This window comes from Cavia porcellus, unplaced genomic scaffold (assembly GCF_034190915.1).
Source record: "Cavia porcellus strain 051 isolate PalLab524CR breed Dunkin Hartley unplaced genomic scaffold, mCavPor4.1 scaffold_1, whole genome shotgun sequence".
Lineage (NCBI taxonomy): Eukaryota > Metazoa > Chordata > Mammalia > Rodentia > Caviidae > Cavia > Cavia porcellus.
In genome coordinates this window covers 203,837,441-203,909,529 of record NW_026947484.1, presented here as the reverse complement: position 1 = coordinate 203,909,529, position 72,089 = coordinate 203,837,441, and the positions used below count along the sequence as shown (strand labels likewise).

Genomic DNA, 72,089 nt, shown 5'->3' with positions numbered 1-72,089 from the left:
ACAGTGTATCGGACTTCTAGCACATTGAAAGTTGTGTTTCCTCTATGTCACATTTACTTAATGAGGTGTCTTCAAGATAGTTGATCTAAGATATGCTTTCTCACTGTCAGGTTGCAACCCAAGCCATCTACATGTCCCTGAACGTGAGATGTGCTGCTCACCATTATTGTTGCCTCCTTGGGATGAACAGATGAAAAACACAAATCTAACACCTCTGGTGTACAGGCTTATTGCAAAATAATCTTAAGATTATTTGTGAGTGAGTTTCTAGGAAGGAAAAAAAGTCTTGATTAACTTTTCTATCTTGAAACCATTGTTTTGCTTAACAGTACAATTTTACAATCTCAATTTTTGTCTCTATTTTGGTAAGTTTTTACTTCTACTTCAAAACTTATGCATACTGTGAGGACCAATAAATCTTTTCTATTTTCCTATGTCCACTAGTGCTGGCTTGTGCTGGACACTCTAGTCCATCTCCACAGGGTGCTAGACTCTGCTGTCACCAGAACCCACTTTCTCATGATATCTTTTCTGGACAGCATAGGTTGACTCTATCAGGTGCTGGTTTCTGACCCTGATCTTTACTGGGTGATGGTCTAAAGTGATTTAACATTAATTGCGTTTTCTCTTGAAATGACCACTGTGTGTATGCATCCTGAGTGGAATGATAGGACTTATGGATTGAACACTACCAGTCACAAGCAGGCTGACACAAATATCAGAGCCACTATTTACGTGAACAGAGCCTGTGTATGTGGAATCAATACTGGAAGAGCACTCCTAATCTAACCTGAGAAGAGCTGGGCAGTGATCTCCACAGCAGCTAAAGGGTAGTGTCAGTGAGGGGAAGGGACAGAAGCAAAGAATCCTCTGGAAAGCTACCAGTGCAGCTTTGGAAGTACAAAATGGAACAAAATTCTTTCTTCCATGATCAAAGCCAAAAGCAGGTCAGGGATTTCAGGATTGTGTGAATTCTGGAGATAGACCTTGGTCACGTACTCTTTGGTTTGCTGGAATAGTGACTCCTTGTTCCCTTCCCATGATCCTCAGAATCATCTGCAATGCATGTCACGCTCTGTATGAATTTGATGAAAAGGCAAGAGGATATAAAAGGATACATTTCTCTGTGACCAAAATCCCTAAGGGCCCCTCTGCAAGGAGCTCTTAAGCTTAAGGCCAAATTATGGCATCCCGCGACCCAAAGCCACTCGTGTACATAGCAGTGGAGTTCAGTCCACCTTGACACTCATGATGCCACTGCCAGGGCTCAACAGTGAGCTGAATCTGTTGCCTCAGTACTCACTGTTCTAATGAGCAGCCACATCTGTCATCCATATATCCACTTTCATCTTTGTCTGCTGGATTCACATTGAGGCCATGTCTCAAGAGTCTCCTCTGTTCTGTGCAACTACAAACTACTGGAGGATGAGCATAGAGAATGCAAAGAGCTCAAAGCATCTCACCCTGCCTGAAAGCCTGGCTGGGGCTCCTGTGACAACCTGGATCTGGGCTCAGTGAGCCCTCATGAGACATCAAACCCTTCCCTATTAGCCAACCTCAGAGGCACCACAGGGCCTGTGGGTACAGCACATTCTTTTCTTTGCATGCTCTTTCATTTTGCTTTTGTTTGGTTTTTAAGTAATGGTTTTGGGTAATGCTTTGAAGTGCATGTGAGCATTGAACTTGCTCTGTAGCTCAAAATGCCATGAACTCAAATGATCCTTCTGCCTCTGCCTCTCAAGTGCTGGTATTACAGGCAGACATCATCACTCCAAGCTTCCTTGTTTTTTAGATACAGGGTGCTTTTCTGTAGTTTGGCTGTTTGTGAACTCAGTATGTCATCCAGGATTTCCTCAAATTCTTGGTGAGCCTCCTGCCTCTTGCCTCTTCAGTTTCAGATTGCTGATCCTGGATAAGTTACCTAGGGCATTCCTGAATTTTATGGATTAAGAGAGGATGGTCTTACCACACACACCTCTCCTCGGTTCAAAGGGTCAGATGGGAGAAATTGTGAAGATCAGTGGTGATGACTGACAGATAGCCATGATCCAATGAAAGGAACAGGCAGAGGGAACACCGATATAGAGTCCTTGTGCCTGCCAGACTGTGGAGCTCTGACAGTAACCTTCCTGTCTTCTGCTGCCTTACCTTTTCTCTACCTGACACAATTCTGGCTGGGATGGGATGGGAGCAGGTATTTTGACACACATTTCTTAAACTGATTCTGGCAACTGCATGTTCATTCTTAGACTTACAAAAGGATGTATCAGCACATCTTGTGGTGGGGGGTGTTGGTGGTCATATAAAAGTTTCCTTGTTAGTCTCCCTAACCTCCTCTTTGCCCTCTGAAACCTGCCAGAATAGCCACAGCCAGGAAGCCATGGCTCTGCTCTCCTGTGGCTGATATCACTCTGCTGGTGGCCTAGAAGTCCCAAGCCCTGGACTCCCTCTACCTCTGGTTCTGATCCCACCTCAGAGCTTGATCCCTCTATAGCCAGATTCCCAGAATAATCAGGTAAGGGCTCTGGGAATGCAGATATATGGCGTACAGACACAGTCAGTAAACAACAAGACAGTGACTCATGTGTCCAAAGGGGGAGAAAGGGACTTGGTATGTGAACTGGAACTCCACTCAATGCATCTATCAAGAGATTAGAGAGAAATGAACTTAAAGGATTCATCTTTCCTATAATCAAAACAAGCTCAGCTCCATAGGTGTAGGCAGAAGGTTTGAAATGTGAAAGCCACCATGGGCAACTGAGTAAGAACTCACACCAAAGTAAAACTATATACAGGACTGGGGATATAGCTCAGCCTGATGCCCTTCACTTCAATCAGTACTATTACTACCACCACCATCACAATTTAAAACAAAGAAAGCAGGAGGTGTAGTCATCACATCAGGGGCTGTTGGATTCTGAGAAGCACAAACTCATGTGACAGACCCCAAAGCAGCCAGCCAGGAATGTGGCCACCTGAGCAGGGTTGAGGATAACCCAAGAGGGGCGCACTCCCAGGTCAGTTTCTGGGGCATCTCATCTGAGTGACAGCCTGACTTCTGTCCACTGAAGGGCAAGGATTGTGTTGGAGTTTCATCAGGAGAGGTGGGAAGAAGTTCCAAGATAAGGCTTTCAATCCCAGAAAGGAGATGACACAGATGGGGTAGATGAGGCCTGGGGAGGGTGGGGAGGAGCCTGGATTCATCCACCTGCAATGCAACCTGGCACTGTGCACAGGATTGGCATGAGAGCACTTGAGGATCAAGTTCCCAGGAATCAGTGAGGAACAAGGGCTAAGACAGTGTTTGCCATGAAACAGACTTGAGGCTCAGAGGCGCTGGCCAGGAGACATAGGAAAGAGGAGCATCAAGATAGCAACAGAGGTCAGTGTCTGCAGCGCACATGTGGGACGGGTTGCCCCAGGTAGGCAGCAGAAGAGACAATTAGTGCTGGAGTTAGGGTCATGTGGCCAGTGTGTACTGTCTGTCATCCCAGCAATCAAGCCTGGGGCAAGAGGATTGGGAGTTTAGACCTAGCCTGAGTTATGTAGCAAGAACTTGTCTCAAAAATCTTGATCATCATTATACTCAGATCTTGTAATCTTAATAATTATTTCTAAGACAACAATATTCTATATATTTAGTAGTGCCAATTTCTTAATGGGTTTTAAATATTGTATTTTTCTGTTTTGATTTTTCAATATTAAACATTTTTAAATTGTAGAGTGTCTTCCTGTTGGCCACTCACCGTTCATCCCGTCTGCATGGGGAAACAGGAAGTGAGCACTGAACCAAAGAAATACCTCAGTACATGTTAGATGTCTAGAGCTCACTGAACATGACACAGTCTCAGGCGACCCACTCTGGTAAGGCCTAATCTGGAGAAAGGAATGTCTGGGGGTCTGTCCAGGCCTGAGGGCTCCCCATGAGGTAAAGTACACAGGTATCAGATTCAGTCACTGGAAGGTAATGGCTCTCCTCCTGGAGTTTGTGGATTCCCCAGGGACCCTGGCCAAATTGCTCTTATAATATATTAGTCAAAACACTCACAGATGATAATTGCAGACCCAGGATTGTGTTTGCCCATACCCATTCCCCTGGGGCACAGGCTGAGGTGGAGCTAGACTCATTATCTAAACATATCAGTAGCCTTGGTTCTAACTTCCCTGAGATACAGCATTGGGGGATCGCTTCCTTATGCACTGGCGGCAAAGAGACCCCAGATTCTCTGTAGCCAAACTGAAATTGAAGCATCCAAGGGCTTCTCAGGAATCTCAGCATTTAGGCATCAGTTGGTCTCTCTCTCTCTCTCTCTCTCTCTCTCTCTCTCTCTCTCTCTGGCTCTCTCTGTCTGGCTATCTCTCTCTCTCTCTCTCTCTCTCTCTCTCTGTCTCTCTTTCTGTCTCTGTCTCTCTCTCTGTCTCTCTCTCTGTCTCTCTGTCTCTCTGTCTCTCTCTCACACACACACACACGCACACACACACACACACACACACACACACACACACCCTTGCCTGCTCTGATGTTCTATCTCCCATACAGAGAAGAGAATTGTAGATTAATCAGACAGTGAGTATGTCTGACTTTTTAAAAGCCAAAGGATGACAGGATGGGTGTCTTCAGCCCGCCTTTGTTCCTACACTTAACCTACCCTGAAGCACACCCATCTTTCCTCTGCTGTCCCATCTCATATGACTCCCCTATTTATGCCCCATGTTCTTCATATCACTTCTACCATACATGGTATCTGGCTGCCCCACATTCAACAAAGCCAACGCAAGTCCTGGAAGAATCTTCTTACACTGAAACACTGACTCACTTAAGTCACCCAGATTCACTCCAAAGATAAATCCTACTTTATCTGCTAAATAAACACTCAGTTCTGGAATTCCAAGTTATGTTCCTTGTGCCCTAGTCAACAAGGATGTGTAAAGGACCGAGGGAGGGCTCACACTCCCAGGACCTGTTGTTCCAGAAACCAGTTTAATGTCAAGGCACAGAGAGAAGGTATAGACCTCCAAAGTCCCTACCAGCATTGTTGCCATTGGCTACTCTGAGGCCATCTTGCAAAGAAAAATGCTGTACACAGTTCCACTTTGGGCACAACTAAGCCCAAACATGGACCAACCTCTAGAAATTTCTAAGAGGGAAGCTCCAACCAACAAATGCATTCATCCACCAAATTTCATTTCAGCTCTCAGCTGCTTGCAATGTGTCCTAGTGCAATAGCCCCATTATGGCTGTGGACCAGTACCCTGTGGATGGAAACAATGGCTTCCCAGACAGGAAAGTACGTAGTGGGTAGTAGAGAGGTAGAGGCCTATTCCAGATCGGACAAGAGAATGCACTTGCCCTGCAGTTGTCCACCTATGGAGCAGGTGCCCATTCTTCTAATCTCATCAAGTGGTGTCCATGTTGAAGCTATTCAAATGCTGCCACCCACCATGATGACATCCTGATTACATGAGGGTACATTCTGAAATCTGCCTAGGGTCACAGGAGGTGAGGGAATATGCTATCAGGATTGTCTCATTGAGGAAGCTACATGTTGGACCTGAATTTAGCCTGACAGCATCCAGAGTCTTCCACAGACTGCAGCAAATGCCCTCCCAGAGGGTGTGACACACAGGGATCTTTTTCTCCTCTTCCTGTCTTGTAAGCACAGCAGCCAGAGCAGGTGCATCTATGAAGAATTCTGGCTTTTCACTCCCCATACGCACACTGCCATTGTCACACTGGATGGTGAGCCAGGAAATTCCCAAACAATAGCAGTCTTTACTTTTGTATCAAGGAGTAGGACAGACCTGAGGACAAGGCTGAGCAGAAGCTATCAGGAGTCCTACTTGGTGCAGCCCGGAAGTAACCTAGGGGTGGGCACTCTGCCTGACTTAGAGAGCTGCAGCCTCAAAGGAGCTCTTAGGAGGCTGCTTGCCACAGCCTCACAATTTGGCAATGACTCATATTCCTCACAAAGATCCCTCCTGGATCTTTAAGACCCATCTGATCAGCTGATTCAGTTTATTAGCTTGGCCCATGTGAGGAAGCTTTCTGTCTTCCCTTGTCCTGGTTATTGCAGGTGTGGTGGTTATAGACTGACTTTCTGGGAAGTATCCTTCTGTCTCTGCCTCCTTGACTCTGGCTTGAACTGGTTGATTTTGATAAGTTTGGTGCATTCTACAACAGTTTTAATGCTAAGGAAGAACATAGTGAAGTTTTCATGATAGAAACACTTTATAAATTTTCTCATCTATGGTGTGCTACTCTAATGTCTATGTGGACAATGAAGCATTCAGAATTACAAAGTGCCAATAAATTTGGAAGGAATTCTGCTTTTTTAAAAACTTTATTCAAAGGAAAAAGAGAAAATACAAAACAAAACAAAGCAATGTAAGGGTACAAGTAATACAGAACTATGAAAAAAAAAACAGTAAGAAATCACCAGTTAATAGATTACACATTATCATCTTAGAGATAGTTGCTATCTTCTAAGATAGTTGCTAAGTCATAGTATCAAAGCATACAAAGTGGACATTCAAACAGAGAGACTGCAAACAGTTGTGTTCAATGATCCAACCAAAAATATTAACATGGTCAGCTATTTAACACCCCTAAATACACTTGAATTGTATCCTTTAGAACACTTTTTCCCTCTCTTTTTTACAACAGAATTTACACATTTTGGGTTTTATTACTCCTTAGTTCTTATTACTTTTTTTTGGAAGAGAATAAAGTCAAATACGCAAAACAAAGCTGTCAGTCAAAACCAAGGATAGACATAGTACATGATGTAAAAACAGAGTACAAGGTTATCAACAATGGTTACCATAATGCCTCTTGCTTTCTTAAAAAGAATTGTCTATCTCACTAGGTATTATAAAGTTGAACAAAATAGTAGAGAACAAGACCAATAAAACTTAAACATTGTAAACATTACATTGATGTAAACATTACATTGATTTCCAAAGGAGATAATAGTCAAACCAGAATGGGTGTCATAGTGAATCTCATTGCCTTCAAAGTAGTTGCCTATACCCTCAAACTTGGTACTATCATACAGAACGGAACAGAGTCTAATTAGTCAAAACAAGATAGTGGGAGGATTACAGGACTTCAAATCAAGTTAATAGGAAATCAAAAAAAGTTACCATAATATATCCTGCTAATTTTAAAAAATTTCCTCCTTAATTAAAAAAAACATAAATAATAACAATGATGTTTTTAATGAATAAGGGAGAGATTGAGATAAAAGAGGACATAACAACATAACAACACAGGTCAAAGCATGACAGTTTCAGCAACCTAGTGCTTCACCACCAAATAACCCGACTTAATAGTAGTTACCATAGTGTCTGTCTTTTTTCTTGAAATATTTGAATGTAACTTCATATACTATAGCTTCAAATATTTGCATATCAAGAATCCCAGAATAAACCCATCCCAATTAATAAGTGAAAACTTTATAAGGCTTCAAGGCCACATAATGGGGAATCATGATTACCCATACTTTTATATATTTGAATCATTACTTACATTAGGGAAACTATTCGGTATTCACACATGCGAGATTGATTTATTTCACTTATGAATATGGTCTCAAGTTGCACCCATTTATTGATAAATATCTCAATGTGATCTTTCTTTATAGCTGAGTAATACTCCATTGTATAGAAATAACACAACTTTTTATCCATTCCTCAGTTGATGGACACTTGGGTTGTTTCCAAGACCTGGCGATTACAAATTGTGCTGCTGTAAACACAGGTGCACATATATCACTATGGTATGATGCTTTCAGTTCTTCTGGGAATATGCCTAGAAGTGGAATAGCTGGAACAAATGGGACTTCCAATCCCAGCTTTTTGAGAAATCTCCAGACTGACCTCCACAAAGGTTGTACCAGTTTACACTCCCATCAACAGTGTAGGAGAGTTCCTTTTTCCCAATAGGCTCTCCAGCATTTGTTGTTGTTGGTTTTCTTGATCCTGGCCATTCTTTCAGGAGTGAGATGGAATCTCAGTGTGGTTTTAATTTGCATTTCTCTAATGACCAATGATGATGAACATTTTTTCATGTATTTCTTCATCTGAGAAGTGCGTATTCATCTCAGATGCCCATTTTTGGATTGGATCTTTGAATTTTGGGGGTCTGAGTTTTTTAAAAATTCTTTATATGTTTTAGACAAAAGTCTCTTGTCTGAGGGGGAGTTCACTAAAATCTTTTCCCAGATTGTGGGATTTTTTTCACTATGCTGGAGATTTCTTTTGACATGCAGAAACTTTTTAATAAGAAGTTGTCCCAGTTATTGATTCTGGGAAGTATTTCCCATGCGGTTTGAGTCCTGTTCATGAATTCTCTACCTACCCCTATGTCTTCAAGGTTTCTACCCATTTTGTCTTCCAATAGATTTAGTGTTTCTGTTTTAATATTCAGATCTTTGACCCATTTAGATTTTAGTTTAATACATGGTTATAGGCATGGGTCTAGCTTTAGTTTTTGGCAAATGGAAAGCCAGTTTTTCCAGCACCATTTATTGAAGAGACTGTCGTTCTTCTAGTGAATCTGCTTGGCTCCTTTATCAAAGATAAGGTGGTTTAGTGTGTTTGTAGTTGTGGTTGTATCTTCTAATCTATTCCATTGATCTTTGTCTCTGTTTTGATTCCAGTACCATGTTGATTTTACTACTGTTGCTTTGTAGTATAACTTCAAGTCAGGGATTGTGATGCCTCCTGCCTTGCATTTGCTGCTTAGAATTGCCTTTGCTATTCTAGGTCTCTTAGGGTTCCAGATGAATTTTAGGAGTGATTTCTATAGATTTATAAGGTATGTTAATGGTATTTTTATTGGGATTGCATTGAATCTGTATAACAGTTTTGTGAGAATGGCCATTTTCACAATGTTTGTTCTTCCTATCCATGAGCAAGGGATGTCTTTCCATTTTCTGAGATCATCTTCAATTTATTTTTTCAGTGTATTATAATTTTCCCTGTATAGTTCTTTCACTTCTTTCATAAGAGTAATATCTAAATATTTCATTTTTTTGCTTGCTAGTGTGAAGAGTGTGGTTTCTCTTATTTCCCTCTCTGTGATTTTGTTGTGAGTGTATAGGAATGCTATTGATTTCTGAGTATTGATTTTGAATCCAGCTACATTACTGAATTTATTTATTATATCTAAGAGTCTTTCAATGGAGTTTAGGGGGTCTTCTATGTAGAGTATCATGTCATCTGCAAACAATGATAATTTAACTTCTTTTTTTCCTATCTTTACCCCTTTTATTTCTCTCTCTTGTCTAATTGCTCTGGCTAGTACTCCCAGTACTATATTAAATAAGAGGGGTAATAAAGGACATTCTTGTCTTGTGCCTGATTTGAAAGTAAAGGCTTTTGATTTTGGGCCATTTAGTATGATGCTGGTTGTTGGTTTGTAATAAATGGCCTTTATTATATTGAGGTAAAGACCATCTATTCCAATTTTCTGTAAAGTTCTTATCATGAATGAATGTTGGACCTTATTGAAGGCTTTTTCTGCATCTACAGAAATGATCATGTGATTCTTACTTTTGGCTTTATTGATATGGTGGATTGCATTTATTGATTTACATATATTGAACCATCCCTGCATGCCTGGGATGAATCTCACTTGGTCATGGTGTATAATCTTTTTGAAGATTTGCTGCATCCTATTTGCCAATATTTTATTGAGGATTTTTGCATCTGTGTTCATTAGGGAGATCAGCCTATAGTTCTCTTTTTTAGTTGGGTCTTTCTCAGGTTTTGGTACTAGAGTAATATTTGCTTCCAGGAATGACTTAGGAAGGATTGCTTCCCTTTCAATTTCATTGAATAGTTTGAGGAGTGTCGGTGTTAGGTCTTCTTTGTATTTCTTGTAGAATTCTACAGTGAATCCATTTGGCCCTGGGCTCTTCTTTGTAGGTAAGGACTTAATTACATTTTCAACTTCATTAATAGAGATTGGGTTATTCAGCAGTTTTACATCCTCTTGATCTAGCTTTGGTACTTCATATGTTTCTAAGAATCTGTCTATTTCTTCTGTGTTATCAAACCTTTGAGAGTAGAGGTTTTCAAAAGAGGTGTTGATGATCTTCTGTATTTCTGTAGAGTCTGTAGTGATTTCACCTTTTTCATTTTTTATTGCATGAATTTGAGCTTTTTCTTCCTTTTTAAAATAAGGTTGGCTAGGGGCTTTTCGATTTTATTTATTCTTTCAAAGAACCAACTCTTTGATTCGTTGATTCTTTGAATTGTTTTCTTAGTCTCTATTGCATTGATTTCTGCTCTGATTTTTATAATTTCCTCTCTTCTTTTGGCTTTGGGCTTGACTTGCTCTTCTTTTTCTAGCTGTTTGAGGTGTAGCATCAGGTCAGTTATTTGTATTCATTCTGTTTTCCTGATGTCGGAACTCAGTGCAACAAATTTTCCTCTGAGGACGGCTTTCATTGCATCCCACAGATTCTGGTAAGTTGTGTCTGAATTTTCATTTTCTTGTAGGTATTGCTTAATTTCTTATTTAATTTCTTCTGTGACCCACTGATTACTCAAGAGTGTGTTATTCAGTTTCCATGTGTTTGTGGAATTTTTGCAGTATCTTTTATGATTAATTTCTAATTTCAGAGTGCTATGATCCGATAACATGCAAGGGATGATTTCAACTCTTTTGTATTTGTTTAAATATGTTCTGTGAGCTAATATATGGTCTATTTTAGACAATGATCCATGTACTGCTGAGAAGAATGTGTATTCTGATGTTGTTGGGTGGTACATTCTGTATATGTGTATCAAATCCATTTGTTCGCAGGTGTGATTCAGTTCTGTTATTTCTTTACTCATTTTCTGTCTGGTTGATCTGTCCCTTGGTGTCAATGGCGTATTGAGGTCTCCTGTTACAATTGTGTTACTGATAATTTGAGTTTTCATTTCTGTTAATAATTGTTTTATATAACTGGGTGCTCTGGAGTTTGGTGCGTATATATTTAAGATAGTTATCTCTTCCTCTTGGAGTTTTCCCCTAATGAGTATGTAGTGACCTTCTTTGTCCTTTATGGTCATTATTGGTTTAAAGTTCAGGTTGTCTGCAAACAGAATGGCTACTGCTTTTTTTTTTTTTTTTTTTTTTTTGATTCTTGCTGCATGAAGTATTGTTTTCCATCCTTTGACTTTCAGTCTGTGAGTATCCTTCTGGGTTAGATGGGTTGCTGTAAACGGCATAGGGTTGGATTTTGTTTCTTGATCCATTCTGATAGTCTGTTTCTTTTGTTTGGTGCATTGAGACCATTTACATTAATGGTTATAACTGTTAAATGCTGATTTATTGTTGACATGTTATCTCTTTGCTGGTGCATCTCTATCTTTCTGTTCTGTTTAATTATCTGCTTTGTTTAGTGGTTTTTTCCTTTGTGTATCTAAACTGTCTTTCAATATTTTTTGCAGGATTGGCTTGGTGTTCATGAAGTTCTTCAGCTGTTCTTTGTCATGGAAATATCGTATTTCACCATCAATTTTGAATGATAGTTTTGCAGGGTACATCCATCTAGGTTTGAAATCATTTTGCTTTAGGATTTGAAATACTTCACTCCATGCTCTTCTTGACTTTATTGTTTGTGCTGAGAAGTCTGCTGTGATTTTGATAGGTTTTCCGTTATAAGTGATCTGTCTTTTCTCTCTGACAGCTTTTAATAATCTATTCTTGTGTTGCATTTCTGGGATGGTGATTATTATATGTCTGTGTATAGTTTTATTTTGGTTATGACTATTTGGAGTTCTATATGATTCACTGATCCTGATGTCGTTTCTGATCCCATGCTTGGGAAATTTTCAGCTATTACTTCTCTAAGTATCCTCTTGACATCTTTTATGTTGTCCCCTTCTTTTTCATTAATTCCTATCAATCTTATGTTAATTTTCTTTGCATCATCTTGCAGTTGTTGACTGTGGAGTTGTTGACTGTGTTGTTATTCCCTGATTCCTTGTTATTTTAAAAAGATCTTTTCTTTCCTATTCACTAGCTGCAATCCTGTCTTCAAGGTCTGAAATTCTATCTTCACTTTCATTAAGGTAGTTTTTACTACTTTCAGTAGAGTTTTTTTATTTCCTGTATATCTTTGTGCATCTGCATTATGTATTCTATTTGTTTCTTATATTGCTCATCTAGGGGTTCTATCTTTTTGTTTAGTTCCTCCAATTCTTTAACTGTGTTTTCTTTAGATATATTCAGAATCTCTTTCATTTCTTTTATCATTTCTTCTTTTACCTGGGAGATTATTTCGAGTTTGAATTCCTTTAAAGCTTCCTGGAGTTGCTTGTTAATTTCAGTAGCTATTATGTCCAATATTTGAGGTGAATGGCATATATTTTCTTCTATATACATTGCTCCTAGGGTTTCTTGAGATAGGCTGGAGGTTTGAAGTTGTAATTTGGTCTTTCGGTTTGTCATTTTCCTATATTTCTGTGTTTCAGGTGTTATTTGAAAGCTTTCTCAGGGACTGTTGGAAATCCACTTCTATGTTCACAGCTCCTGGGACTCTGGCACCCAGTTCCCCCAAGCCACTGGGCCTCTAGAATCAATGGCCTTCTTCTGCCTGTTTAGAACTCCGTGGTTCCAGATAAGCTGGGTTCCAGGGACACTGTGTGCCCACCTGCTTGCTGAAGCTCCACAGTTCACCAAGGGCAGCCAGAATGGGGAGGCAGATGTAGATGCCTCAAATCCACTTATGCACTTCACTCAGCCCAGAAGCCTGGAGGGTCCTGAACAGTCTGGACTTGGGGCAGAGTACACTGAGCGCTTACCACAGGCTGCGGGGCCTCTGGAACTGGTGATGATTGCCTGCTTGCTGAGATATCCACAGTCCTCCAGACACACGGGGAGGCGGATGCAGGTGCCCCAGAACTGTCCAGCCCTTCCTCTGCACCCAGATGGTGCAGGAGTCCCAAATAGGCTGGGCTCCGGGGATAGTGTGCGCCCGCCTGCTTGCTGGAAACTCCACAGTTCTCCAAGCGCCGCTGGAATGGGGAGGGAGATGCCTCAAACCCACTTATCCACTTCACTGCAGCGGGAAGCCTGGAGGGTCCCAAACAGTTTGGGTTTGGGAGAGAGTGCACTGAGCACTTACCGCAGGCCACAGTGCTTCTGGAACTGGTGATGATCGCCTGCTTGCTGAGATATCCGCAGTCCTCCAGACATACCGGGAGGCAGATGCAGGCGCCCCAGATCCGCCCATCCCTTCCTCTGCACCCAGACAGTGCAGGAGTCCCAAATAGGCTGGGCTCCAGGAATAGTGTGCGCCCGCCTGCTTGCTGGAAACTCCACAGTTGTCCAAGCGCAGCCGGAATCGAATTCTGCTTTTCGATGCATTTTGATACCTCTTTTGTTTCACTTGTCCTTATTGCAATAATTTTTTTTTGGAAACGGTATCTGTCATTTTCTCCAGCTGCGGAGAGATTAAGGTGTACCGTGGGAACAACATGTCTCATACCAAAACACAAAACATTCTCATTCATGTACAAAACACAAGCATGGCTACTGTTATAAATCAAAAAGAACAAGTTTCACTGAGGCAATCTGCAATCTGACCTGATTTCCCTCTTGCACTGGTGGAAGAGGTTATTGAAACTTCTCTGTCTGAGCCATTTCTGATTCAGCTTGATACTCCAATATTGAGAGGGAAATTTTAGCTCTTGAGGCTCCAGTTCTCTGTGGATGACACTTGGGCAAATTCTTCCATTAATTCATCATAGGGATATGAGGAGGTTTTTTTTTTTTTTTTTTTTTTTTTTTTTTTTCTTTTTTTGGTATCCGGGGATTGAACTCATGACTTCATGTTTGCCATGCAAGCACTTATGCTGCTGAGCTAAACACGATGGTATGAACAGCAATTTTGAGGGAAAGAAACCATTATAATAGGCAGTACTGGTATAATATCATCTTACTCTGAAGTCCTACCGTGCTTTTGCTCTGCTGTTTCCATTGGCTCTATCATGTTTTACCTTATTGGATTGTATTACATTTGAAAGTATAAACAAAATTCTATGGAAATAGAGATATTATAGTAGCCATTGTTTGTTTTCAGTTATTTGGTTCTAAAGGCCCTGTAATACTCTCATTCTCCTGAATGTTTTTATACTATTCTGTTATGTTTGATACTATTGGGTGTGCAGTTATACTCACTTATTTCAAAGAAAGAGACACTGTGGTAGGTACTTTTAATTAGGGGTTTTCTTCTAGTGAAATTCTGTGTTGTTTACATTGTTCTTTTCTGATATGCTTTGTTATGTCCTGTTTTGCCTTAATCTCTTTAAAACAAAAAAGGAAAAAAAAAAAAAGAATATGAATAGAAATATCTTCTACAGTCTCTGGAAAGCCCAAATGTAAATTCTCCCAATTTCACTTTATTTCTGCTACCTCTGTCAGGCTCATTCTCTTCTGGGAAAAGAATGCATACAAAGACTGAGAATGAAGGTTCCATTACATCCCCGAGCATGCACTCATCCAAAATGATTCACTGATTTCACAGCTAACATTGGGACATAATGCCTGCCAAGGCTCAAAACAGTCCCATGGGATAGGAAGATGTCTGCCTATGTCAATAACTTCCCACACTGCCTTGAAGAAATGGAATCTTGTCAGTGAAGTTCACACTGTAAAATCTGTTAAAAAGAGTGTGGGTTTCACCTTAAGAGTAAAAATTAAGTAGATCAATATCACATACATAGAAACCTATATTCCTGTGACAGTATATGGCTGACTTCATGGTATATTCAAGGCTGTATGTTTCTCAAGTGTACAGGTTTTTAAAGACACAAAACTGAAAATCATTTTGCAAACTGGTGACTATAAAATTATTTATAATGGTAAACTTTTCATGTCCCAGTTTCTGACTTCCACTCATTCACATTTCAGCTAATGCAATGTGCATGCCACCCCAGCACTGAAAAGCCAGTGAAAAGATGTGACTGTCTTTCAAGCCCATGCTTATGTGAATGTTACATCTATGCTGTGTATGTCTTAGGACATTTAGACACTCAAAAACTATGCAGTCAAGATAATATCACTCTAGAAATTAAAAATTAATAACATAAACATATATAATATAATGTCATCAAAATTGTTATTCTAAAATGTTATGCTGCTCTTGATCTGTATTTTCCCTGTAAAACATTACATGAGTTATCTGTTAACATTCTACATGGATTCAATTTCTAAGGCAACCATTATTAGTATGGAAATAACAACTCTCTGAATATATTAGATATTTCAAGATTATTAATATTCAGAGAGGATTATCCAGTTCACCACATTGGTCCCACTACAATACTGGTATAACTGATCTTCTATGAGTTCAACAACTGAGGTTTGGAGGCCAGAGCTAAATGATTACAGGGATAAAGAGGAGAGTCAGTATTGTGACTGCAAGATTTTAAAAGACCCATGGCACAATAAAACATTTTCTACGGCATCTGAAAACTTTGGTGTGTTACCCAAACTTTGGTAAGTAGTGAGCTTTGGTAAGCAGGAGGATTGTTGCACCCCAAAAGGAAGAAATCACCAACGTGCAGGGTGCTACAAAAAAAGGCCACCTAAGGGAAAATCTCTTACGCCTCAAAGGTCTCTCCATGCACTCTTTCTCTGTGACCTGCCTCCCTGTTATTTTGAAAATAGCTAAACTGATACATTTATAATAATGTTGGATGATATCACATGACTCATGTTGTATTTACCTTACAATTTTTCATCCACCTCGTGATTTTGTTTTATAAAATAGTCTAAAGAGAGGTGGCCTCGTTGACAATCTATTTTAGGGTCTGCTCCACTCTCTTAGGAGCAATTTCTTAATAAGTTTTTCCTACTCTTAACATCTGCTGTTCTTTAGAATTCATTCTTCAAATTTGGGAGACACTAGCACAGGGTATCTGACTCCCAGCAAATTGAGAGTTGAATTTCCTCTGTGTCACATTTATTTAATGGGGTGTCTCCAAGGTGGTTGATCTAGGGTATGTTTTCTCACTGTCGGATTACAATCCAAGCCATCTACATGTCCCTGAACTTGAGATATGCTGCTCACCAATACTGCTGCTTCCTTGGGATGAACAGGTGGAAGAGACAATTTAAAGAAGTTTTGTGTACAGGCTTATTGTAAAACGTTACTTAAGATTATTTATGAGTAAATAGGAAGGGAAAAAAGGCTTGACCAACTTTAGTATCTTGAAGCCACTATTTTACATAAAAGTACAATTTTAAAATCTCAATTTTTGTCTCTATTTTTTGTCTCAATTTTTGTGAGTTTTTACTTCTTCAAAACTTGAACATAGTGCGAAGATCAATATATTTTTTTTCTATTTTCTTGTCTGCACTAGTGCTGGCTTGTGCTGGACACTCTGGTCTATCTCTACAGGGTGCTAGACTCTGCTGCCACCAGGACCCATTTTCTCAAGCTATCTTATCGTGGGTACCATAGGTTGACCCTAATAGGTGCTGGTATCTGCCCCTGGTCTTTACCGGATAAAGGTCTAAAATGTCTTAACATCCATTGCCTTTTCTCTGCAATGACCACTCTGTGTATGCATCCTGAGTGGACTGATAGGACTTATAGACTGAACACTACCACTCACAAGAAGGCTTACATAAATATCAGAGCCACTGTTTATGTGAACAGGGCCTGTGCATGTGGGATCAACACTGGAAGAACACTCTTACTCTAACCGGAGAAGAGCTGAGCAGAGATCTCCACATCATCTGCAGGTTCGTGCCAGTGAGTGGAAGGGAGGGAAGCAAAGAATCCTCTGAAAAGCTATCAGTTGGGCTCGGTATGTAAAGTATGGGTCAGAATTCCTCCTGCCCTGACCTTCACCAAGCCAGCATGCCCTTTCTTTCAAAAACATGCAACAGTAGCTTCTGACATGGCAGGAGCAGCAGAGGACTCCACTCCAAGTTACCTACTCATGTTGTGTGGCAGTGTAGCAGAGTCAATAATTTCAGTCCTGTGATTTTTTCCATAATGGCCTTTATTTTGTCCTGCAGGCATACACCCACCAGGCCCTGCAGTCTCTCCTAGGAACTCCAAACACCCGCTAGTGATCCCTCAGAATCCCCCTGCAAAAGCTTTGGGACAATTCTCTGATGAGAAAAGCAAGAGTTCAGGACCCCTTGTCCATTTGTAGGTCTATTTCACAATAGCCACAGCCAGATCTTGTCCACAACTCTATTTCTTATAATCAGAGGGCTGGAGAGGGCTGGTGAGTTACACTTGGCCCAGTATGAGGTTCCTAGGGATTCACATTTTAGATCATGGGAATCCACTCTGACCCCTGGTCTGGTTACCAGAAGCAGACCACAAGAGCACTCTTCCACCTTATCATGAAGAAAACAAGAGCAAAGCTAAAGTGGGTCAGGGAAAATGGAATGGGGGACAAGGATATTGGGGAAAGAACAGAGGCGAACAGAGCCAAAAGCAGCCACAGAGATCTTGTTCTTGGCCTGGTTTAGGTCTCTTAGCAGCTTCAATTCAGGAAGGTAGGTCAGGGATTTCAGTAGAGTGTGAAATCTGGACACACAGTCTTTGGACTGCTGGAACAGTGACTCTTTGTTCCCTACCCATGATCCTCATAATCATCTCCAATGCATGGCATGCTCTGAAGGAATTTGATGAAAAGGCAAGAGGATATACAAGGATGAATTTCTCTGTTCCCAAAGTCCCTAAGGTCCCCTCTCCAAGGAGCTCTCTAGCCTAATGCCAAATTATGGCATCTTGTGACCCAAAGCAACTGTTGTACATAGCAGTGGAATTCAGTCCACCTTGACACACATGATGCCCCTGCCAGGGCTCCACAGCAAACTGCATCTATGTCTCAGCATTCACTGTTCTGATGAGAAGCCACATCTGTCATCCATATATCCACGTTCATCTCTGTCCTCTGTCCTGTGCAACTGTAAACTGGAGGATGGGCATAGAGAATGCAAAGAGCTCAAAGCATCTCACCCTGCCTGAAAGCCTGGCTATCCTGTGATACCCTGGATCTGGGCACCGTGAGCCCTCATGAGACATCAAACCCTTCCCTATTTTCAAACCTCAGAAGCACCACAGGGCATGTGGGTACAGCACATTCTTTTCTTTGCATTCCCTTTCATTTTGATTTTGTTTGGTTTTTAAGTAATAGTTTTGGGTAATGCTTTGAAGTGCACATGGGCCTTGAACTTGCTCTGTAGCTCAGAATGGCATGCACTCACATGATCCTTCTGCCTCTGCCTCCAAGGGCTGGTATTACAGGCAGGCACCATCTTCCTTCTTTTTTTAGTTACATGGTGCTTTTCTGCAATTTGGATGTTTGTGAACTCAGTATGTCATCCAGGCTTCCCCAAATTCTTGGTGAGCCTGCTGCCTCTTGTCCCTTCAGTCTCAGATTGCTGATCCTGGAAAGTGTACCTAGGGCATTCCTGAATTTTGTGGATTCGGAGAGGAGGGTCTTGCCATAAACACCTCTCCTAGGTTCACAGGGTCAGAAGGGAGAGATTGTGCAGAGCTGTGGTATGACTGACAGATAGCCATGATCAAATGAAAGGAACAGGCAGAGGGAACACCGGTGCCTTACCTTTTCTCTACCTGACACAATTCTGGCTGGGAAGGGATCGGAGCAGGTATTTTGCCACACATTTCTTAAACTGATGCTGGAAACTGCATGTCCATTCTTAGACTTACCAAAGGAAGGATCAGCACATCTGGTGGTGGGGAGTATTGGTGGTCACATACAATTTTCCTGGTTAGTCTCCCTAAACCCCTCTTTGCCCAATGAAACTTGACAGCTCAGCCACTGCCATGAATCCATGGCTGTGGGTTTCCTGTGGCTGATATCACCCTGCTGGTGGCCTTGAATTCTCAAGTCCTGGACTCACCTCTACGTTTAGTTCTGGTCCCAACTCTGAGCTTGATCCCTCTGTAGCCAGACTCCCAGGATAATCAGGTAAGGGCTCTGGAAAGGCAGATATTTGGGGTATCTAAGAGTAGAGTGTGTGGGATAATAGATGATGAGAGACAAAAGGCACCAAGACAAGGTGGAGTAGATTGACACAGAGATCATTCCAAAACCATGGCAAGGGGACACATCTTTGGACCCTCTGCATACACTAGAAATCTATTGAACCAGAAGGCCCACCAACCACTGGATTATGTCCCTGACATCTCAGTGCAAAAATCCTGATGCACAGAACCTTATGGTCCTGGAGAATTGCAACTCCTGTTACCTCTCAGAGAGGCCCAAGCTGAGGTAGTGCTTCTGAGATTGTCCCCTAAAACACTTGGAAAGGGGTAGCTCTGTGCCCACCAGGAACAGTGCCTGTGTTCAGCCCTTTGCAGTGGTAGCCAAGTGGTTCACCTTAGCATTGGTGTTTACAGTAGGAAATCAAAGTCACCATGTTATGCCCAACACCGCATAGGAGCAGAAAAATCATCTCAGCTACATTGTTGCCTCCACCTTAGTCAAGTGAAACTGCCACCTCCTAGGAGTCAAAGACACAGACTTATGCCACATCCAAGTAGTGAGGGACAATGTCAGTCATCTCCTATCCCTGTTCCACTCTTCCCTATCTACTTCCAACCACATTCAATGTGGCTTCATCACAGACACAGTCAGTAAACAATAAAACAGTGACTCAAGTGTCCAAGAGGGGAAAAAGGGACTCCATATGTGAACTGGAACTCCACTCACTGCATCTATCAATGGATTAGAGAAAAATGACCTTTAAAGGAGTCATTTTTCCTATAATCAGAACAAGCTAGGCACAGAGGCTTAGGCAGAAGAATTGAAATGTAAAAGCCACCATGGGCAACTGAGTGAGAACCCACACCAAAGTAAAACTATATATAGGACTGGGGATATAGCTCAGCCTGGTGCCCCTCACTTCAATCAGTATTACCACTGCTACCACCATGACACTTTAAATCAAAGAAAGCAGGAAGTATAGTCATCACATGAGGGGTTGTTGAATTCTGAGAAACATAACTGCATGTTAGAGGCACCAAAGCAGCCACCCAGGAATGTGGATACCTGAGAAGGGTTGAGGAGAAACCAAGAGAGGAGTGTTCTCAGATGAGTCTCTGGGGCTTCTCATTTGAGCGATAGCCTGGCTTGGGTCAACTGAGGGGCAAGGATTGGGGGACAGTTGTAGCAGGGGAGGTGGGAAGATGTTCAAAGATAAAGTTTTCAATCTGAGAATGGAAATGACACAGATGGGGCAGATGAGGCCTGAGGAGGATGGAGAGGAGCCTGGATTGATCCACCTGCAATGCAACCTGGCACTGTGAACAGAAGGGTTGGTGTGAGAGCATTTGAGGTTCAAGTTCGCAGGAATCAGTGAGGAACAAGGGCTAAGACAGTGTTTGGCATGGAACAGACTTGAGGCTCAGAGGCGCTGGCCAGGAGACATAGGAAAGAGGAGCATCAAGATAGCAACAGAGGTCAGTGACTGCGGTGCACATGTGGGACTGTTGCCCCAGATAGGCAGCAGAAGAGACAGTGAGTGCTGGAGTTAGGGTCATGTGGCCAGTGTGTACTGTCTTTCATCCCAGCAGTCAAGCCTGAGGCAAGAGGACTGGGAGTTTAGACCTAGCGTGAATTATGTATCAAGACCTTGTCTCAAAAATCTTGATCATCATTATGCCCACATCTTGTAATCTTAGTAACTATTTCTAAGACAACAATATTCTATATATTAAGTAGTGTCGATTTCTTAATGGGTTTTTTTAATATTGGTTTTTTTTCTAACTGTTTTTCTGTTTTGATTCTTTAATATTAAATATTTTTAAATTGTAGGATGTCTTCCTGTTGGCCACTCACTGTTCATCGCATTTGCATGGAGAAACAGGAAGTGAGCGCTGAACCAAAGAAATACCTCAATACATATTAGATGTCTGGAGCTCACTGAAGATGACACAATCTCAGGCGACCCCTCTGGTAAAGCCAGATCTGGAGAAAGTTAGATCTGGGGTCTGTCCAGGATGAAGCCTCCCCATGAGGTGAAGTACACAGGAATCAGGTTCAGTCACTGGAAGGTAATGGCTCTCACCCTGGAGTTTGCGGGTTCCCCAAGGACCCTGGTCAAATGGTTTTTGTGACAGTTTAGTCAAAACATTCATAGATGATAATTGCAGATCCAGGATTATGTTCCCACATTCCCATTCCCCTGGGGCAAAGGCTCAGGAGGAGCCAGGCTCATTGTCTAAACACATCAGTAACCTTGGTACTGACTGCCCTGAGATACAGCATTGGGAGAATCCCTTACTTATGCACTGGAGGCAAAGAGACCCTAAATACTGTGTAGCCAAATGAAATTGAAACATCCAAGGGCTTCTCAGGTGTCTCAGCACTTAGGCGTCACTTGGTCTCTCTCTCTCTCTCTCTCTCTCTCTCTCTCTCTGTCTGTCTCTCTCTCTCTCTCTCTCTCTCTCTCTCTCACACACACACACACACACAACACACATCACACACACACACACACACACACACACACACACACACACACACACACACCCCTGCCTGCTCTGATGTTCTATCTCCCACACAGAAGAGAATTGTAGACTAATCACACTGAGTATGGCTGACTTTTTGAAAGCCAAAGGATGACACGATGGGGCTCTTCAGCCTGCCTTTGTTCCTACACTTCGCCTACCTTAATCCACAGCCATCTTTCCTCTGCTATCCCATCTCATATGACTCCCCTTTCTACTCCCCATGTTCTTCATATCACTTCAACCATACATGGTATCTGGCTGCCCCACAGTCCGCAAAGCCAATGCATGTCCTGGAAGAATCTTACACTGAAACCTTGACTCACGTAAGTCCACTCCAAAGATAGATCCTACCTTTTCTGCTAAATAAGCAATCAGTTCTGGGATTCCAAGTGATTTTCCTTGTGCCCTGGTCCACAAGGATGGGTAAAGGACCGAGGGAGGGCTTACACCAGCATCAACCCAGGACCTGTTGTTTTCAGAAAGCATTTTGATGTCAAGGTGCTGAGAGAAGGTACAGAACTCCAAGGTCCCTAACAGCATTGTTGCCATAGGCTACTCTGAGACCATCCTGAGAAAAATAATGCCCACTTCGGGCACAAATAAGCTTAAGCATTGACCCACCTCTGGAAATATCTAAGAAGGGGGCTTCACCCTGCAAATGCATTCAGCCCCCAAATTTTATTTCAGCTTTCAGCTGCTTGCAATGTGTCCTACTGCAATAGTCCCATTATGGCTGTGGACCAGACACTGTGGATGGAGACAATGGCTTCCAAGACAAGAAAGTGTGTAGTGGGTAGTAGAGAGGCAGAGGACAATTCCAGTTAGGACAAGAGAATGCACTTGCCCTTCAGTAGTCCACCTATGGAGCTGGTGCCCATTTTTCTAATCTCATTGAGTGGTGTCCATGTTGAAGTTATTCAAATGATGCCACCCAGCATGATGACATCCTGATGATGTGAGGGTACATTCTGAAGCCATGCCAGATAAGGGGAACTGAGGGAATATGGTGTCAGGACTGTCACCTGGGGGAAGCCACATGTTGGACCTGAATTCAGCCTGACAGCATTCAGAGTCTTCCACTATGCCCTCCCATAGTGCATGACGCACAGGGATCTCTTTTGCCTCTTCCTCTCTTATAAGCACAGCAGCCAGAGCAGGTGCATCTATGAAGAACACTGGCTTTACACTCTCCTTACTCACACTGTCATTGTCACACTGGATGGTGAACAAGGAGATTCCCAAACAGTGACAGTTTCTACCTTGCCCACCAGGGAGCAGGACAGGCCTGAGAACAAGGCTAAGCAGAAGCTATCAGGAGGCCTGCTTGCTGCAGCCAGGAAGTACCCTAGGAATGGGCACTCTGCCTGACTTCAGCTTCAAAGGAGCTCTTAGGAGGCTGCTTGCCACAGCCTCACAATTTGGGCAAGGACTCAGATCCTTCACACTACCTCCTGGACTTTGGGACCCATCTGATAGCTGATCCAGTTTATTAACTCGGCCCAAGTGTGGAAGCTTCCTGTCTTCTCTTGTCTTGTCTATTGCAGGTGTGGTGGCTATAGACTGACTCTTTTGGGAAGTATTCCTCTCTCTCTCTGCCTCCTTGACTCTGGCTTGAACTGGTTGATTTTGATAAGTTTGGCACAATCTATGATGGTATTAATGCTATGCAAGATGTTTTCATTATAGAAGCACTTTATAAATGTTCTCATATATGGTGTTCTGGATACTCTAATGTCTATGTGGACAGCAAAGCATTCAGAATTACAAAATGCCAATAAATTTGGAAGGAATTCTATGTGTTGATGCATTTTGATGCCTCTTTATTTTCTCTTGTCCTTATTGCAATAATTTCTTTTTTTGGAAACTCTCTGTCGCTTTCTCCAGCTGCGGAGAGATTAAGGTATACAGTGGGAACAAAGCGTTTCATACCAAAACACAAAAAATTCCCATCCATGTACAAAACACAAGCATGGCTACTGTCATAAATGAAAAAAGTACATGATTCAGAGGGGCTGTGTAGAATCTGGCCTGATTTCCCCCTTGCACTGGTGGAAGGGATTATTGAGACATCTCTGTCTGAGCCGTTTCTCATTCAGTGTGATACTCCAATCTTGAGAGGGAAATTTTAGCTCTTCAGGCTCCAGTTTTCATTGGATGACGCTTGGTCAAATTCTTCCATTAATTCATCACAGGGATCGGAGTAGCTTTTTTTTTTTTTCTTTTTTTGGTGTCCGGGGATTGAACTCATGACCTCATATTTGCCATGCAGGCACTTATGCTGCTGAGCTAAACCCGATGGTATGAACAGCTATTTTGAGGGATAGAAATCATTATAATAGCGAGTACTGGTATAATATCATCTTACTTTGAGTCTGACCATGCTTTTGCTCTTCTGTTTCCATCGGCTCTATCATGTTGTACCTTATTGAATTGTATTACGTTTGAAAGTATAAACAAAGTTTGTACGGAAATAGAGATATTATAGTAGCCATTGTTTGTTTTCAGTTATTTGATTCTAAAGGCCTTGTATTACTCTCATTCTCCTAAATGTTTTTTATACTATTTTGTCATGTTTGATAGTATTGTGTGTGCAGTTATACTCAATTATTTCAAAGAAACAGACATTGTGGTAGTTACCTTTAATTAGGGGTTTTCTTCTAGTGAAATTCTGTGTTGTTTATATTGTTCTTTTCTGATATGCTTTGTTATGTCCTGTTTTGCCTAAACCTCTTAAAAGAAAAAAAGGGGAAAAATGGAATATGTGTAGGAATATCTTCCACTGTCTCTGGAATGTCCAAATGTAAATTCTCCCAATTTCCCTTTATTTCGGCTACCTCTGTCAGGCTCATTCTCCTCTTGGGAAAGGAAGCAGAGAAATATGGAGCATGAGGGTCCCATTACATCCCTGAGCATTCACTCATCCAAAATCTTTCACTGGTTTCACAGTTAACCTGGGGACATAATGCCTGCTGAGGCTCAAACCAGTCCTGTGGATTAGGAAGATGTCTTCATATGACAATAACTTTCTACACTGCCTTGAAGAAATGGAACCTTGTCAGTGAAGTTCACACTGTAAAATCTGTTAAAAAGAGTGTGGGTTTCACCTTAAGAGTAAAAATTAAGTAGATGAATATCACATACATAGATTTCTGTATTCCTGTAGAAGTACATTGCTGACTTCACGTTATATTCAAGGCTGCATGTTTCCCAAGTGTACAGATTTTTAAAGACACAAAACTGAAAACCATTTTGCAAACTGGTGACTGTAAACGTTTATAATGGTAAACTTTTCATGTCCAAGTATGTGACTTCCACTCAATCACATTTCAGTTAATGCAATGTGCATGCCACCCCAGCACTGAAAAGCCAGTCAAAAGATGTGACTATCTTTCAAGCCCTGCTTATATGATTGATATATCTATGCTATGTATATGTTAGGACATTTAGACACTCAAACACTATGCAGTCAAGATAATATCACTCTAGAAATTAAAAATTAATAATCTAGACATACATAATACAATAGTGTCATCAAAATTGTTAATCTAAAATGTTATGCTTCTCTTGATCTCTATTTTCCCTGTACAACATTACATGAGTTATCTTTTAACATTCTACATGGCTTCAAACTCTAAGGCAACCATTTTTAGTAAGGAAATAACAACTGTTTGAGTATATTAGATATTTCAAGATTATTATGCTTCTTGCCTCACACCTTCCCTCTCACTTTTTCCCAGTGGTAAGTCTACTATAGTTTTGATATTTCCTGTCTTTGGTTGAGTCCTTTGAAGTGTTAAGGTGTCACCTCTCTTATTTATCGAACTACTCTTCCACTGTTGTTTGCTGCAGATTGACCTCCAGCTCATCATTCACGTAAAATTTATTTTCTAGCTTTGGAGGCCCAATCTTCCAGGAAGACCTGATGTACACTTAATAAACATAAATGTTCTGAGTTCCAAAGTGGAATGTATGATGCATCTATGAATACCTAATCTAACTGATCAAGTGTGTCCTAATTCTCTAAGAAATTCATCTCATTCCTCCTACAAAACACCTGAAAATGGCTTTATCATGATTGAAGATAGTGTCTCCAAGACAATGTCGGGTAAATTTTCTTTTTAATTATTGAAACACTGTCAGACACAGTTTGATGACAGAATGAGAGGGGAAGAATCTAACTTGGGTGTATGTGGGTTCTTCATTGAGTCAGGACATTCATTGCTGAAGGATTTGTTCTAGAGGTAAGGTTCTATGAGCTGCATTGGGAATTCACCAAGGCTGTAGTTAGTAGTCTTCTTAAAAAGAGCTGGGCAACGGGGAATGGCGGGAGAAATTTGTTTCTGACTTGGTGACCACCATGAAGTAGACCTAGTTCTGAACTTGGTCTAGGTATCAGGTTCTTATGTTGAAAAAACAGGGGGTGTACCAGTTCATACCCAAACCTATCCCCTGGGAACTACTTAGGGAGGGGATTCAAGAGTTCACACTATCTAGAACTGTGGGACTGGAATTGTTTAGGCTGCAAGTCTTGCACCAAGCATTGGATGAAAGCCAATCTCCTGCCTTCCCTGGATCTTATGCTGACTCTTACGTGGGACCTGACCTGGTCGTATAGGGCAACCTGGCATTTCACATGCTGGCACATTATGAATACCAGATTTCCACGGAAAACTTACAGAAAGCTTACAGACATTGAGGCTAAGCTTGTCAGGGGACCAACCAGTGTTAAAACCAGAAGGTTATCCTCTGCCTCTCCATAGCAGCTACTGCAGCTGTATCAGTTCCCTCCAGGGATTTTCTGGAACCAGAAACCTGGAGAAATCTGGAGGACCTAGGATCAGCCTACTGGAGGGTCCCTATGGGGAGACACTGATGACCTGAACTCCAAAGTCAGGATTGGGCAGATCTAATTTACCGCAGGATAGGTAGAGGTTCCCAGGAGATTCAGATTTTACATCTCAAATGCATACTGGACTTCACTTGATTTTCAGGAGAAAACATCTGATGAGCAGGTTTCACTCACATCAGGAAAGATACAAAGAGCATTATTAACCTGACCAGTGATGAAGGAGTGAGAAGTAGAGTGATTGGGAGGACCATAGGAACACAGTGCTGAGAACATCCATGGACACCATGACCTTGGACTGCTTATTACCCTGTTGCAGGTTGCCAGGTAATGGATCTGAATGATACAGGGGAATTTGGGAATAGCATGTTAATGACCCACCTTTTGCCAGAGTGACAAGCTCTGTTTCCATGACTCTCAGAATCACCACTCATGAGGCTCTAGTGACATGATGAACAGGCCAGAAACATTTCACAGCGCCAAACACTTAGCCTATCTCTCTGGGTCAATGGATTGTCAAGTAGGCATTGAGAAGCCCAGAGTCAATACCACATACTATGTCCCTCCCTAGGCCCTTAGCCAAGGACTGCCAGGACTTGAGATTTCTAGGACACTCAGTCTCTATCTGTATCCCTAGATGCACCTCCTCTCGTGCACCAGTTCCACTTGACAGAGCTGGGATTTCCTGCACCATGCTACCTCCTCCCATACTGTTGGGTTCTCTTGATTCCCACACTCTGGGGTTCCTTGTGACTGTCTTGGGTCACTGATTCCCTGTGTCAAAAGTTCCTTGGCGGTGACATCCCTTGGACTCCAAAGTGCAATTTTTCCAACTATACCTTTGTTATTGTCAACATCATGTGGGTGGCCTAAGAATCTTGCAAGTCATAAAACTACTACAACAAATTGCTACACTATCATAACTCAAAATGAAATCACTTTGCCAAGGTAATAAGAGAAAAATCAGATATTTATTGTGTGTTAGAAACAAGATGTGAGCAGGGTCTTGCTCTCTCAGAAACATTCAAACATGGACCTCACCTTTTACAGCTACCTGAATTTGTGACTCCTACTGCTCGGTGAGCATATGACTCCCGCTTCTGTGTTCAATCACACTCTACAATTCAAACAACACTTGTGATGCCATCCAGGAACAAGTTTAATAATCAAGGAAATAGTCCCATGTTAAATTCTTATTCACTTAAAATATAGAATGATAAGAAGGAAAACTGGAAGGAAATAACCACAGAAAGGAGATTGAAAACCAGTCCTTCCTATTATTGGTTAAGATAAAATGTCTGGGTGGTAATTAAACATACGGAGTTCAAAAACATTCTTTCAGATCAGATTGCATGCTATCAAGATGTTCCAATTCAAGTGTCAGAAAGTGTCATAGCCGAAAGAAGGGTAAGGAGACAGAATTGTTTCTATGATTTGAATGTTACCAGAGTGTCTGCTAGGAATTCATGTATTCTAATTTTGTCACCTACTCCAAGATATTAAGCAGGTAGGGCCAGGGGTGTGAGACACACAGATTACTTTGCAGATGAGCGGAGCCCAGAATAGTGGATAGGGGCTGATGTGGTTTGTGCTTTTTCATGTTAGAAGTTCCATTCTCTGCTACTTAGGAGAACGTAAAAATCGACTGCTTGCTGCTCTCTCCAAGTAACATGTCAGTCACACCCTTCTCAGTTTGTGATACTCTAGCAAAAGCAACACCAACTGTATTAGCTTAAGATTTGATCTTTATTTGTCACAATTCTTAAGACTGGGAAGTACACAAGACATCAGGAAATTTGGTATTGGCCTTTGCTCATATTTGGCATCAATCAAACAATACTCACATTGTAAAAGAGTGGAAAGTGGAAAAAGTTCATAAATACCTCCTTTCTCCTTTCTTGTATAACACTCAAGAGTCATTCTCAACAGTCTATATAGCTACATTTTTGAAGCCCACCCTCTGGATACTACCATGTGTTGTCTTAGGTTCTAATTAATGGTTGTGGTAGAGGGACAGAAAGGTCCATTCCTCAGAAGCAGCCACAAGTGGTGGACCTTTCCTGTCCTTTCCTGGCCCTAAAGAATGGAGGCTGTGCCTACAATCTTGATGCTTAAATTAGAACTATCCTAGAACTAGAGCAGGATCAGAGAGAAGAGTATGGAGGAAACAACCAAGGATGGCATTAGGGCAGGTCTTCTGGAGAGAATGTAGTTGATTCTATAGAGAACGTCAGGAACTAGTAGATGTACAGGAACAAGAGTCACACAGCACAAGCTGAGCACCTGCTACCACATACTGAGATTCAGATTCACTGAAAAAGGACTCTATGAATACACCCAAAGCTGGTGTATTGGTTCTGCAGTCTGCTGTACCATTTTTCATAAAGTAGAGCTGTACCCAGTGCTGACCACAGTTTGAGGCTCTCTATAGGAAAAAAAGTCATCAAGGTAGCATCAACATTGAACAACAAAGCAAAACTCATTTTGATCACAACAGAAGTAGAGCTTTGCCAAGTGTTTGGGATACGAAACTGGTGACTGTGATTTCTCCTGAGATTTTACACAGGATGAACCTTCTTATGCAAGCTCTAGTAGTTATCAGGGATGCATGTAATTGTGATCTCCCAGGCATAGCTTGCTCCTATTCCTCTTCTCATTTCATTCTAACACGTGTCCACGCAGGATTAGGTTATGGTTACGGTGTCATCACTGGAATTAGAAGAGTATATATAAATACACAGTGTATGCTGGTAACTTGAGGAACATGGTTATAGTGGAAATAGGAAGCTCATGTCTGTAATCACCACAGAAGGAAGCACAAAGTATTGCTGTATTCAGTTAATTTGACATGAAATACTCAAGAGGAGCAAGGGACAACAGAAAGCTGCCTTTTTTGTGTGCAGCATTAGAAGAAACGCTAGCTGCACAAAGCCTATCACAAGAGCAAGGGATTCTAGCTGAAACTTCTGTGTCAGTAGCCAGCACGTGGGGTTGTGGCTACCAAACCTCATATTCATCTCAAAGTGTGGAGCCCTCCTGATCAGACACTATCCTCACCGCAACTGCCATGAAAAGTGTCTCACCCTTGAGTCTGACCCAGATCTGACTGCGATTGGATAACCTGTGTTTGGACCTCTCTGATTCAATGGAGGTGGCCTAGAGGAGGTGGTCATAGACTGGACATCTAACAAGCAGTATGAAAGTGACATACAGCAGTCTCTGAGGTGGGAAACCAGGGTTCTTCTGAGCAGTGCCAACTCTGACTGTTATCCTGACAAGGGGAGAAGAAGCAGGAAACACTTGTGTGTTTTGTGCCTAACCAGTTAGTTAGCTGCTGTCACAATTATAGAGACAGTGCCATTGAAGTCAGCCATAGGCCCAACCATGAGAATCTTACCCCAGTGATGGGGATACAACAACATTTGCCTCACATACACTGGCCCAGACCATGCTTCACAATGTACTACATAGTGGTCCTCTCATCATGGCGGTAGGGGAAATACTCCAAATATAGTCAGAATGTGCACAGTCCCCAGGAGTTGGGGTTAAATGGAGGGTTTGTGACCACAGCTAATTGACAGATGGCCTAGAAAAGCAGAATGATTCTGCCCTAAACTATATGTGGTGGTTACCACCACCCTGCACCCAAAGGATCTTGCTAAATCTTTGGTTGACTTATTTTTACACCAGGACCCTCCTGTCCCACAGCCCTGATGGAGTTGCTGCTGGAGGACCCATTGTAGGTGTCCCCAGGTGAGCAAGAAGTATTGCCACATAAGTGATTATCTGGAACTGGCCATCATTTTTATGGTTTCAGCGCTGGGAGTAAAGGTGTCCAGCCAAACTCATAGTGAGGACAGCAGCTTGGTTTGGACCTTCATGGTTCACTGGTGGGACCAAGGAGAGAGTGGTCATTGCTTGCAACTCTCATGTCCAGCATGAAAGTGACATGTTTGGGCTTGTAAGATGGGATCTAGTGTCCTTCAGAACTTGTCTGCTCTGGATGCTGCCCTGACAAGTTGGAAAGTGTGGAAGTGATTCCTGTGTTTTCTTATATGGGCAGTTAATGCCACCAGTATACAGAAAGAACCGTTCAGGTCAGACACTGAGTCTTTTCCCAGCAGGATGGGATCCCAAAAGAACATTTCCCAACTTCCCTGATCAAACCCTAGCATCTGAATGTAACCTTCCAGGGTGGACTTCATGGTGTTTGGGGTAAAACTGTGAATACTGTTTGAATGGAAACAATCCCCATGCTTTATGGTCAAATGAAGGGCATTGCATACACAGGTATCAGACAAAGGGGCAGAATTTCACCTTTGCTCATTTCTGTTCTAGAAGAGAAGCGTGCTTCTGCCCTTGCCATTTCTGCTTTGGGCAGCAGCACCTAACATCCACAGAATCCTGTTAAGTCTTGGGATGACTATCCTGTAGTAAAACCACCATCCAGTTCCCCTGCACTGATGGTGATGCTGCTGTAGGGCCTGTTGAATTTGTCCCTGGTTAAACTTGAGTTCAGACCTCCACAGTGCTACTCTTGGACTGACCCACACCCTTTTAAGCTATCATGAGGTGGAGTGCATGCTGGGACTAAAAGTGTCCTGTCCAACAGGAATGAAAAGAATGTACAACAGCCTGCCAGGACCTACGCAAGGCTTCCAGTAGCAGCAAAGAAGCAAGAGGATTCTGATACTCTTGTCTTGTGCTTTTTCTGCACCATTATATCAGAATGGTTCTTGGGATGGTGAACCATGAGAATGATCCTGGATTAGGTTTACATTGTCTTATCCAAATCTCATGAACCAGTATATATGGAGCACACCAATGCATTAATGCCAGCAAGTGTGTATTTGGGCATAAAATTGGGCTCCAAAATTGTAGTAGTATTTCAAAGGACAGTTGGCAGTATTATGCTTTGAGAAGTGTCTTCCAGTTCTCTCATTGGCATTGTGCCTGATGACGAAGCTGGTTCACAACTTGGAATGAAGTGACAGAAGTACAGCATCTGCACAGAGAGGAGGCACCTTAGAGGTTAAAATCACTGTGGTACATGAATGTAGATAGGGGGAGAGACTAAAGGCAGGCCTGACCACCACAGTGCACCCCACACCATCTTCCCATCTGCTCCACCAGCCGTACTCACTGTCTCGCTGCCTCATTTACAGTCAGTCAGCAATGCACTCCTCTGTGGAAGAGAAATAATATGATAGCAGGCAGGTGGACAAAAAGTCAGACAGTCAGACAGACAGACAGACAGACAGACAGACAGACAGAGACATATCTTAGGCTCAAGACTCCTGTACTGCCTCTTCATCATTGTTCTCAGAATCTAAGCGTTTGTTGAACTCCAGACTCAAGAATGGGAAAATCAGTCAACTGGACCTCAAAGATGCTCAGGAAATGATACGTCCTGGCCTGTATACCAAATCAGTTGTACAGCAAGCAGCACTACCTGTTTCTGCGTGGTATCCTTTTCAATTTACTACTGGGCTAGGCCCCCTGAAATTAAGGTTATCTCCCACATCAGTAATGAGCTAGCTGAAGGAGAGAGGAGAGATGATTCTTAACAGACAAACCCAAGACATAAGAAAGGAGGTTACTCAGATCAGCAGGACACAACTTATGGAGAGGACGTGTCCCAAGTTAATGAGGCTAGGGATACTTGGTCCTGAGCTCAAAACTACCATCTGGGTGGCCTTTGCTATACTGTCTCAGGGAAAACTTGTTGCCCACAGACCTGAGGACACATGGAAGAAACCATCATCACTCCAGTGACGAGACTGGGAGATGTGTATCTGCTGTGGCCTTTCCTTGGTGCAGTGGCATCAGAGCTAAACACCCAATATTCCATTCACATTATTTCATATTTACCTTGGAGTTCAGCAAAGAAAAATTTATCAATGAGTCCCAGAGACCTGGAGATACAGCGACACCGTTCTATGACTTCAGAGTTTAGCTTCTTGGTCCTCCCTGTGTCCAAGATGGCAGGAAGAGGGGCAAAAGAGACAACTGTACATATAAATCTTTAATACCATGTTTTGGTATGTCATTCAGAATGCTTTTAAACTTTCAGAATTCCTACCTCAGGAAACCTAGTTCTGTAATGAAAGTTGTGCCCGTCACCCCAGGCTCACTACATAAATTCTCTGTGAATCTAGTGAACAAAGAACCTCCTTTTCCATAAATGGTACAGAGAACAAACTTTTCCCTAAAAGAAGAGCTTGAACTGGAGAAAACTTTGGGTTCTTGAGATTCGCAGCCACATTCTACAGCTCCCATGAACCACATTGCTGAGGGGATACAGGGATGACTCACCATAGATGAAAAGTGTGTAGCAGTAAAAGTTTTCAGGATTCAACTGGATCATCACCATGGCAAACTGCTTGTAGTCAGTAGCTACCACTCTTACAGTGAAGTTCTCAAATCCCTTATAACCTACAATGAGTATGCTAAGGTTCATCCTCTCCTGAGAAGGTGGAAAGGACTCTCCGCTTCCTCCCCAACCCAATCGCATCAAGTTCATGCACAGGATACATCTGTGTTGAAGGACAGGGAACCTGTTCCTTCTGGAAAGAATCTGCTCCCCAAAACCAAGCTCAGACCTCCCTCACCAAGGACTCACTTATTACATTTTTAAAGGTGAATACACCAGGCTTCCCAGTTGGAAGTGCAACATCGTAGTGGTTCAGGCAGGTAGAGTTGCTGTAAGAGTGGAATTGGTCAAGGTGAACAAGGAGAGAACACAAATTTGGTCTCCCTAGGTTCCAAAAAGAAGGATGAGTGCCTCAGTAGGATTCTGAACCTCAAGCTCAAACAGCCTGTGCCCCATCATGGCAGGGCTTCTATCTGGCCAACATTCATGGTATGGCCTTTCTTTAGGGCCTGTCTAACCCTCCACTAAACACTCTGTGTCTCCTCATCTATCACCCTAGGGAAATGTGATATGCACACACATCACATGTACAGATCCAGTACACTTAGTTTGCAGCTACCCTTTTTAATGTCCCCTGAGTCTCCATTCTGTTGAATGTCAAGCAGTAACCTAGCTCATTAGCCTGTTACCATTACCATAACTCAGCTCTCACCTGAATCCAACTAACAATACACCATAGATCCAGGCGTTACCATGACTCTCAATCTACAAATGCTACAGATACAAACAAACCTGTGACTAGAGCCCAAATGTGCTGCTTGAGGATGACTACATGATCTGCTCTCTGATTCTACATCTGTCCTATTCTATAGACATCTTCTGTGTACAGATTTTTCAAAATGCTTTTAGCACCTTTCTGCAATGGATTATAAGATTCTCTGACTTGAGGATCCAAAGTCCAGGCCCTGGATTGGGTCAGATGCCCCAGATTCAGAATGGGGAGCACTCACTTCTCAGATGCTGATCAGTCCACACTCAGGGTCCTTGGCCGATGTCTGGCTGGTTTGCTGCACCCTAAGGTGAAGCTCCCTGACTCAGCAAGTCCAGCAATATTTACTGGGTCAGATGTTCCTTCTTTTATTTTATGGAGGTGAAGATGATCACATTAGTGGCACAAGGGTTTGAAAACTTCCCCATGGCACAGAGCTACATTCATAATGCCATTTTTTAATTTTTAATTTTGAGATAGTATTTTCTGATTTTCACAGGCTGAATTCAAACTTCTGAATTTCCTGCGTTAGCTTCAGGGGGAAGCCTGCTAGCATCCCAGGAAGGGTAGTGCTTTCAGTTTACTTCATTTATACCTCCTGATGTAGCATGGGCCTGGTCTTGAGGGAGCCCATGTCTCCTCCCTACCAGAATAATCCACTCTCTACTACATTACTCCTGACTGTGTTTTTCCTACAGCCATGTAGGAATGTTAATGGAGGAAAGGGTGAAAGAGTGATAGTAAAAAATCATGGAGCATTGCAAAGACAGAGAAGATGAAGCTGGAAGTGTATGAGGAACAGAGCTAAAAGGGGAGGAATAGTGACTCAATACGAAGCAAGAAGATGAAGGAAATTTTCCCTGAGTTTGTTAAACTTCTGGTTATGACATTGGTATGGCCCTCTGAACCCAATTTGTGGCTCTTTTACCTGTACCAGACTATGGTGACATTATAGCTGTTGTCATCATTCAGCTCCAAGGTCATGCTCTGCCATGCTCCTTCGGGGTCGGTTTCATTGAAGACTGGGGCCTCTGCTGAAGTCAAGACATACCACTTTCCCTGCAACTGTAAGGATCTCATGACAGACAGAACCCAGAGATTTCTCCAGGTCCACTGTCCCATGCTAACTCTGCTGGTACCTTGAGTCTGCCACTCAATAACAAAGCCTAAGGAATGAGTTGCTATGAGGGGACAGCAGTAGTTTGAAACTTATAACAAGATTGATTACGACTATGAGTTTGCTCTGAGTTGTCAGGCATGGAGAGACCCTGTGTGACTAGTGGGTCTTTCAGAACCTCATTGTTCTTACTGGAGAGAAAAGACAAGAGATGTCCCAACCACAAGTTCACAGGCCTTAGATTCCCTGAGTCCTCCCACCCAACAGTCCCTGCATTCATTCATATCATCTCCATCCTCTTTGTTCATTTTCTAATCTTTAACACACAGATCCACCACTCTTCCTGAAACCTACCTCTTTATATTGGAAATCTGGCTGCCGGGGGAACATGCTCAAAGATGAACGTGGGGTGATTGTTGGAAGAGAATCCTGAGCCTGGATCTTTGTTGGCCCCAGGAGGATACCGAGCAGACACAGGAGAAACAGCTCCATGGCTTCAGAGCTACTGCCCTCCAGGAAGGTGGTAGAAGGGACGAAGGTGTCTTAGAGAGACTAATAAGTGGAAACATTTTATAGTCTCCAGTCTGCCCCTCCTTGGGTGGGAGGATCCCTGGTTTGCTAATTCCAGGACTAGTGAGCTTGTTGCCCACAGGCCTCCCAAATATGTGACAAGATGTTTTCCCCTCCCCACCAGTTAGGATTGCACAATGTAGAGAAAGGTCAGGCCATAATGAGGCAGGAGAGACAGGCTTAGACCTCCATACTTGTCATGTTCAAGACCTCCACATTTGTAGTCACTGTGCCTCTTTCTTATCTGATCAGTACTGCCTGTTAGTCAGCAGCTGAAATTCATAGATACTGTGACATCTTACCTGTGAGTCCAGTGTGTGGTGCAGGGAGGCAATCTTAATTCACTGTATCTGAAGCAAAATTTAGTGGGGAAGCAGTTATTTTCCCTCATAGTGTTGAGCAACTGCTCCTAAAATCCTCCTCGCTGTATCCAGTGACCTTTGCTCTAATACTATTAAGGCAGGCCATTATGTTTCTCCAACCCAGTGCTATGGTATCAAGGGAATTTTCCCTTTTTCAAGAGATATGTATAAAGCTGATAACTTTGTTCCTGTAAATATAATGAGTGATATCATAAAATTTTAAAATCTACTTCTTTCAATACCGAGTTGTAAACCTGTCACTGAGTAAATAACTGTCTCTGTCTCACTTCTGTGACTTTGCTTGCACCCTAACATTTCCAAATTGCCACCAACCCACTTCCATGAAAAGTAGAAATTTGCAGTGCTTCCTTTGATCCAGGCTCAAACCTTTAGAACGTAAAGGCTTGCAGCGATATGTACATGCAAAATTAAATAAATTGTCTTGTTTCTCCCATTATCTCTCTGGACTCTTGAATTCTCCAACATACCCACATAGGTAGAGAGCATTCCAGGTGTTGCACCACATTATCTGCAATCTCAGAACTAAGGTAGCTGAGATAAAAGGCATTTGGAGGTGAATGTGACCTGAATAGTTGGTTCTAATCAAGACTAATATACAGAGGAATACTTGGTCTAAAGAAAATAAACACTCAAACAAAAAAGATAACCAAACCAAACAACAACAACAAAAATAAAGTTAGAAAACAGTTACTATTAGTTTATCTTCTGTGGCTCATTTTACACCTGGTAAAGACCAGGGGTCAGTGGTGCACCTGAAAGTGGACATTCTCCACAGAATGTTGTCTCCTTTGAGCACACTCAGCCCCTATCTATGCTGTCCCAGGGTCATAGGACAGGCCATAGACCATGCCCTGATCCTCTCTCATCCCCCAGGTCGGCCTCCATTTTCAAAAGCATGCAGGACATAAAAGACACTCAAAAATTGCCCTTTTCTCTTTCTCAGTTCGTCAGAGGTTAACAACCACATACACAGGCCGCAGTGTGGTTGTTTGACAGACTTGCATGCTGAGGCTTCAGTGAGAGCTAAGAATGAGCACTGGCTGGGTGACAATGGGGTTCAGGCAGGTCCCCTGGGGCTTCACTCTTCTACTCTGTATACCATTCTCTTTGGGTCACAGGGTGTGAGTATTTGATCTGAATCTTGAGTGATCATTCAAACCAACACTTCTGCTCTAGCCACATTTTTTGTTCTAGAGAGCCCATTGGCTTAAGGTTAGTGTCACACAGTGACCCTGTTGTGGCTGATTCCAGACTTGTCTTTGAGGCAGACCATTTTCTTATTGTGAGCTTAGCCAGCAACCTGGAAAAGCAATGAGGAGCCAAAATCCCTCAGTGCATGGGTCACAACCATGGACTGTTGACCTGTGACCTGCCTGGAGTTCTGGATTCATATGGTACTAAGAGGGCCTTCATTGCCACTATCATTGCTTTTTATGGCCCTTCCTAAATACCAGGGACACTGAACAAGAGTGGTTTTGGAGGCAATCTTGAGGTGGTGGGTAGGGAGCTGCCTTAGCCCACTACAACACACAGCCTTCACTGCATGTAGCGTACCCATATGTATGGTACCACAATTTTTAAGAGATAAATCTTAAAAATGGCTTTGATATCCAAATGCGAGAAAAAAGGTAATGTGGTACTTTTATTACCACTATGGAATAATACTCTGATACAAAAAACGATTTGTAGATAAATGTACACTTTTTGAATTTATACTTTCAGTGAAGTCAATCAAGCATGCATGATTAAATATCATATGGCTTTTCTTTCTTATGAAGCCCAAAATATAAATAAAAATAAAATAAAGGATGCATAATAGGAATGTGTTGTGTACATATGCAACCTCCCACTGAGAAATGAGATCTCAGTAACACAGCAAGACCCCAGCTGGGGTACACATGCTGATCTAGGAAAGGCAGGATGCCAGCAACACGGCATGGCATTGAACTAGGTACACATGATGGGCAGATGGTTCCAGGGTAAAGGAAAAACCCAAGGCCACCATGAGAACAAGCCAACAGCTGGTAAATTTTGTGAATTTACTTTGTGCCTCAGCACACAGATATGCAAAGTAGAAGGGGGTTGGTGTGGTCACCATTTTTTATTACACAACTCTGGGAAAACTGCTGCAACCCCATTCTCTAAATCCAGAGGCGAATATCAGCCCCATAACTAGGAAAATTCCTATTGCAAATTTGGCATGAGTACACAACACATTCTGAGGCTCTGACTTAGATCTGCCTCAAATGTAGACACCGGAGGACTTTTAGGACTTTTCTCTTTCTGTTTGTTTGACTGGTGTTCCTCTTTTTGTCTACTTGAAGCTTTCTTTTGTTGGTGTTGTTGTTGCTATTCATTTTGTTTTATATTGTTTTCATTTTTGTGTTTCTGCTTTCTGTTGTTTGACTTTTTTCTCTTTTGTGCTTTCGATATCTTTCTTTTTATTTTTCTCTACTTATCTTCTTTCTTGCTTTTCTCCAATATCTCATATGATTATATGATACTTTCATCAGAGTAAATATTGTCTTTTCTTTTTTGATTTACTTTAAATCTCCTTTTCTTCCTGTTCTTGTGTTTCCTCCTGTGCTCTCTAGTTACTCAAAACTTGGGCCACCGTCTTTGCCCTCCAGCCTTGCTCCTACTGTATTTCACATCATTCATATCTCTATCTTATCCCCATGCTTCTTAATCCCATCACAGAACACAGCAAAAGTAAGTACACTTAGAAGAAAATCATTACGTAAAATTGCCACGTATAGATTAGATTTTGTTATTAAATGTAGAATTTGGTCCTATGGTTAAAATTATCAGGTTGATAGTTACCACAATTTGCCAGTAGTAAGTCTGTGCTTGAGACTATAGTTATTCCTAACTGTACTATGATAGCCAGCATATCATTCCTGTTGGAGTTACCTTTCTCACTTGTATGATAACTGTATAATTCTATGCGGTCATAACCACTACCAAAGTTCTGGGTACTGAAGCAAATAGACAGAATTTGTCACCCTCAGTACATGAGAAAGTAAATTCTTGGGAAATACACAAAGATCAAGAACCATCTACATCTAGAAGACATCCTTGAGAAAGAGACATTTTCTAGGGAAGCCTCAATACTAGGGATAAAGCTATCATGCACACGGAATATACAAGCATCCACATAGAAAACAAAATGAAATAAAAATATGAAAATAGAAAATGACAAGTCATAAAAGCAAAATGCAACCCTGGACCTTAAGCCTACAGAGGATAAATTCAAAGCACAATGAGGCAGGAGAGATTGGAAGTCAAACACTGGAATTTTCTGAAATGATGACAATGGAAATGAAAAAAATGAATGGAAGAAGCTATGCAAATAATAGTCTCTGATTTGCAAAAAACTGTTCATCAAAATGGAACACATGGAAGCAAATGCACATTTGAAATAATGGAGGAGTTCTGTGAATTCATGGAAACCGTAAGTACTCAACATGGGAAAGAAACAGGACCCATAAAGCACACTCAAACAGAAATTCTGAACATTAAAAAAGAGTATTGAATGTAAACATGACAGATTAAATGAAAGGGAAGATAGCATATCAGATCTAAAATAGAGACTTGAGGAAAACAGCCATAAAAAGAAAAGAATTTTCAAAAGAGCAAGAAACCATGAAAAATCAACCGAATAGTCATATGATAAAGCCAAGAACAATGTCAGATTGACTGCAGTCAGAGACAAAACTGGAGGCTGCACAACAACCACATGAAAAACTTCCTCACAGAAATAATGGCAGAAAACTTGTAAAACATGGGTAACAAAATTGACATATAAATAAATAAAGTGCATAAAATTCCAAATAGACATGATATATATATATACATATATATATATATATATATATATATATATATATATGCGCTAAGGCATATAATAATCAAAGTACTAGAAACGCAGCAGAAGAATGGAATATTACAAACAGCTTGAGAAAAATAAACAATGTCTTTTATATAAAGTCCCAAATAGAAATGAACAACAAAATTAAACATATATTAATTTAAAATGTGTTGTATACATTTACCAATATCCCATGAGGAATGTAATGTTTTTCAACTGAAATCATATACTAATAAAAATACCATGTTGAAATAGGAAATACAATTTTACATAAAAACTAAATGTGTTTTTAATGTACAACTTTGAAAACTGAAATCCAGCTGAAATTTGAATGTTTCCCTTTTATGATTGAATCTAATGGGCAGCTACTAGATTGGTTGCTAATAATTGTGGTGCCCTTCCCACATATTATGGTGTTATGTGTATTATTTACATCTTATGTAGTGTAATCTGCTTCATGTGGTCAGCTTGGCACTGTAGATCTATCTCTATCCAAATCCAAATCCGTATCTATATCTATATCCATATCCATGTCTATATCTATACGTGTATACCTATATATAAATCTATGTATCTATACATTTACATAGATAGAGAGGAGATAGAGGCAGAGACATAGATAAAGATAGACACATATTATATCAGTTCTGCATGAACACTCTCATTTTCCTGTGAGTGCTTGAAAAATCAGCTTTGTACTCCCTCTAAAACATCAGTAAAACTGGACAGCCAACCCCCAAAATGCTGATATTTGCAGAGTTTATGTCTGTGTCAGGTGTTCACTGGCCCACTTCCGTGTGATCCCCATGAGCTTGGGTTGCCATCATACTGTGAAGCCTCACTTAGGGGCAGTTATGGACTGGGTGATCTCATTAGGATTGATTTACTTTGTCTTTGTTGCTATCGAAGATATGATGAGAGTCATTGATGTGAATGATTCTGATCTTATTTTTTATACTCTATGCACCTCCCTCTTTTTGACTCTGGCTTGTATTGGTGGATTTTAATGTTTGGCACAAACTAAGAAGGCTCTCACATTAAAAATAAATTCAGTGACATTTTCGTTTTGCAAAAGCATTTTTCTAATACCCACATCTCTGGTGTGCTGGCTTCTCTAGTGTGTACTGTGTGGACAATGAAGACATTTTGTGTAACTACAAAATGTTGCTTTTGTCTCTCAGGTGATTTCTTTATGTAGTCCATGCTGCTTTAGAACAGTATGTAGCCCTGGCTGACATGGAAATTCCAGCAATTCTCCTGCCTCAACCTCCCAGAGTACTGGAATAACATGCATAGGTCACCTCACCTTGCTTGAATACACATTAGTAAAATATTTCTTTCTGCCAAGCTCAAAACAAACTATGCTACCTGTGCAGCATAGCTATAAAACAGAGTACAAACATTTTTGTCTTTCTAAACAGCTGAGTTTGCTCCTAATCACTTCCCCAGAAGCATTTCCAGAGAAGCCTTTCTGGGCCTCAGTTTTATGTTATTGTCACATATGTGGTGACTTGAGTATTTATTTGGGTCCCCTTACTCCCATACAAAAACACTAATGCGTGCCTTTCCAACATCACTGCAGTTCACAGGATGGACCACAGCAGAGCTTCCACATCAGTCCTGGATCAGCTCCTGCTCTCTGCCCTCCTCTGCATGGGTTTTCCAGACCTTTCAGTGAGGCTTTTGAGTTCACTTGAGTTTACTCTCAAGAAATTTCAATCATGGCTCTTCCTAATGATTCAGGGTTCTGAGGATATCAGTTCATTTTTGTGTTCAGGGCAAAACGCTTAAGAGTTCTTCCATGCAGTTGGGATACATTTGTATGGTGTGTGAAATCTTCTTAAGTCAGATCTTTGAGATTTGATTTAGAATCAATTTAAATATCTGCCTTTAATATAGGCGATGCATTTCAACAATGTGGTAAGAAACGTTTAATGTTTTAGGGCTGAGAATTTATAAGATGCTCCTGTATTTCAATGCAAGAATTATTTTTTTAACTTTCATGTTTATAGACCTACAACTTTCTCTTTTGTGTTACAGCCCATCTGCTTTATTCTTCTATTTTCAGTAATGACTGCATATTTTCATGCTCTCTTTTTGAACGAATCTTGGGTCTGTCTTGCTGTATGTATATCACCAAGGTTGATAGATTTTATGCTGCTTTAATGTGTCTACCTCTGCTTCTCCACATTTGTTAGGTCAGTGTATTGCTAGGATGCATAAACACACGCTAAATATACTTATAAGTAAGAAGTTTATCCTATGATGAACATTTAAAAGTTTCAAAATGCCAAAAGTGGAGTTTTCAATTTGTGTGTATTATAATGGAGGAACACATTACTGTATTAGCAGATTACTAGAATTAGGAAAATGACTACTTCTTGAAAGAATATTAAGAATTTAAGAGTTATACATTATTGAAAAACATTAAATATTCTACAGTTTGCAAACTATTCTTTCACCATTTTGTTGAACAATTGATCTTTTTGGTTTAGTATTTGTATTACTTTTAATAAAGTGTTTTCAGAAAAATTAGACAATAGAACTCAGAAAATGCAAGGTTTAAAGTCCTCTACCAAATATGTGTGTGTGTGTGTGTGTGTGTGTGTGTGTGTGTGAGAGAGAGAGAGAGAGAGAGAGAGAGAGAGAGAGAGAGACAGAGAGAGAGACAGAGAGAGATAGGTAGAGAGAGACAAAGAGAGAGAAAGACAGAGAGACAGAGAGAGAGAGATGAATGGAGGAGAGGAAGAAGAGGAAGAGCTGGTAGAAGAGGACAAGGAAAGCAGAATTTCAAAAAAAAAAGAGGAGAAAGACAAATAAGGGGATGAAGAGGGCCAGAAGGATGAAAAGATATATAGGTACAGAGCAAGTGAGAAGGAAAGAAACAAACAAAGAAGAAAAAAAAAGAAATAAATAAATAAAAAGGAAAAGAAGAAAGAAAGAAAAGAAAAGAAAGAAGCAAGGAAAGAAAGAAAGAAAGAAAGAAAGAAAGGAAGAAAGAAAGAAAAAAAGACAAAAAAGACAAAAAAAAAGGAAAAGGAAGATCATCTCAGACAAAAACTGCTTTAGGGACACTTCAGATTGTAGATCCCATGTGTGGTAATTTTCATACCAGCAGAAGTACTCTTCTTAAAAGAGAGGAAACTGATGGATTGGAAGGTGGGCAGAGCTTGTGCAGAGAGGGCATGTGCCTGTACAGCACCCATAGTGTTTGCACAAATGTTAGTGCTACCTGAGACCATGTGGCATCTTCTCTAGTTTTTTGTCCTTATTGTCATGTTAGCTTTTTCTTTGAGGAAACGTGGTGATATCACATTATCTACTTTCCTCTTACTTCCTTCTGCCTTCCCTCATAATTCATACTCATATTTCGGGAAATAAGACATCCATTCTTGGAACATTCATGGAAGAATTTACATTCTAGGGAAGACTAATCTAAATCTAAGCCTAGTGGACATTCCAAAACAGTATTAGCAAAGCCTTATGTAGAGGCACTCAAAAATGTGACCCATCTTTGCCAACATGATTTGTATCTGGATAGAACACTTCTTACTAAGATGCTGGTGATATTCTTTCTTAGTAGAGGAGGTCTTGTGCAAGCTGGGTTCAGAGGAAAAGATTCTGTGCATGTCTTTAAATTTCAGCTTGGCTGTGATTCTATGAGTTTCACAGCTATGAGCATTGGGTGCGGACCATTATGTAGTCTTCCAGGTCTTACCTTGTCAGATTTCAAAGATTCCTAGGATAATGCAGGTTCCAGTTAGTGCCCATACTCTTTCACTTTGCTACATTGCTGAGGATGAGATTTCATTGCCTATATTGCATAGAAATGTGGCAATTGGAATGGTCCATTGTACATGTCTAGAACCATATATTATGATATTTAATATCCCTATATTCCATGAGTCCCTCTGAAGATTTATACCCTGGGGAGTGAGCCAGTATTGCAAGATCATCTCTGGAACTCTCATCTTCTCTCAAAGGACGGCATGGCTTTCTCAAGATCCTTCCAGAAACAACCCAGAAGCTTTGGGATGAATTAGTCACTAAGGAAATCCAGTACTGTCCTTCCTGAATTTTGTCAACAATTTGAATAGAAATCAATGCAACTGAGTAAGAATCAAATCTAGGTTTCCTGTGAGTAGAAAGTAGGGTATCTCTGATTGTTCTGGGAGCAGCCCTGCAGTTGGATTCCTGAATGAGATTATTGTGGCCTGTCTTCCTAGGGATAGTAAGGCCACAGCCATCACAAATGTATTCAAGGGGAGATAGAAGACCCCTGCTGATAGCTTTGTCCTCTGTCAGAAATGCAGTCTGAACTCTAGTCTGCTTTCAAGAAACACAGGAAGAATGTTATGCTCAGCCATGCCATGATGATTGCAAAGAACAGAGTACAATGGAACAAACAGGAATGAGGAGTAGGGCAGAAATCTGAGGAAGGCACCAAGAACAGTACTGTGAGAAGCCACTGAAACCTAGGCCATGGGATTCCTGCAGTCCTCTGGATGCTCATCATCAGGAATCTGGGTCAGAGCAGAATGAGAATGGTAGCTTCTTGTGATAGTGATTTTAGTATCGAAATTATGAGGGAGGGATGATAAAGTCATTGAATCCTAACTGCTATGGTTTGTGTCTAGATGTTCCTCTAAAGCCTCATGCAGTCATGAAGATGGCTGAATCTAGAGACTGTGATTAATTAATTCTATTGTGATGGAATTATGGGTGTGAGTACTACATCCATCCCAAAATGGGCACTTCCATGCAATACAAGTGACAAAAAGACTCTTCTCTCACATTTCTACCTTTTTAATCTTGTTGGTTTTGCTGTCTTCTGCTGCCATGGAATGTTGCCCCTCGACCATACCACCCTGCCTTAGAGCAAGCTGATTTTGGACTAATACCTCCACAAACTGTGAGCTAATATATTTTTCCTCCTTTCAATTTGGGCGTTGGACATTTATTTCCACAGTTAAAGAAAAGTATTCAAGAAAGAATTTGGTACCAGAGGAGTACAGTTGTCGGTGGGACTATACCTGAAAATGTGGTTCAAGAACCTCTAGGAATGGCTTGTGGTTAGTGTTTGGATAGGTTTTTAAATGTCACCCAAAAGAATAGTATTGGAACACTGTAGGATTTTCCATATGGGAGATTCTGGTCAGAGCACAGGAACCCAGAAAGCTGATAGAAGTCGTATCTACAAAGTCCTGGCTCAGGAGGTTTCTGCTGAGGGGGACTGCATTGGGTGCTGGATTCCTGATGATATATGTTGTGGGTAACAAAGTTTGTCTACATTTTACACCTGTTCAGAAACTTTCACTAAAATTAAGGGTAGCAGACTAAACAGGCAGAAAGAATTTCAAGGCAGTTGAATACTGGTGTCTTGATATAGTTGGGGCCTTGCAGGTCTATGTTGAGAATGAAGGGCACAGAGGCCAGCAGAATGATTGAAAATGTTGTGTTTTGCCAGCAAGGGTGCTCTGGGAAAGATGGGCCTCCAAAGGTAAAGATGAGGAAATCTTGATAGCTGAGAAGGAGCATGTGAATATAAAAGATGGCCTGACCACATACCCGGAAGCAGCAAGCCTCTATGCTTTGCAGCCTCAAAACTGAAAGAGTGAGAGACTTTGCTCTGAGGTGAAAGCTGCAGAGTACCATGTTCCAGAATGATGGCAGCTGCACTATGATCCAGCATGGTAGTGGCAGCTGCATCCAGTTTCAAAATAGTGGCAGTTATTCCAGGCTACAGAATCACAGTGGTATGGACAATTTATTTCTCAGAATCAGATTCAGAATAGTCAGAAATCAAGGTGTTTGATCCCTACAGTCAAGATAGAGGAAACACTGCTTACTGCTCCAGCTGACAACAACTTTGTCATCATCTGGGTGGTGCTGGTTTTAGGTGCATGAGTAATGCAAGAGTTGTGAGGCTATAAAGATTTCCCCCCAGCTTTCAGAAGAATGCCTTGGAATCCAGAGAGTGTGCTCGTGACAGGTCAATGTGTGAAAATGCGCATGGAAATCCAAAGGTGCAATGGAGACACCACAAGTTTGGACAATCCAGGAGCATAGAACATCTTAGGAAAGCTGCAGGAGGGCATGAAGTGGACTCAAGAACGAAGCCATGGAGCCACTACCACAGGAAATGCCATAGAGGAAGAGCTGTGCAAAACTTTTGGAGCAAGTTCTTAACTATTCATTTGTACATGGTTTGCTTTAGGTCTCAGGAGAGACTTGAGGCTTGGAATTTTCCGCGATGTTGAAACTGTTAGGACTTGGCCAACTGTTATAGATGCACTAAAATCTTTCTTTTATAAAAGGACGTTCATGAATAATTAAGTGTGAAATGTGATGATTTGTCTTTACATGTCTCTTCAGAGTCTTATGGAGGCAAGGAAGGGGGAGAATCCAGGGTTTTTGACTGACTCACTGTCTATTGCTTGGATTATGGGTGTGAATGCTACAACCAACCTAGGGTGGGCTGTTTACATGTAATATGAGGGCCAGAGAGAATCATTTGTAATGCTTCTCTTTTCTTTGCTTTTGCTGTTTTCTGCCACCATTAAATTTTGCCCTCTTCCACATGTCACAGCGCCTTAGACCCAGAAGTCTTTGAACAGAAGTATCCATAAACTGTTAATTAATAAACCTCTCTTTCCTTAATTTAGGACATCAAGTATTTTGTGTCAGCAATGAGAGAAAAGTTACCAGCACACTCTGCATGGCTCTGATGAGCACTTTTTATAGGTGCAAATGTCTGCAGAAATGTATGAGTAGGTCTTGTATTTGGAGGCTTACTACAGTGTCCAAAGTACCTTAGGTGTGCACAAGCCAGCTCAGGGCCTCAGTAATCTCAAGGTCCCTTCTTAGAAACTCCTTCTGAGCCTGAAAGGACTGGAGTGCCTCAGAGCTCCTCAGCCTCTCTAGTCCTGGGCAACTCCTTTAGATATTGATGGGTTTGCATGCATGGTGATATATACTCCTATACTGCTGTGCTTGTTTAATTCAGGCCACTTCCTCAGTATTACTTGTGGTCCGCTTGGTGGTACCTGCTAAACCCTACATCCAGGGGTCCTCTGAGAGCCCCAGCTGTGGACTTTCAAGGCCAGCGCTTGCAACAGTACATTTCCTACAGTCAGTATTCTCTGCATTCATCAACTTATTTCCGTAATTGCTACAGACTGCTGGCTCGAAACTGCAGTATCTAAAGGCCAGAAGCAACAAGTCACAAGGAGAATGTGTTCCAGAAGTAAGCATGAAGCTAGCATTGGCTCTCCCAGCCCCTAAAGATAGAACTTGCCCTGCTCCCTGACCTCATTGCACCATCTCTCACATGTCTGCCTGTCTTTACATGGCTCTGTCTTCTGTGCTTCATCTTCTCCACCTGACTCCCAAAGGACATTTGTGATGACATTGAAATTGTAGCTAGATTACCCTGGATAATCCCCACTTTAGTTTCTTAAATTATTTAAAATGTAGACTGAGAAATGGGAAAAAGAAAATCAAAAACACAAGAGAAATGGAAAAAGTGGAGGAAGCATTTATTTTTAATTTAGGAAGTCTGTCTTTTAACTGACCATGGTGAATCCCAGGAATGGTTGCCAAAATAAATGCCACACTGTCAAGGTCATTTAGCCAAAAGGAATTCTGAGAAACTGTCACTATGAAAAGGAGACAAGGAGACTTGGTGACATTTATGGTTGTATGTGACGTAAGTGCCACTTAGGGTCTTTGTGGAAATTTAATTGCCACTATGAGGTGTTAAGAGAGTAGAGAGCAGTATAATCCAGACTCACAAGGATGTATATATAAAAGTAGACCCTGATGCCTTCCTGGAAAAACAGCTATTGGGTACTTTTTTTTTTCTAGACTTATGCTCCATTCTTTCCTATGCATGTCTACTGTGATTTTAGATAGGGGGTCCAAGTGATCCCCAATGCAATAGTCAACTGCAAGGCTGTCACAGTTTATTTCTGCAGTGCTCAAAAAGGGACAACTATACAGTCTTTCTAAGTAAAGAAATTTATTTCTCATAGTTTGGGAGGCTGGAATGTTCAAAAGACATCAGAAGATTCAGTATCAGATTTTCCTCAAGGTTTTCACCCTCTGGTATCTGCACAATTTGAAAGGTATGGAAGAAAAAACAGGACATAGCTAGTTCCTCCATAATCCCTGTTCAGTAATATTATACTCATTCTCAAAGGCTGATTTAATTACTGGGTAAAATCTCTACCTCTGCATGCTGGCCCCAACGTATAAGTTTTAGGTACCAACTTATGAGTTTGGTAAGGAATAATGTATTTATTTCACAGCAGTCACCATACCTGATGGAGCTTTCTGCCCCTTGATATGACCCTAGGAGAAGCAGAATGTGTCTTCATGGGATGGGATATGTAGCCACGTAAATGATAGAGCAAGAATCTCATTAGAGTTCTAGCTAACTGAAACAAGGAGGGCATAAAACTATAATAGAAAAATTTCAGTGGGACCAAATTAATGATCAGATCAGAGATAGAAAAAAAGCCTTATTTTCTTAAAAGAGAGAGAACACATGGGGCTATAGGAACTTAACAAAAAGTCAGAGTTAACAGTCAGAGGACAGAAAACCTGGTACATGAATCAAAATATGTTTCTCCACATCTCCAATAAAATGAAAGAAAGCAGAAAGGGAATTAGAAGCTTATTCTCTTTGAAGAAAGCTTCTATTAATTGTATACAGACATCTATACACACACATATATGTTTATATGCACATATGTAAATATGGTAATATTTCAGGGTCACTGTATTGCTACAATAGATACTCACACTCTGTCTTAGTAACTCAAAGTTAGATATAGGGTTCTCAGCAAAGATGGCAGACAGATAACACCTGGGTACAGAAGCTCTCTGAGCTAGTCAACTTAGAATTCATCATAGTACAGAGTGGGGAGCCCCGAACAGAGTGAGATGCATTATCTCATCCCAAGAAGAAATGAAGGCGACTTGCTCACCATCTGAGTTCCCACCATGACTTGCTGGGGTCCTGCTGTGACTGGCCCAGCTGCCCGAAGTCCTGCTGCTTTGATTCACTGGAGGCGCAGTTACACTGACTTCGGGGTTTGGAGAGAAGAATGGAGGGCTGAGTTGGCAGGGTGCCTACATCAACCTGTGGTGAGTGATGGGAGTGGAGCCATATAGAAAGGTGGGCTCCAGCAGATGACATTCTGGGACGGGGCAGGACTGGCAAGTACAAGGGGCAGCAGTGACTTCAGACAATTGTTCCTTTCCCAGATGGGATTGGTGGAATGAGATAGGCCTGGGTCACGTGACCCGGCTGAGACCCAATAGGTTATCTGAGTTCAAGTCCCTTCAGCAGTGGCACACACTAACCACACTGGCCCAGTGGGCCTTGGAGGTTTGGCTGGTCCGGAGGGGAGGTGGTGCCAAGTACTACAGTTGTGCAGGGCACAACCTCCTGACTGATCTGGAGGGGAGGGGACAGCATAAGCTGTCCTGGGCTGCAGTGGGAAGGGTCATCTAGCCAGCACACTTCAGAAGAATTGTAACAAAGAAAGAAAGAAACTGGGGTCTCCTGGAAGAAACAAAAAAGATGGGAAGAGGAAGCAACAACAGAAAGTCCCCAGGCCCCAACCCTCAGAATACTGACCCAAGATAGGTAAATATGAAGGAGAATGAGAACTGCAATCATGCAATATCAGACACAGCGCCAGTGGACATAAAGAGATATATTCGGGACCTCATAGATGAGTTCAAAAGTGAAATATTTAGCCAAATAAGGCAAGATATAAGAAGATCCATTAAAGAGATACTAAGCACCCCGCAAACAGACACAGACATAAGAAAGGAAGAACTCAAACAAAAGAGAGAACCATTTGGTGAAGAATATGAAAAAATATGAAAAAATGTAGAATACATGAAGCAGATTCAAAGAGAACACCAGGAAATTAAAAAAAAAAATATGGAAAGATGGCGAATCAGCTTGAAAGAAACTAAGGATAGATTGTCCAAACTGGAGGACAATTTTGCAAAGTGGGAGTATGAAAGGGAAAACTTTTAAAAATAACAAAGAAACAAGCAGTAACAATACAAAGGCTAGAAGATGACTAAAGGATCTATAATTTGAGAGTAAAGAATGTAAATGAAGAAGCTGGGATACAAACAAAGGAACTGTAAAGGTTATTCACAGAAATATTTAAGGAAAGCTTCCCAAACATAGGAAAAGGAAATGATACTCTGATATATGAGGCATACAGAATTCCAGCCACCAAAACCAAAACACAGCTAAACCCAGGCATATAATAATCAAGATCCCAGAAATTCAATATAATAACAAAATATTAAAAGCTTTTAGAGACAAGAAACATGTAACTTATAGAGAAAGGCCCATCAGAATACCAAGACTTATCGACACCAACCATCAAGTCAAGGAGAATCTGGAGTGAACTATTCCAAGCCCTTATAGAAAATAACCTCCATCCCAGATTGATATACCTGATAAACTGTCTCTGGAAATTAATGGAGAGACAACATGCTTCCAAGACAAAGATGAATTTGGGAAATTTGCAACCACCAATCCAACTCTACAGAGAATACTGCAGGGCATTCTAGAGAGAGAGAGAAAAGTTCTAGGATTCCAGAACAGTGGCAGAGAGGCCTCAATGAATGGAGCAGGAAACAGAATGAAGAAGATAAGCAGACAACTGATGGCAAGAATAGAGCATAACAGAAATGAAGCAGAGAAGATTTTATTCAAAACTGATATGATTGATAGTATCGAGTCTGAGAATATAGGCAACTACACTGAAGATGGCAAGACTCTAGGATACACATTCTGGTTTGATAACTGCTGGTTTTTGAAGTTCTATGCTATATACAAAGATGTTTTTACTAATACTGTGATGTACTGACATATTCAATTATACTATGTCTGATGATATGACTAATTGTATTGGAGACATCACAGGAACCATGGTAGAATGATTTGTACAGTGGTCTTATATATGTATTTCATTTCATGGTTTTATAGAAAAATGTTTTATTTTGCCTTGCTTTGTTTTGTTTCTCCCTCTAAATATACAATGGATAGAAATACATGTTAAGTCTCATGCATGTGTCGAATCTATAAACAGTTTATGAGAACTGATCATATGACACATGATGAAATGAACACATTCGAAGAAAAAAGAGACACTAAAATACCCAATGCTGATCCTGTAGTGTCATAATGTGAAACCCAGCAATAGTATTATACTTTGTTCAGAGTGGTATTAGCCTGCTTGGGTTTATTCAAGCTGAACATAATTAAAGATATGGATAACTGCATGTATGTTAAGTGTATAGGATTGATAACCATATTTCTAAGTTCTTGTTGGATAGTTGAACAGAACTGGTTGCAATCTCACTGTTTGAATCCCCACTTTATAAGCTCCACTTTAGTATCTTGAATAACTATTTGTAAGAAGACAATCTGTAATCATTAACTAGTGATTTCTTGTTTATTTTTTCCTTGAAATTATGTATTATTTCCACCTGTTTTCTGTTTTGCTTAGTCTTTCTTTAAATTAAATTAAAAAAGAAAAATAAACTACAGTATCCGGTGCTGATCACAGAGCGTTATGATGTGAAATCCAGCAATACTATTATTCTTTGTTCAGAATGATTTTAACCTGCTTTCATTTGTTTAATCTCAACATAATTGAAGATATGAATAACCGCATGTATGTTTAAGTGTGTAGGATTGACAACCATGTTACTAAGTTTTTGTTGGACAGTTGAACAGAACTGTTTGTGGTCTTGCTGTTTGAATTCCCACTTTACAAGTTCCATTTTTGTATCTTGAACAACTATTTGTAGAACAACAATATGTAAACATCAACTAGTGATTTCTTACTGTTTATATTTTTCTTTCAAACTGTGTATTATTTCTACTTATTTCTGATTTGTTTAGTCTTTATTTAAATAAAAATTTTTTAAAAAGTTAGATATAAACAAGGAAATTTTTTGCAAACCTGCTCCTCATTCCAGTGGTAAAGCCATGTCAGGGACATATAAATAAACAGGCCAAAAATTGTTACACTTAGGCCACTGAAAGAATATATATAGGCAAGAGAGCCTGGTCTAACCCAAAGACAGCCCATTGAAACTATCATGTTATAGCAAGTTCCAGCTAAATAAAAAAATCAGTAACATAGGCTCCACAGAACTCCATCTTTCCAGCACCCCTCCCTGATTCTTTTAAAGGTAGTTACATATCTTCTCCTTTTCTCCATTTATAGGAAAGTATCTAATTTTATAAAATTGTCTCTTCAGTTCATTGAGAGTACTCATTTAGAAACCCAGTGAGTCTCTCACCCCAGTGGAGCAGTGGTGCTTTTTCCATGTATACCGCAGCTTTGGTTCCCTGACCAGGAAATCAAAAGGACGACTACAGCACATCATCTGTACTGCGCCCTTGTGTCTTTGGTCCGACATTATCTGTACAGACTTTTAAATCTGGCCCTTTATGGGTAGGCTAATTACTTTTTATCTTAGAGCCATCCCAGCACAGAGGATACTCTGAGTAAACATGAAAATAACCTTTCAGAGACTGCACAGGTGGATGACTGCTTTAGTCACAACAGGTAATAAGAGACCCAAGATCTCTCTCTCTCCTCTCTCTCTCTCTCTCTCTCTCTCTCTCTCTCTCTCTCTCTCTCTCTCTTTCTCTCTGTCTCTCCCTGCCCCCACCTCTCTCTGATAGTGACAGGAATAATAGTTACAGGATTTGAGATGTAGATAGAGATGAAAGAAAATAAGCCTTTTGTCTGAGCCTACCAGAGTAGAGCTTTCTATAGTTTCCATATCTTTTATGTTCCTTAGTGCTTGCCAAGATCATATCACCAGGTTGGGTCTGTGAGGTCTCCAGGGTTGAAACAAGTAAACTAAATCATCCTCTTAAAATTAGGTTGCATGTTAGTTGCTTCCCATCACAGAAAACGAATTTTGAGGGGAAGTGAAGGGAAAAGACACCAGAAGGGTTTGTTTTAGAACTCACTCATGAATGCAGTGTGGGTACTCAGAAACCAGACTGGAGTACGTTTATTATAGACTGCTAAGTTAAGTATAAATACAATGAGAAGTCAGACAGGGCTATGTCATTGAGGGAAACAGTGCACAAAAGAAAATATGATAACTGTGGCTGGAGGTACGTCTGCCCTAGGCCAGCCCTCAAGATAAAGCAGGAATACTCTTTGTTCCTTCTATGGCATTCCTATGGCATTGCTAACATGGCATACATGCCTCTCCAGGAGATAAACAATAATTTGAGAGTATACTAGAACTGGTTTTGCCTGGTCTAGTAGAGTCCAGATAGAGATCAGTCACACAGGGAGATCACCTTAACCTCTAGACTCATTCCTTCTGCAAAATGTCTTTGTTCTCTTCTTGCCACATGACCTGCCTCCATATTGCTTCAAAACTAGCTAAACTGCTGTATTTGTAATTGGTTAGGATGATTAAGTTTGATCCATGTCATACTCACTTTGCAATATTTCACCAACTTCATGATTTTGCTTCATAGATTATTCTCAGAGAAGTGACTTCTGTTGTAACCTATTTTTAGGTCCACTCCTTTTTCTAAGGCACAATCTCTCAATAAATTGTTCCTACACTTAAGTTCTGTTATTACTTAGAATTAGAATTCTAAGAATTCCCGAATTCTAAGAATTCTAAGAATTCCAGAATTCTAAGAATTCTAAGAATTCTAGAATTCTAAGAATTCTAAGAATTCTAAGAATTCTAAGAATACTTAGAATTCAATGAGACACTAACAGAATATCCCACATCTTACAGGTTGGAAGTTATGTTTCTCTGCACAACACATTTATTTAATGGGGAGTCTTCAAGGTGTTTGATCTAGGATATGCATTCTCTCTGTCACGTTACAACACAAGCCATGTACATGTACCTAAACTTAAGACATGCTGCTCTCCAATATTGCTGCCTCCTAGGGGGAGAGGTGAAAAGCACAGGAGTAAGATTCCTGTGTACAGCCTTAATATAAAAAGGCTCTTAGGAATATTTTTGAGTGAGTTTCCAGGAAGGGAATATACACCTTCAGGAACTTTGATATCTTATGCTGTTGTTTTACTTGAAAGTACAATTTTAAAATCTCATTTTTTGGACTCTATTTCGAAAACTTTTTATTTCCCTAAATAAGTACTTTCTATTTTCCTATCTCAGCTAGTGCTAGCTTGTGCTGGACACTCTAGTCCATCTCTACAGGGTGCTAGACTCTGCTGCCCCCCAGACCCTCTTTCTGATGCTATTTTTTCCTGGACACCATATGTTGACTCTACCAGATGCTGGTTTCTGCCCCAGGTCTTTACTGGATGATGGTCTTAAAGGACTTAATATTTATTGCTTTTTCTTTTGAAATGACAGCTCTGTCTACACTATTCAGCTTATGAATCTTGAGTGGATTTATATGACATGGCATGAACATTACCTCAAAAATGAATCACAAGCAGAGTGAGTGAAATATCAACCACAGGTTTTACGTGAACATGGGATCAGCACTGGAAGCTTCGCTGTAGTCTAACCCAAGAACCCATTTGGTCACCTAGGAAGTGGTGTTCCTATAGCAGCTGCAAGCCAATGCCAGTGAGGGGCAGGGAAGGAAGCAGAGAACCCTCTGGAAAGTTTCACTAGGGTTTGTGGATGGGCGAAGGGTCCTCCTTTCCTGGTCTAAACTAAGACAGCATGACCTTTCTTCAAAACCATGCAACAGCAGTATCTGAAATAGAAGGATCAGGAGGGAGGAATCCTTTGCAACTTTGGCCACACTCCTGTTGGAGGGGAACTTAGGAGAGTAAATGCTTTGGCCTCTCCAATGGTTGTCCTTTATTTTGTCCAGGCTACTTTGGACCTTCCAGAGACCTTTCTGATTCAGACACTTGAAGTACTGAGGCTGCATATATAGGTCACCATGCCTGGCTTAAATATTGTTTGGAAGAATGTGCTGAAGATAAATAATGTTACTTGTGTAGCACAGCTAGGAAACATGTACTTTTTTTTCTGTCTTTCTAGATAACAAGTTGTCCCACTAATCATCACCACAAAGATGCTTCGAGAAGTACATTGCTGAACATCACTTTCATGTCACTATGTTTGATGACCTGAGCTAGGTGACAAAACCTGCCGCATGTAAACAGGAGCAGGTGCCTTAGAACCACCGATGCAGTACTGCCTTTATCCTGCAGAGGGAGGGCTTCCACCACTGTCTCCAGGCAGTGATACCTCTGCATGGGCTCCTCTCAGGTCATGGTTGCCTTTTAGTTACTCCCTTCAGTTCATTTTCAGAAAAACACCAGGATTTACCCCTATAAATGAAGGAGTCTGAGAATACAGGTCCAGTTCTATGTGTTTCTTATCAAAATGCTTGAGTTCTAATTGTATGTTTCATATGTGAATTAAATGATGTTATCATAAGAGGGAATTTTGTGATTTGATTAAGATCACTGTTTAGTTATCTTGATTAGAGTCAGTTTATTTCAGAAATATAGAAAGTAATGTTCATTGTGGCTTCAGGGATGGTACATTGTTTCCATATTTTTTTATCAAAAAAATAAGATTTTTTTGGCTTGTATCCCATAGAATAGCAACTTGGCCTTCTCTACTACAATACATAAGCTTGGTAACTGTAATGTCATAACAAAAAACATTAAAATATACATATAATGTATGTCTTCATATTGTCTTTTTAAAATAGATTTATATCTATCTCACACGCTGTAAACTGCTAAGGAGAAGAGATGTTATCCTAGATTTATGTACCTAGTTTTGCTTTTTTGGCCTTTGTGTGACCAACAGCATGCAAAATCCAATTCAGAACAGCCGAATAGATCATTATAAAATTATTATACAGTTATAAACATATATAAAAGAGTTGTAAAGGAGAAACTTGAATTTTACAGAAGTGTACATTATGAAGTTGCAACACTGTATTTTACAGAAAATGTCTTTCTTGTTTAATTATGATGTCCTTTATGAGTTTAACATGGTACTTTTATTTACAAAAATTAAATTGGTCTATACTACTATCATCCTGTTATCCCAGGATGGCACACCATCACTATCCTGCATAGAATTAGATTTATTTGCAGCTTCTTGCATTCATTTATTGGGTAGGGTACAACCCAGTTTTAATTCCCACCAGAATCTTTGGGCCATTACCAGAAAGGATTATGGGACTACTTATAAAAAAATCAAGGTTAACCTATAGAGATTTATTTTAATTCTTCTATGATAAGGAATGACTTTTTCATCCAAAAATCAGTTTCAGTGTCTTCTACAAATATTTGGTTGATCAAATCTGGTGAGCTAATTCCTCAGAATGTGCTCCTTCCCACAGATAATTCTTCTGGACTACTACCTGCCTCTGTAGGTCCCCAGGGGTGGTAGATCTCTTTACAGGCTGGTACTGTGAAACTTTTTATTCACAATCAGTTTTGAGAAATTAAGCCCTAAATGATAGAATCAAAGTACTAATTTTCTTTTATTTTCTTTCCAAATGTTAAAAGCAGTCATTCATTTCTTGATTATTGGTTTAATTTTCTGTTTCACAATGCAGCTGGATTCAATCATAACTTCTGTTTCTAGAGGCATGTTTGCCAAGGTTTATAGATTCATCCTGGTAAGATTCTAAATTTATTTGTCTTTTTGCACCTGAGATGCTTAGGATTTGGTTCTTGCACCATACTTGGAGTAACTCTTCTGTCACTTATCCACTGTCCTGGCCTTGAGAAATAACAGTACACAGCAGCATTTAATCCTAAGCAATTCTATCCTTCATGGAACTGTATTAATGTTTTTGGATCATTGAACACAACTGTTTGCAGTCTCTCTGTTTGAATGTCCACTTTGTATTCTTTGATACTGTGATTTGAGCAACTATTTCCAAGATGATAATATGTAATCTATTAACAGGTGATTTCTTATTGTTCTGATTTTTTTTGTAGTTCTGTATTACGTGTACCCTTACACTGCTTTGTTTTGTTTTGTGTTTTTCTCTTTTTCCTCTTAAATAAAATAAAAAAAAAGAAAAATTGCAAGAATGAAAATTTCCCCTCTTTGAGCTTTTCTAGAGAGACATATATCTGCACGTATATCTGGGTGATATTCAAAAGCAGGTCTAAATGTAATCTTGAATCACTTGAAAATAAAAGTACAAATATTGGTACAAATGTATATGCCTTTTAGTCCTTAGGTGGAACTGAAGATTAACACCTTCACCTCAAGAATGATGTTAACTGGATTAAAACACAGGTTCAATGATAGAACAAAGCTTCCCTAGGGAACCTTATAAATTAATAATAGTTTTAAACAGAAACAGATATTTAGAAGTAAAACAGCCCCAGTTCCCAGAGGAATACCTCTCCTCATGATTTCTCTCCAGAATGTCTTGGAGGCTGGACACTCTCAGAGATAATCTCTTTATAAACCCCAATTTGACTTACTCACCCATTAGATATAATCAAAATTAGCTTTAACCATCTGTCCATTAACAGAAACAGTGGTATGTTGCTATGAATACAACATTTTTACCATCATACATGACTACCATATATGGCCAAAAAGTAATAGTAATTAACCTGTATAACTGGGAATTCCAATCAGATAAACCATCATCCTAGAGCCCATCTTAACTTGTTTATTCTCTTCTAATTCTTATTAAAGAGATCTCAGTTAAATAACCTATGAAATTTTCTGAGTAGTCTGTTTATACTCACAAATATGAAAACTATAAAAACATCATTAAAATTCAAACAGGCCAAATATATTTCAGTGCGTGCTGATTTTATAAACTTTTTTGTGGGTCTTTTTTGTTTGCCTATTATGTAAACAGCTGTTATATTTGAGCTTCAACAATAATTATTTCTTTCTTTTGCAATTTTGAATTTTAGAGGGACACTTTATGCTTGGGGATGCTATTGGACAGGATTCCTATTAATGAATAAGGAAGCAGCTGCCTGGAGACATTTCTCCAGTCCTTGTTCACTAATAGGGAATACTCAATGTTATGGTTTGAGAACTGGTGGTCAAGTTAACGTCAGCTGGATTACATCAGCATGCATTGAGTGAAGATGTTCTGCCTGAAGAGGGTTGCCAGGATAAATAGGTGGAGAAGAAGGGAGGTGTTTGCAGGGTTGAGGCGTTAAGGAGGCACTGTGGGTTCTTCTATGAGTTGCTGTCTGAGCTGTTGGTTCTCCTGGAGAAGTTTGGTCTTCATGTCGAGCATTGCTTCCTGGCTCCAGAGGGGAAAACATGTGCTGCTTGGTCTCCAGGATGAACTTCTCACTCTGCTTCCTGGCACATTCCTGACTGTGCTTGTCATCAGAGGAGCTCGGGGCCTCCGTGTCGCTGAGGACAGCTGTGGTGCTTTCAGGATAGCCCTGCTCTTTGCTGTGAGTGTGACTTCTGGGCTCCAGCATAGAAACCTCACCCCACTAACACAGCTCCTTCATCCTGCTGGCATAGACTTTTTGGCTTCCACCACTGATCCTTGGGTCTTCCCGACAGGGATCTGTAAAAGAGACTGGCCTGATCTGTAAAAGAGCCCCTTCTTGTGCACTCTGGGCCTCCAGTTGGACTCATGGGAGGCATTGTCCTGAGCTCTGGATTTTCATCTGGACTCATGTGGGACATTGCTGTGAGGTTTAGGCTCTTGACTAAATAATCTATGTCTTTGGTGTTGCGGATAGATTTCCTGCATTTTCCTGTGTTAACTTCTGGTGACCATTATAAAACTATTATAAACTCCATGTCCTGAATTGTCCTCTGTGTACAACCGCTGACTACAACACTCATAGTCTCCAAAGCCTTATGGAGACTACTCAATAAATGTCCTTTAAAATATAGTTATATGTCCACTTTGATCATTGACAAAGGATTAAATTTATTTCACAATAAGGTTTTTATTCAAAGATGCTCTGGTACAAAGGTTTTCATGCGGCTATGATAGTTCATTTTTATTAATCTCATGATGTATTAAGATTATTCATTCTTCCATATGTACAGGTATTCCAAATTGTAAAACAAGAATTAGTTATGGTAATAGACTTTTGTTTTAGATTCAGACCTCTGGCTTTAAAAAACTTCTGAGTTATGCATTCCATTAAATTTCAACAAGCCTCCTACATAATATAGAGAACTGATTGCACGTTATTTTATGTCAAAATGGAAATTCACATTGTTATAAAATGTCAAAGTTATCACAAGGCAATAAAAGATATGGATTTCACTTCTAATTTTCTATGCATAATATATAACTGTTAATATTCTACAGGGATTTAAACACTAGGACATCCACAATTGATTAAAATAATGATTCTATTCTATATTTTAAGGTACATGATATTCAGATAAAGTAGAAATGTTACACTTATTGCCTTATTACTCTGTAATATTATCAATCTCTTCTTCTAAATATTTGACAACTTAGATTTGGAGACAAATACCAGAAAGATAGACAATGTAACAGGAATGCCTATATTGTGGCCCTAGCCATCTGAGGTCAATGAGGATCCACGATATAATAGAACCTCTTCTGTGACATCAGTAAGTTTCTGAATTTCTGGTCAAGGAGACTATAAGACCAGAGGGGAAAGATAACATCAGTATGTAGTGTGCCTAAGGAGAGTCACAAGAAAAAAAAAAAAAAAGTCTTCCAAGCTTTCACAGAAAGCAATTTGGTCAATTTAGATGGACATAATTCATTCAATGATTGACAATGGCAGAAACATCCAGTGTTCCTGTGCATGGTTCCAAGGTAATTTCTGAGGAGACACAATTGACCTTGACAGGTTGCAGAGAAGTGAAACTTTATAAACATGGGTTCCATTTTAGCTTGGGCTGAAATACCATGCAGAAGAGTATAAAAAAAACCATGCATATCCTATATGCTGTTTCAACTACTTCAATTATAAAAACAAAAATGGGGATATATTGGGGAAGATAAATTCACAAATGGCTAATTTTGCATACTTCCCAATGGGATAAAATGGAGTTTTGGTATTATTGGTACCACCCAACTGGGATTTCCCATTGATTCTTCTAAACACAAGATCATCTATGCACTGGAGTGATCACAGTATTATACTTCAAAACAAGATCCTCTTTAGCATAAGATTATCTATGACTTCTTGAGTTACCCCAGGATTACAATCTAGGATAAGATCTGTCTTAGCATTTCATTATCTATGTCATCTTTAGTCTGAGGCTTCCACTGATTTGGAATCATTCACAAACTGATCTATCATTATATACCTAATAAATAGTGGCTCCTATGGAGTGTTAGAAGAGGACCCACTGACTTCCCAGCTATTCATGTATTACCAAACTAGTTTTTTTTTTTTTTCCTTGCAATATTCTTAAGGCAGACTATCGGGACTTTCAGCCGGGCTCCTGATAGTCCCAGCCTATGTTCAGAGTCCTTTGTACCCTATGGGATATCCTACTCTCTTTTTGTTTTCTACTGACTCTTGGTTACTGTCTGAGTCAGTAATGAATGTTGATGTCATGAAGAGTGGAAAAAAGGAGTTTGGAAAAGAGAATGACAAATAATCGAGGACCCTGGGCTTCATGCAACCCCTGCAAATAATTCTACAACAATGATGACTCACACAACTTCCTGAGTAGGAAAATTGTTGGACTCCAGAGGACAGGAGTTAACCACTATATGTTAAGCAGGCCCACTAAAGCGGGAAAGTTCCCATACTGCCAGAGGACAACTGCGCTCAAGCAAAAACTCAAGAATGCTGGCATATCACACAACTGAAAAAGGAAAAAGGGAAGCGTTAATTGGTTCAGCTGTGAGGCAAAAGTAATGCCTTAAAGATCTAAACTGGCTTTGGTAAACATATGAAGAGAATTCAATGTTGATTAACATGCATTTCATTTTAAGTTGATCTCAAACACTCGGAAGTATTATAGATAGATAGATTATAGATAAATTATAGCTAGATACGTGATCATATAGATATATAAATAGAAACATACACATTCACATATACACACATATAGATACATACATTGATAGAGTACTATTAAATTTAACAGAAATTAAAAATAAAATGTGGTTTTCATATACTGTACTGTACTATTGGCAGTATCCAGCTATACCTATCATTTATAGACATAATTTTTTTAAATTATGACTTCCACAAGCCAAACATATATACTAACAAAGATACAGTCTGTACTTCTGTCCTTTCGTTCTTTTAAACCACTGCATCTGGACTACCAACAGCTGTATTTATTCTGCACAGATCTGATTAGCTAAATTTTCAAAATGTTGTAACAGAGTTACAAAGTTCATCCACAATGTTATGGTTCACTATAGCAGATATAATGTATCACAATGGTCAGTTAATGAGTTTCCTCATCAATAGAGCCAAGGAAATAGTTCTCTATCCACAGACCTTTCTCAGATAGGAGAGAAGAGAGAGTGTGTTCCACTCCAGTTGCATAAAACTCCCATGGTGAAACATGAGACTGGATTGGCTGCCCAAATAGGATGGCAGAATCCAACTATGCACAGTGAATTGGTATGCCAATCCAACTGGTATGCTTTTGGCTACCAAACTCCCAGGTTACCAAGTTAGCCTCAGCTTCTCTGAGATAGGTAAAGAGCCCCTCAGTAGAAGTCTAGCTAGAACCAAGGTGTCTTCCCTTGATCTGGTTTAGACTTCTGAACGTTCATGGACCTGGGTGTCAGGTGTGGGCTGCTGACTGGGGAGACAGCTCAGGGATGTTATTGCTTGGCAACCTGTCTACCTTCCAACTAGCATAACAGTTACAGTGTGTGTGTGTGTGTGTGTGTGTGTGTGTGTGTGTTTCGGTGGGAAGACAGGATTATTTTAGATCCAAATGATTGCCTCTACTCCTCCTAGAAGGATGAAGTAGTCCTGTGTTTTGTGCTTCACTGCAGAAGTTTCTGCTACAGGCACAGCAGAAAACAGTGGCCTATTGGGTGCAGCCAGAACTGCCCATGAGAATGTTCTCCCAGGAAGCTAGGTTCCCAAGAGCATATTCCTCCACCAGCTTTAGCTCTCTCCTAGCTTCATTTCACTATGCTTCCCTCCTCAATTCCATCCTCATGAACTGAACACTTGTTTCTGTGTTCTCCCTGATGATCTTGTATTCCAAACTCTAGCTCAGTCTCTATCATCCTGTCTCTTTCATTCAACACTAACATGAATTGAAGCATATGGTCAGCTCCATGCCCATAACCTGATGCTGTCAATTCAAAGGCTAGATTGTATTTCTGAAAAATGTGGGGGCAATAAGGTTGTGGCAAGGATCAGGGAGGGAAAGATTTGAGCCTATTATTGACAACCCCAAAGACAACCACTAGTAACCAGAAGATTCCCTTGTTTCTTTGCTGCCGCTCAGAGCCACAAGCCTGCAGCTGTTATATTAGCAGCACCTCACTTCCAGCTGCACTAAGGGAGCTCCTTCAGCTTTGTAACACCATGTGCTGAAAGCCAGGTTCTGTTCACATAAACATAGGCTTTGATGTATCTGTCAACCTGTTCGTGATTGGTTTATGAAGTACAGTAGTAAGTTCTGTAAAACTACTTCAAGTTCTTCTACTGAGTAATACACAGATAACAGTCATTTAAAATGAAAGATCAACAGACATTAAGAGCTCTTCATACTCAAGAGCTTCAGAGACCATGATGCTATGCAAGAGGTGTAGAGTGTGGAGATCAGCTCTGGTAAAGTCAGCCCACAGTAGTCAGCACAAGATGGTACCAGATATTCATGGCCAGCAGGTGGTGGTGGGAACTGTTATCAGTACCATCCAGTGACATCAGGACTGCTAGCACACCTGCACTTTGCCTATTAGAGCAAAAGTACCATCCCTGATTGTAAACTTCCGTAATGGAACCAATTCCCCTCTAACTCAGGTTCCAGGTGGCAGGGATGAGTCACAGATAGGCCTGGCCACTGTTTCACTCATAAATATGACAGCCTTTGGATGCTTCCACCACATATATGGATTTTGCCAATCACACTGCATCCTTGGCCTGCAATGCAGCCATCTCTAGGCCTCATCCTCTTCTTGTAATCCCTGCCTCCATCTTTTTTCTCTAAATCCCAGTTGGAGTTCACTATAGTAATAGATTTAATATTATAAACATCTGCAGAGAGGTAGATGCATATTTAGATAAGAAATTTGTAAGGTAGGCTTACAATGGCTGTGTGAAGAGGCAGGTGTCGAAGAATGCAAAAGGTCTGTTTCCATTTTAGATAGCTGGACCATCCAGTCAAAGGTGGGAGATGTGGTGTTCACTAAAGGTTTCTGTTGACTTACTATGTGGAAGTCACTGTCTTCTTTGAAAGGGTGAAGAGTCTGCACTGGAATCCTAGAGATGGAAGCAGATGGCAAAGACCAGCTCCTGCAAATAGCAGAAGTGAGACTTCCTTCTTTTCCTTTTTATTCCATACAGGTTGCAAGCCTATTGGTTGTTATAATTCACACCCGTGAGTCCATCATCTACACCAGAAAAATGCTAAGCCAATCACATGTGTATTTCAACTTGACACCACAGTTAACTTTCAAAGTCCAGATCTCTGTGACTAGAGCAGAGCAGAAGGCAGGAAACTGCCTGAGAAAGGAGGGTAATAAGATGCCACTGGGAATGAGCAAAGAAAACACTTACAAAGGGATGACAATAGAGCTCTAGAGATGGGGACAGAGAGTCTGAGACAGTACACTCACCACCTTTGGCCACTTCCCAAAGTCAAGAGACAGAGCTGCTCTACTACTTCACTGACCACACACAGATGAGTGTTGGTACTCAGAGTGTCTCTGTGCAGGCTGTGTTTGATTTTCTTTACCTTTCCTTTGTTTTTATTACACTTTTACTTTATTTTCCTCAATACTAGGTATTGACCTTGGACCTTCCCATTGAACTACATCTTTAGCTGTTACTTATTTGGTTTATTTTATTATAATCTGGTTAATCTGTCCAGGTTCAGCTACAACTTACAATACTAGTGCTTCTGTCTCCTACAGGGCAGGTATTACAGAGCTTTATGACTGCCCAGCTTGAAGATGCTTTCAAGTTGGTACAGAGAATGCAGGTGAAACCTATAGTGCTAGGAAGGCGGAGGGAGAGTACATGAAAAGTGAGATAGCCTCTGTTAACCACAAGTTTCCTCATTTTCTGCTCCTGCGTGTTCCTCATGCAATATGCAACAAAAGAGTAGAGTGGACAGTTGTTTTCTTTGTATGAGTTGAACCAGCTCAGGATGGCATAAATAGCAGCAGAGTGCAGTCTTTTTAAACATAAAGCAAAAAGAGAGCCAGGTACATCATCCTAAAAACCAAGATAGCTGTCGTTCCCCATTTCCACTAACATGCATGGGAAGCAGAAGAGGAAAGGCAGGCCAACTAATGTTGAGGAAAGCTCTTATTCAGTGTATATAAATATGAACACACGTATCACTATATTGCTGCAATAGATACTCACATTGTCTGTGGGACTCAAGTAGACCGGCACTCTCAGTCTCTATCTTCTTCCAAATGGGATCTGGTCCATCAACTGTTGAACAATGCTCACCTCTGGAATGTCTCTTTCCTCATTATGAGAAAAGAGAGAGCTCTAACATTTTCCTTCAGGCCAGGGTATCTACAAGAGAACAAAAAGAAGTAGGTAAAGGAGCAGGGAGGGGGCTCTAAATTCTAATGCCATACACCAACTGAATCAGTTTAGGCAAAAAGGAAAATTGATTAAGTGGCTTTTGTCCAATTATCAATAGCATTGAAAATCATTCACAGTGGATCAGTGAATGTTCCATTGATCAACATCGATGGTTTTTCCTCCTGGACAAGTTTCCGTTTTAGCGCTCTAACAGATATGAGCCACAAATCTCAGACCCTTACAAAATCATGCCAAATGTAATAGCAGATAAACTGGAAAGGCAGTGTTAACACTATCAGGAAGGATGGAGGAAAACCCAGTCATGGGACAAAGCCAAAATAAGTCCAAAAATTATCAAAGAGAGAGAAGGAGGAACATTTCTTAGACTATCACCCTGGATGGCCTGCTGGACATAAACATAATTCTCCAGATTTATAAAAGGACATTGTTACAAATCTTAGGTGAGAGATGCATTTACCTAGAACTTCCACGTTGAGTTCATTTTAAAAAGTTTGATATACTTAAAATGTTCCTTGTGCATTAACAGTTCTATGATTTAATTATCAGGTTAATTTTCACTTCTGCTGCTGCTGTTTGCAACAAATGAGTATAAAACAGTTGAGCTCTTTGAAATTAAAGGGGCAGCACAACATATGTTATGAAGATTAGAGTAAGGTTAAGAAAAGAGCGTAAGCAAAGATAGAAGTGTAGGGTTTTGGTGTGATAGGAATTTATATAATAAGATTTGCCAATTGTGGAAGATTAACTACTAGTCACTGTAGAACACACTGCTAAATGGAATCGATGTGATTCTGGGGAACAAAGACCCACCTGAATGTTCTGGCCAGCAGCATCAAATGAACACTGAAATGGGATTCTGTTGTATTCTTGAGTCTCCTGTAGATGCTCCTGTAGATGCCACCATGTTTATACTGAAATGAAATCAACTGTTCTGATGATCTCAGGAGACTGGATCCTCACTGTCCTGGAATTGCTGTGGATCTTTCAGGGGGACTTTCTTTCTTCCCTTGAGCATTGCTTCTTACTCCAGTGCACATCACTCAGACGGCTGGAACAAGTCCTTCACCCCACTGCGCAGACTTTCTAGCTACCACTGATGAACTTTTGGCCTCCACAGTAAAGATTCTTGAAACAGACTTGTCTGAGACATTATCATAGTCTTTTGCCCCCCAGGTGCACTCTTGAGAGACATGGACAAGAAATACAGGGTTTGAGCTGGGTGTTTTGTGCCTCTATGATATACACAGTTCTACAGCACATTTTAGATTTGACTCTTTGTCTGAGTACCATGAAATAGATCTATAAAAATTATCTCTGCATGAAATCTTTTCCTTTTTATACACTCAATCCAACATTTTTTAAAAACTGTCTCTTGTTACTTTTAAAGAATCTTTCATTTACTGACCATTTCCCAGAGCCCTGTCCTCTAAATCTCATATTTTGTCTGCAGATTGGTTGTTTGTGATGCCCATACTTTCGGTCACATTTTTATCAACTGCATTTGTGTTTGTTACCATGTTAGAGTCTTTCATTCTTTTGTATGCTAGTGATACATAATTGCATAATTAGCTCCACTAGTGTTTTATTGTTTTCTTCTTTAGGCTTGCTGATCACTTGTTCCAGGACTTGTATCACAGTCATTTTCTGACTGTATATACTTTCTTTAAAATTGGAAAGCCCCTTGTACCCTCATGAATCATATTTTCTCCACGGATACCCTTTCAGTTTTGTTTTATGGTATTTGTTGTCCTCTCCAGACACATTTTGGAAGATTGAGAGTTTTGAAGGGTGCTGTTTGTGTGTGTGTGTGTGTGTGTGTGTGTGTGTGTGTGTGTATGAGTGTGTGTGTGTGTGTGTGTGTGTGTGTGTGCTAGAACTTGTGATTTGTTTGGCTCAGTGTCCAGTTCTTCCACAGTGAACACATTATTGTTTATGATACTCAGACAATTCAACTCCTGGTATAAAGCAGAAAAGAAATGCAAGCAATAGTTGTAAGATATGGCTTATAATATTTAGGTAAACCAGTACAATATCATCAAATATCAGTTGGATATGACAAAATCCAACAACCACTTATGAGCAGCCCTTAATTAGAGCAAAGGGGTCTGTGACTATAGAGAAAACCTTAAGTCATCTCGATATAGATATACAGTTATGCAAATTGCTAATTTCCACTCAGTAAAGGCAGTATTGTAAGAGTAGAAACATTTCACTGAACTAAATAAATGTCTCATCCTTCAGTTCGACCACTTCTGAAAATTAAATTCAAGAACTCTGGCTTGACACACAGCATACTGGCCCCATGATTGTCTTTCAATAATTCTGATCTTCCTAGGTAATCCCAAGAGATTCTTCTCACCCTCTCCAAATCTGTTTCAAGGGAAACCTGATTTGTGTGGTAGGGTAATATCTTGGCCCTGCAGGGGGCGCTCATCCGATGCACAAGTATAATCCTCCATCTTGTTGGTTTTGATTATCACTCTACTGCCCTCTTCGGGGGAAATCTAGAAGCAGAACACCCTAGAATTTTATAGCTTGCCTATCTCATTTCCCACACGGGTCACTTGAATCCTGGGCTAAAGTGGTGGCTTGAGTTATGGGTGTACAAGTCCTGTTACTTACTGTATCCTGCAAGGATCATGTGAGACTTGTATCACCAACAGTGGCTCTTGAGTGTGAGAAGCATGGCTACTCTGTCTTCTTACTTCACTCACAGGCCCTGTGTGGCTGGGACCAGTGCTGGCAGCAGTGTGGGGGGAGAGCATTCAGCGCTTTTCTCCTTCTGTCTCCCATGCAAGGTGAACAAGCCCTTATTGTTGAATTTGATAATGTTGCCACCAAATACAAAAAATCTAAATTAAAGAACACAGTAAAATTTTTCATATGGGCAGTTTACAATTGTCCTCATGCCAGTTGTGCTAGCTTCTCTAGTGTTTATGCTGTGGATATCAAGACACAAATAATTTCAGAATACCAATGAAGCCGGATGGATCTGGACTTTGGGATATTCTTGGAGGCTTACATGTTTCACTTACCTCCACTGCAATAGACCATCTGCATTCAATGAGAGATCTACTTTCATGCCTTTAGTAGAAGATTTTTGAGAAGAACATGATGAATTCATGGTCACATCAAAAATTTAATTAAAAGTATAAGATGTGCAATCTCAAAAAGCATTTCCTGTGCAACAGTCAATCATATTCTTGGTGCTGGTAAAGATTTGAAGTGGATCAAGGAAAATAGTCACTCTTCACTCACAGGTGAAGATTTCCTGAGTTCATGGGTTCAGATAAGGAAATTATGACCACACCTGAATACATGCAGACATTCTCTCCTTGTAATACAATATATGGTAATATACTGTGTAATATATAATATACTGTGTAATATAATGTGATTGGACCTCTATGAATGAATCCAGGATTACAAGGATAGACTCTTTAAAGCCTCAAGCATGAGTGAGTTTTGGTTGGATATACCATACTAAGATCTGATTAGGTGTCTTTATTGAACATATATGAAAAGGAAAATCAAGATGTTTGAAAGATGTTTGCAAGCCCTTTTCCATTTGACTGCAAGTGTCAAATGAATGACTATTACATAAGTGAACGGTGGAAATAATCTGAGAAAATACTACTCCAGAATTGTATGCACGATGCTTCTACTTAAATATTTCATGCATCTCCTTGAAATTTCCCTTCTATAATAATTAGATATATTAAAGTACACAGGTCATCATGAAAAATTAATAAGTTTTAAACTTCAACTACATTGTATAACTTACTTTTTTATTTTGTAATGATAGATTTCATTCATTAATTTTAAAATTGCTTTTTTTTAAATTTATTTTTTATTTTTTTAAATCAGTACCAGCGATCGAACTCACGACTGCGCATTTGCAAGGCATAGGATTTATGCCACTGAACTAAATCTCCAGCTTAAAATTACTTTTAAAATATGGCCTATTCTAAATTTGAAAGGCAATTCAATGCAGTATGGTGAAAATGGGAATATTTTGCTGTTTTCTTGAACAGAGAAATAGTGCAGTCTGACATTTAAAATATCAATGATGGTTTGAAACATGTAGGTTTCCTCTCTGAAGGAATTCTAGCTTTGTGAGTTGAGAATGGCTTCAGAGTATGTTTGAGAAAATATAAAAATCATAAATTGTAGAAACACATCAAATAAAAATAATCTTTTAAGCTGAAAAACTATAAAACCAAAGATTTTCCTTCTAAAAACCACACACAATTAATTTTTCTACTCAGGTAGACAAAAGCATCACTGTCAAGATGCCACTGCTTTGTGACACTCTTCCTGGTAGAAGATCGTCTCCTTGACCCATGGTGGGCTGCACTCTTTACTTTTGTTCTTGCCTTACACATTCCTACCCATGTTTTTCCAGCTGTAAGACTGACATGGTTTTCATACTTTGCATCTTTAGTTTAATTCTTTTGAATCTTCGGTTGTCTCCTGTCATCTATATCAAACTACTTCTCCCCTGCAGTTTGAGCCATATTGATCTCCAGGTCATCATTCGTGTCTAATTGAATTTCAAACTATAAATTACTGGTGTTTCAGGAAGATGTGCCTCAGATTTAATAAAAAAATACTCTCAGTTGCAAATTGTAATGCATATTACATCTCTGAATGCACACACAAAAGTGCATTCTAACTTTTTACTGCACCCTCATATCACTTACCAAACATCTTAACATTCCATTATTATTATGGAACTCAGTGCCTGGAAAATATGTTGGGTTAGATTCCTTAGATTCCTTATTGGAAATCAGAGGCATCTCTGTGGGCAGAGTGAGAGGAACAGAAATTCACTAGGGTGTGTTTGGTGTCATGCCTTGATACAGGATGCTTCTTGCTGCACTTTGTGTTCAAGGGAAAAGGTCCATGAGCACCATTCAGTGTCTAATAAGGGTGTGGTGAACAGTCTGCTCTTAAAGAGCTTTATAGCAAAGAAAGAAGGTGCACTCATCAAGGGTTTACTAGACCCAAGAGATATAACACAAAATATACAAATGTATAAGAAAGGGCAAATTGGTTTATGATGGTGATCCCCAGACACAGATAAAGAAACATGCAGAGGGTGTCTCAATGTCCATTATATTGCACTGTGTCTCCCATAGCCAGAATTCATGGGTCCAGGAATCAAGGGTAGAAGGAGGAATGGTATCACTCACCATTACCTCACTCCTGGTATCTAAATTCGAATTACTCTGGGTTTTACTGGAGAAAACATACTCCATGAGATATATAAATGTATAAGAAATGACACGATTGGCTTATGTTGATTAGCCACAGAGGATGAGGAAGCATGCAGAAGGTGTCTACTTGCAGGAAGCTGAGGATTCAATCAAAGTTTTGGAGTTAACTCTAGTGTTTCATGCAAGTCCACACCCACAGGCTGATGGGTCTGTGATAGAACCATGGAAGCTCTGCTATGCATGGCTGAAGAGACTATGCCAGAAAGTGATAGTCTACCCTGGAAGCCAGGGGATGGTGTCCAAACCAAAGGCGAAGATTGGAGCGCCTCCGAATCTGGAATGCACTCATCTTTGCTTCTTCCTTTTAATATCCCCAGGTGAGGAGCTACTCTAGTGTGGGTCTTTTAGAACCTAGGGTGTAGCGTTTTAAACCTATTTAGGAAAGCTTTTAAATTTCTCAAGTTGACAGAATCAATCAACCTCTACAGATAGGGAAATTGGAATCCCACATGGTGACTAGATGGAATAGGCCTTCTTGTGAACTTGTTCTCAGCATCATCCTCCTAAGTAGACAAAACTGTGAATGTATCAGTTCATGCCCAAGCCTATCCACTGGGACACTGGTGAGTGAAAGGACTCAAGGGTCCAAATTATCTAGAAATGTGGCACTTGGGATTATCCAAACTGCAAGTGTGGCAGCATGTGTTAGAATGACAGACATTCTCCTATCTCCCCATAGCCATTTTTATGGTCTTTACGTGGGACCTGACGTGGACTTGTAGAGCCACTCTAGAATCTCCCATGATGTCTGGTTAGGCATAGCAGATCTCTGCAACAAGGCTTACAGATTATGAGGCTAAGATCCTTGGGTGAACAATCAGGGTTGAAACCAAAAAGTCCTGCTCTGCATCTGCATAGCAGGTAATACAACTGCATCAGTTCCTTCCTAGGAATTTCTGGAACCAGAAGCCAGGAGAAATCTGGAGGATGTAGGATCAGCGGACTGGAGTGTTCCTGTAGAGAGATGTTGAGTGTCTCAGCCACAGATTCCGATTTGTGCATATCAAATCTATAGGATAGGTATAGCTTCCCTGGAGATTCAGATTTTACATCTCAAATGTGTATGGCCTCCATCTGATTTGCATAAAAACATCTGATAAGCAGGTTTCACTGAAACCAGGAAAGATACAAAGAGTGTGATTAACCCTGATGGTGATAAATGGGTGAGAGGCACAGGACCAGCGGAACACAAAACTGAGAACATCCATGGACACCATGACCTTGGACTGGTAATTACACGGATGCAGGATTCTGGTAACAGATCTGGATGGTGTTTGGTCCTTTGGGGGTAGTGCTTACTGACAGAACTACTGCCAGAGTGTCAATCTCTCTTTTCCTGACTTTCAGCATTTCCACTCATGTGGCATGCTCTCTAGTGAACTTAAGAACAGGCAGGAAAAGTTTCAGAAGCCCAAATACTTCATCCCTTTGCGGCAATGTGCATCAGATAGCCATTGATTTGCCCAACGTCAGCATCATGAAATGTGTCCTCTCTAGGCTATTACACCTGGGTATGCTAGGGCTGGAGTGTCTCACGCTCCTCAAGCTCTATCTTAATCTCCAGATGCATCTCCTCCAAAGAACCAGCACCTCCTGATAGAGCTGGGATCCCCCACACCATACTACTTCCTCACACACTGTAGGGCTCTCCTGATTCAAGCCCCTTCTTCCCACACACTGGGGCTCCTCCTTTTGTAACACTGATTCCCTGCATCCACAGATCCTTGTCAGTCACATCCTTGACCTCTAAAGTGCAATTTCTTCAACTATACCTTTGCTATTGTTAACATCATCTGGATGGGCTCAGAGTCTCAGGTGTCATGAAGTTACTATAACAAATGGCAACACTATGGTAACTTGACTTGAAATCACCTTGCCAAGGCGATAAGAGCAAATTGTGAAATATACTGTGCGCTGGAATCAAGATTTGAGCAGGGTCTTACTCTCTCAGAAACCTTCGGTGATGGACCATGCCTTCTCCAGCAACCAGAGCCTGTGGCTCAATCCCTTGTCTCTCTGCCCGTGTCAGAATAGGCTTTCTCTTCTGTGTTTAATCACACTGCAACTGTTTCAAAGCACACTTTTGATGACATTCAGGAACAAGTTAAATATTCAAGGAAAAATACCTGTGTCAAATTCTTACTTCACTTAAAAGGGAAAAATGTAATAGGGAATATGAGAAAGAGACATCCACAAGAGGGAGATAAAGAAATAAGTCCTGATGATCATTAGTTAAGATACAATATCTGGGTGGTGGCTAAACATAGTGAGTTCAAAAACAGTCTGCTAGATTAGACTGTGTCCTATCAATATGTTCCAATTCACAAGTGAGAAACTGTCCTAGCCAAGAGGAGGATGAGGAGACAGGATGGCTTCTATGATTTGGGTGTGACCAAAATGTCCTCCAGGGTTTCATATGAGTTAATTTTGTCACTTTCTCCAAGCTATTAATAGGGTAGAGTCAGTTTTGTGAGACATACTGGTTACTGTTCTGACAAGGGGATCCCAGAATGGTGGTTAGAGGCTGACCGAATCCGAACTTTTCCTTGTCAGAGGCTCCATTGTCTCCAGTTCAGGTGAATGCACACAACCAGCTGTTTGCTATGCTCTGCAAGCAACAAGTCAGAGTTGTCTCAATTTCTCTTGCTCCAATAAGACC

The 72,089-nt window shown here is 40.6% G+C and overlaps 1 protein-coding gene and 1 long non-coding RNA gene across 2 annotated transcripts; both read right to left on the bottom strand.

Annotated features, from left to right (window-relative positions):
• Positions 1-31,197: 31,197 nt before the first annotated feature.
• Positions 31,198-32,787, bottom strand: LOC106027897 (uncharacterized). Its single transcript, XR_010045146.1, has 4 exons — positions 32,674-32,787; positions 32,230-32,328; positions 31,502-31,543; positions 31,198-31,363 (listed from the first exon to the last, which is right to left on the bottom strand). It is a non-coding gene; the product is annotated as an uncharacterized LOC106027897 (long non-coding RNA).
• A 167-nt stretch (positions 32,788-32,954) lies between these two features.
• Positions 32,955-35,135, bottom strand: LOC134470336 (neutrophil gelatinase-associated lipocalin-like). The gene is made up of 3 exons (XM_063257308.1): positions 34,972-35,135; positions 34,429-34,565; positions 32,955-33,060 (listed from the first exon to the last, which is right to left on the bottom strand). Exons 1-3 carry the CDS (start codon positions 35,107-35,109, stop codon positions 32,955-32,957), a joined length of 381 nt encoding a protein of 126 aa, XP_063113378.1. The 5' UTR covers positions 35,110-35,135.
• Between the last annotated feature and the right edge of the window lie 36,954 nt (positions 35,136-72,089).

What these genes read in the sequence shown, in the direction of transcription:
- LOC134470336 (XM_063257308.1), bottom strand. Translation starts at nt 35,109, where the DNA reads ATGGAGCTGTTTCTCCTGTGTCTGCTCGGTATCCTCCTGGGGCCAACA. An exon ending in CAGATTTCCAATATAAAGAG is followed by an intron (nt 34,566 to 34,971) that starts GTAGGTTTCAGG and finishes AGATCCTTACAG; the next exon opens with TTGCAGGGAAAGTGGTATGT. An exon ending in GTCACCATAGTCTGGTACAG is followed by an intron (nt 33,061 to 34,428) that starts GTAAAAGAGCCA and finishes CCACTCTTACAG; the next exon opens with CAACTCTACCTGCCTGAACC.